The sequence below is a fragment of the Micropterus salmoides genome, unplaced genomic scaffold (genome assembly GCF_014851395.1).
Source record: "Micropterus salmoides isolate LMB-PRFRI ecotype aquatic unplaced genomic scaffold, ASM1485139v1 Ms_hic_scaffold_8, whole genome shotgun sequence".
NCBI classification, from domain to species: Eukaryota; Metazoa; Chordata; class Actinopteri; order Centrarchiformes; family Centrarchidae; genus Micropterus; species Micropterus salmoides.
In genome coordinates this window covers 16,600,416-16,657,238 of record NW_024044570.1, presented here as the reverse complement: position 1 = coordinate 16,657,238, position 56,823 = coordinate 16,600,416, and the positions used below count along the sequence as shown (strand labels likewise).

Sequence of the window (56,823 nt, the reverse complement as noted above, 5' to 3'; positions counted from 1 at the left end):
AGAAGTATACAGATCTTTTAATGAAGCTAAAGTAGAAAAAACACATTGTAGCTTTAAATACCAAAGTACTCAGTTAGTACTACGGAGAGTCCTGCATTCAAAATTATATTTAAGTAATACGTGAAGGTAGACTGCTCATTAGGCAGAATGGGCCCTTTATTATTCTGTATTATTATTTATTTATTTCAAACGCGGTCCTAAAACATATAGGCTAACATGAAATTAAACAACAGAATCTTAAAAACTATCACAAAATAAACTGTAAAATAGTCTACTATTGGTTTATTATTGTGCTACTGATTCAAATAGCATTTTAATGTTTTACCTGGTCTATGCAGAGCTAATTATAGACCTATGTATTACTGGCTAGTTTAATCATAAAAATATATTATATGAGATGATTATATGAATTGTATGTAAAATAGTGCTGCAATGATTAGCCTAATTTATCTTGATGGCAAATTAATTGCCAATTATCATTAATGTAATTTATCAAGCAAAAATGCCATAACAAATTGACTATTTCCAGTTCCTCCAATGTGAGGATATGTTGTTTTGGGGCTGATTTACATAATTATAAAATTAACATGTTTGGGTTTTGGACTGTTGATCAGATAAAAAAAATACATTTGAAGATGTCACCTGTGGGCTTTGGGAAATTAGGATGGGCTTTAGTTACCTTTGTGTGACCATGTGTAAACTAAACAATGAGCTGAATAACTGAAAAATGAGCTGACCGATAATAATCGTTAGTAGCCCTAAATGTATAATGTGAACTATAGCTGTCAAAAAATGTTGTGGAAAAATTACAATGAAGTTGAATTAAAAAGTGCCAAAGATGGAATATAAGTGCAAGTATTAAGTTACGTTCCACCAAAAGCTCTTTAACCACAATGACGAATTAGTTGTTAAAGCAACAACTTCCTGTGGTCAGAGGGACACATTTAATGCTTAAGTTTGTGAAATGTAATAAAAATTCTTCGTTCGTATCAGTAAACACTGATAAAAGGAACTCATCTGGCCATGTCACTTCAACCACGTCCCACTGGCTGCATGTCAATATCCTTACCCCTTACACAAACGGTGGTCAGATGGTCTTGTATTCAAGACAGTGTGTTGTGTTTACTGACCACATTATTAGGCACAGGCCAGAGAGTATTACTCTCAATGAGTAATTGGGTGCGTCCTCTGCCAGTTTGTGATGCAAGGTGATATGGCCGCTATGCAAATTCTCTCCAAATTAGAGACAGGAATGAGATGTAGATTATTTTAGCATTCAGTTTTCAGGCTGTCTTACATCACACATTGGCAGCTCTGTAAGTGATGAAAGAACAATTTGTCCGTGACCTTGACTTAGTCCTAGAAAAAGTCCAGTCAGAAGGCAATTTAAAACAATTTCTTTAATTATTTCCCACCCCTTCTTGTTCTCAGAGTAAATTTCCAATTTGTGATAGAACTTCCCGTTACATGAAGCTGGTACGCTGCGACATGGGACATTATAAAATAAATGGGATAAGCCATGACAGTTATTAAAACTACAGCACAAAGACAGCCTCACCACTTTGCCATTTGGTAGAAACGGTTAAAGTAGAAATTGTGTAATAATCTATGACATGAAAATGGAAATCTTACAGTGCATGCACATCAACCAAATCCCTTTGACCTGAAATCTTTACAATGCATCCATGCGGTCTGTAATGTTTTTATTGTGCTTCACAGCCTTTCAGCGTCTTTCAGTGCCCCGAGTAATAAATATGCGGGGTTTCCTTGCAAGCCTGCAAAATAGAAAGCTAATATTCTATTCAATCATGTGGCTCTCTGATATCACAGATTACAATTCAATAGGATATGAGTGGAGCTGTACTGTAGATGCAAATACTGTGAGCATTTGCAATGCCGCAACTAACAGTTTGCCTTCATTTTGTCAATAGAGAAGAGAAGGTCATTTGCTCAAAGCATCCTGCAGTGATTTCCATTTGATTATATTTTGTTTTGCACTCCACTCCATGCTATTTGTTCACTATTGAGAATCTTTTGCCATTTAGGAGAATTCTCTGCAGACTAATTTGACCACAGTCTATTCCCAGATTTTCCCCCTCCTGTGCTCCCAGCATCATTGTGCCTGTCACTGATGCATCTGTCTCCACTGGTATCTATAAATACCCCCTTCTCTCCCCTTCAAAAACCTGATTCCCATTGATTTAGTGACCTATATACACATCAACACTATCCCCTCCCTTCCTCCGGTTCTCTGCTCCTTCTATCGACGGTCCTTCACTGTCTCCACCATTTGATTTCCCCTTTCCCAACGTCATTTTCTCCCTTTAAGCTCAATTTACAACCTTTTCCTCCACCTTCCCCCCTCCTCTTACTAGAAAGCATGAAAGACTAAGTTCAGGTTGAAATCTTAAGTCATAACACATGAAAGGAATTTTGAATGAGCATAAGAACAGTGGCTGGTGCTCATTTCTTTTTTTTAATTCTTGTCATTGTGGCAAACTGAGCCTTTGGTTAATCTCTTGTGTGTGTAAACACTGGAGTAGATGGTCTAATGAAAGGAGTCTCTCAAAGAGGCACACAGTTCAATATGAAACCTGACTGTCTGAAATAAGACCAGGATACAAAGATACAGACATATAGAAAGACATCAGTGTGTGTGTGTGAGCTGGGTTATATGAAGGCAAAATAGCACCCAGGAAACTAATGCTATGAGCAGTGATGTTGAATACATAGCTAACAGTGGGGGATTAATAATGATTAAACACTGTCATAACATCATTACTGCTGAAACGTGCAGGAATCATGTGGGATTTATAAACCTCAAACATTCAGTGAAATCCACAAGAAAAGACAATGCCATATTCGTATCATGCAACTTATAAACATATAGAAACACCGTATTTATCCCACACATATCACAGGCAAGAAAGGCACACCTGTGCACAAGCAGCATACGGCTGCTAGATACAGAAACTAGCATGACTGAGAATGAGCTATCTAGATGAAGAGTGAGATCGGAGAGTGTAATTTACTGACACACCAAACAAGCTAAGCATATACACCTGTAGTATAAAGCACTGCTCACACTCCCACTCCCACCAGGGCAGGGACTCCAGCAGTCCTGCGACCCCACACTGACACCTGGTGGCTCTACAAGGCAGCATCATCACAACGCAACAGTCCCAGCTGCTCTTGTGCCCCGGAGGAGCCACACTGTCATCCTCGCACTCTTCAAAACATCTCCCTGCTGTTTGGTTTTCACAGTGCTATTACATACGTTTGTATTTTGTCAGACGACTACTGGACCTGGAGCAGATACAGTAAAAACTAAAATAGTGTAACCTGCAGCACAGACAACTACATCAGAAGATTTAAGGACAGAACTTTTATTGAACAGCAATTGGAACACAATACTTTTATTTCATTTTGTTTTTTCCACATATTCATAAACACCCTCCTTTTCATAGAGACTTTGTAGATGGACAGTGGGGTGGGGGTTCTTCTTTTAAAGTGCTGTAATGCACAGTTCCTCTTGGAGGAAGACAACAGAGGCTGTGGAGGGAACTCAGCCCCCAGAAGGACTTCGAAGTCCCCAGATGCATCATAAGTTATGTGATGTTGTAATTAACTTGTTGTGCTGGGGGGGGGGGGGGGGTCTGTTATTTATTCTAGTGTATCTGTGTGTGGCTTCTACTTATTGCATATCAGTGAGCTGGTTCATGAATTTTTTTTTCAGTGAATGTGTAAAGCACAAATCTAACATTAAAATGTAATAAACTCTCACCATAATCATAATACATCTCATAATATCTAAGTTACATTCTTATATCTGATTCATTTAGATTAAGTAGGCGATATACATTTTGTGGATAACTGCTGATGGGTGACATAGTGGACACCATCATGTGGGACCTGTCATCTCAGGCCTGTGGAAGTTTTACAGACATAGATAAACTTTCTCAATCAACGTTAATCTCAATAAACAGCTCCACTGAAATAATTCAGACTTTGAAAAGGACTTTGTCTGAGTATAATCAATCTTGTGCCCAATAATCCTTTGTGCTTTCTTTGATTGTTTACACTATCACTGTCATACATTTGGTGTTTTACAGCTCCTCTGCATTAACCTGCACCCCCGCCGGGAGAGTACATGGCAGAGGACTGTGACAGATAGAAGGAAAGAGGGGAGAGAGCATGGGTCTGACAATCAAAGAGAAAAATACCGCATAGTCACACTAACAACTACACATCAACTACAGCACTACAGTCAGACACACACACGCAACATACATAACCAAATGCACAAGGTCAGTGAAAATTCACAGCTGAGTAAAACAAAATGACTTGCACAACATTTTTCAAGATTCAACCAAAAAAAACAAAAAACAGATCAAATAAATCTGAAAACAACGAGGGAGGAGTTGGGGAGCGGCGTCAAAAACAACCATGTAATCTCAACAACAGAAAAATAGGCATTATGATCACAATAACGGCGTGTATGAGATAAACTGGCAATCGGAATCTTGAAAAAACTACAACAGTAATTTATAAAGATGAGCTGACACGAGTAGGCATGTCTTTTTTGCCGTTTTCATGCGGCTCAGCTGTCATCTGTCTACATGGCTGGAGGTGCCAGCCGATGTCTAGCACTTCTGCTCTCCCTCCCTGACCTATGGCTTTCAGTTAAGACATTGATAACGCTGAGATTTGCTAGCATGTGATTCAGTCACTCGTTTCGTTCTGTCATATTGCAGCTACCGCATGAAAGAAGCACCATTCAAAAAGACAGATGTTAGATTTACAGTCTGATGTCAGCAGGTCCCTATTGGCCTTGTCCAGGCAGTATTTCATCTTATTTCATTTCCAGAAGTAGTGCCATAGGTCATTCACTTAAGACTACATTTCTATCATCATTTTATGATGCTTCATTTGGTCCTAGTTGATAAAACTGTAGGAAACAGGACAATAGGCTGACCCAACTTAACCAACAGCTCGGGAAAAATTGCACCTCCAAATAAACATCCTAGCTCTAAACTAGTGTTCCCCTTTGCATACAGTAAAAAAAACCCTCATCAATATGCTCCATTTTAGTTCAAATGATGTTTGCTGCATTAAAACATGTTCCTTCATTTGATATGTCATCATCATAACATAAAATCACCACAATATGGATTGAGGGGGGAGCTGGAGAGGTAGGTGTGCAAATAAGCCATCATGTACAAAACAAACAATAAATCCTAAAACATAAAAGTTCATATCATCTGCATATGTACAATATAGTTAAGGTGGATACTTTGACACAGAAGAAACAACACATAGAAATATATAGTGCTATACCGCCTATAGAAAGGAATATTGATAAATAGATCTCACTCCCACAAATGATAATACACTGAAAAGTTGCATTGCCCATCTACAGTACAACAGTACAAATGATGAGCTGCTGGAACAGTGGGAGCGGGCAAGGAATGTGATTGGATAATGCACATCAAAGTCACCTTGATCTCCGGCGAGATAAACCAATGGCAGGGCTTCAGTGTTGTGATGCATAAACAAGATACTGCTTTCCCAAGCAGCTTAAAGCAAACAAAACCTCTAAAGCAAACAAGCAGAGATGTTTGGTTAAACTCATAAAACACTGAAACCATTGGTTAAATCTTCTGATAAAGAAATGTTTTTCATTAGCTCTTTGGGTCCTGCCACTGAATTCAAGTTTGGACAAAGAATTTAAATTGAGCGTGAACTCATCTGTAAACAATAATAATCAAATCTAAAGGGTTTGAACGGGTGGATGACTGTACTCGTGAGACCTCAGCACGTGATTTCTGATTATTTGTCAGCATAATTTCTGAATATCTACTAATAATCTGGCACTGTATTAACATTACTTTCAATCCATTTAGTGTTTACAGCTAATGCTTTCATCTGAATCCACATGGAATCACGCAGGGCAGAAAGCCAATGCTGCACTGCTCTCTTTGGACTGAAATTTTAAAGTGCACATTTTTAGCCGTAATCCAATCTCTGATGTCATGGCAGCTGTTTTCCATCATGCGTCTGTGAGATCACTGATTGGGGTGTGGCCAAAAGTACATCACGCTTGACGTCAAGTCGAGGTTAAACAATGCATACATGTAGTTCGGTTGTACACCGTCTTTTTAATCTAGTGTGTGTGCTATGAAACACAAGATATGTTTAACAGAGGCAAAACAGTCAAACCCATTGTTGTAGCACTAAATATCAGATGGAACTGGATCTCTTTAAAAATCCAAGGAAACCAAAGTCTGCTCGACGCTGAATGGCTGAGTTCATTACAACCACTAACAGGAAGGGATGTGGCTTCTCAGGAAAGATCATAGGGGGTGTGCTGGTATCAAATCAACACATTCCCATTCTTTGTCTGAACCAGAGGCATATATTTTGCTGTAATTCTAAATATACTACATTTTAAGACATAAGATCTGGTGGAAATCTTTGAATAGAGTAAAATAAAGTATGTGCATTCAGCTAGTTATGGTTTATAGTTTTCAGTAGATTGCTGTGGTCATTCAGTGGCTAATGCTGTTTGGAAACATAGGTACTGCAGGGCTTGCAGAACTGCAGCAACCAAGGGTAATACACCAACTTTGAAACTCAACAATCATATTCAAAACTGCAATAAAATGTAATTGTAAAGCAATATTCCTTTAAACTTAAAATGATATGTGTGGCTTAATTTCCAGAGAGCTAGCTGAGCATGCCTACTGGAATTTTGTGTGCCACCACAGGCAGCTTGGCAAACAAAGGCTCTCTCCGACACTATTTCAACATTCAACATAACAAATTTAAAACAAAATGTACTGATCGGTCGTGCCTTGACCCATCGAAGATTTCTTTCAGAATGAGATGAATCCTCACACAGGTGGTGTGATGCATTATGGGGCGGGGGAGGGGGGGGGGAGGGGGGGGGGCAAAAAGGAGGTGCTTCTTAGTTGTCTTTTTTAGGCAAGAAGCTGAGGATAAATTCACCCACTCCCAGGAAGTAGATCACCTGGGCGATGCCAAAAAGAGGTGCAATGACCAAGGCGCGACAGTAGGCTCCCTTCAGGAAGGCTGATGGACCTTCGTTACGCATGATTTTCCTAGAGAGCAAATAGAAGCTCATTATAAAAAGTGAAACATACAGCCAGAACTAGTTAGATATGGTAGATATGGTGTTGGTGGTGTTTTATCTCTACCTATTTTAATTTGTGTTTCTTAATAATCTGTCAGTTGTATTGTTTGTTAGTTCTGCTGCTGAGACACTTTTGTGTGATAACACACTTTAAATAAACTTGTCTTGACTACACAGACAGCATCACACATGCTGCAGCAGTAAAGACATAATGAGGTCACCTGATACAGTCAGTCACTCCGCTGTACGTGTCTTCTGTGCTCCCTCGGTTCAGGGACTGCAGTCTAGTCTTTATCACTGCAACACACAGAGCTCAGGTGAATATATAACATCAACTAACGGTGCACGCATTGCTGTAACAATGTTCACAGTCCCACTGCTCACCATCAACAGGGTTGACTGCCACAGCCGCTGTGCTTCCCGCAAGGCAGCCTGATAAAAACGACACGTAGAAAGGAGAAGGCCCATCTGCACCTTTTTTGCCCAGGTTATTCAGGTTCGCAAAAAGGGGGAAATAGATGATGGAGAAAGGAACATCCCTACAAAAAGAGAGAAATAAGATGATCACAGTAAATCATGAGATGTTCATTACAGTTGGTTGGAAAACACTGCTTGCTATCTGTTTTACCTGAGCAATGTGGCACCAAGGCCTTTATACAGCCCAGCAATGCCCTTTTCCCTCAGTAATTCTCTAGTGAGCTGCATGGCTGTTGGAGACTTGGTCTCCACAGCACCTGCTGGCACCGTCTCTGGCATCAGCTTCCTCTGAGCCGCTATGAAGCATAACAAACACAACATTAATAACAAATAAAAAGGTTCATGTAAAGCTACTAGAATCATCACACAATGTTAAGAACAGGTATGTGGGCAGACATTTTGAATCCATAACTAAGAAGAAAGCACAAGACAGTCGTTGTAATATCTGACATGACCACATGAGGCCACTGTTCGTCCAGTTTATGACCCACGCTTCATTCTTTACTAAACCACCATCTGGATTTTATTTCCTCTTACCAATTCGTCCAGCATCTTGGAGCTGGATTTTCAACATCTCCATAGGAGTTGTGACAATAACCTGCAACAAAACAAAATAAAGGTGTCAAGAACAGTGTCAGCATATGCACACTGTGGACAAATCCTCATTACTTTTCCATCCATGTTAATGCAAGTAACATTAAAGTACCAAGTGTGTCAGGAAAAAAGTGTGTCCAGTGTAAATCTACTGGCTGAATGTCTAGTCTTACTTTCCTCTGGAATACACGCAGTAGTAACTAGTTAACGGGATTAAGGGTGAGATGGCCATGTTCACCACAATCTTAATCCAAGATCTGCTACACAATCTAATCACGTACACTCTGGCTGGAAGCCTTTGCCCTCATTGACAACAGGCATTTCCCTCTGACTCACTTACTCAGTGCACAAGGCCAAGCACTCTCACAACCTCTTATCTGATCACTCAAACCTAGCTGCACGGTGTGTCGCCTGCTAACGGGACAACATTTCAGTAATTAAAAATCATTCATGAAAGTGGAGCTTTACAGGTGACATTCAGATCACAGATAACAGATAATCTACAGAGACAAACTGCAAGAATGTTTCTGCAACTACCACCTCTCATTTATTAAACGAGGCAGTGGCTAATTCTAGCTGCAGGCTGTGACAAATGAGGCAATGGCTGAGGCCCAGTGGTTTGTATGCATGCTGACATTGGCAGCGCTAAAGGCAGCAGTTCCAGATGGAGAACAGGAGGATGCAATTAAAGCAGCACCTCACTCACTCACTCACCTGGCATGTACCTGCCCCACACCCAGCCAGCATCTCTTTGAGCAGAGTGAGTTTTCTGAAAGAGAAGATAAATAGCAAGATCAGAACGAGACATGCGCTAGACTGACAGTGTGAGCGGCAGACAACTTTATTTCTGCAATCCTCGAAAAGGAAGTTGTCACCACCTGCGCTGGTGACGCTAATCTTTGTCTCCCATATCGACACGTCAGGCACAAGGGTAGATTAATAATTCACAAGGTGAGCGGCTGGGCCAGACAAGTCAAACATTCATTAGGCTGCATGTTTGTCACCATAGTGATGGAGATCGATGCCCCAGAAAACTTTCAGGTTTATCTATGCAGACAGTGGGGAGGGGGGACAATGGGTGATGGATTTCAGCAACGCCAGGTGATGGTTGCTAATGTTTGACGTGTGACACCATTGCGGGCTCATTTGACTTAACGTGATTTCAGACAGGACTTCTGTTGATACACATACAAGTAATTCTGTATTTTTAAATCAGGCCGTTAACAAACTACTACGAAAGGCTCTGTGGCATCGGAGGAGATGACAGAACGGTGGAGGATTAAATAGAGGATTGGTGAGAATACAGACAGCTAATGTGTTTGGTTACATGTTAGTAAACACGGCCGTTAATCACAGTGTGGATGAAGGGAGAGGTTGTGTGTGTCAGTCAGCCTGTCAGCACTTTCATGCCTCACCCATCCTTGGAGAGGTGATGCCGGAAGAAGTCGTTGGCAGCCAATTTGATGGCTTTCTCTGGCGTGACTAGTGTTAAGTTCACCGCGGCTCCTGGGAGGATTAAAAGGACAGAGAGCAAGAAAGAGAGAGGCAACAAAGAAGGAAATGACAGAGAAGGGAGAGAGAGAATGAGGCAGTCTATAGTGGAAGATTCTTCCAGAAAATTGCCTGTACCGGTGAGGCACAGATCCCTGTTTTAATGCCTCTAGCCTCACTTTGAAGCTGAAAATAAGAATCCTATGCAACCTAACAGTTTTTTTAATTGGTCTGACACTTCAGTGAGCTCATACATCACAAGAACCTTCTTGATAAAATTGAAAACTTACCTCGGTACATCCCAAAATAACCTTCTGACCGGATGGTCTTAATAAGGCAATCTGACCTGCAACACAAATGCAACAGTTGTGGTGTGTTAGTCAAAGTGCAACCTAGAAATCTGATGACAGTCTGGGCGATACTACCGATGAGTATTGACTATAGCCCAAAAACAAGAAGTTTAAGACTGTAAAATATATGTAAATATATATAAATATGACAAAGTCAGATACAGAAACTTCATACATGCTGGTGTAAAGGCGAGATCCATTTTGCTGATTTTGCAAGCGAGTCTTGGCCAGGTCAATGGGAAACACACAGGTCACTCCAATCAGGCCAGCGACACCCCCATTGATCAATTTGGCAGGCAAACTGGATGAAGGTGATGACCATAGAGGAAAAGACAAAAATATCAAACATGAAAGGTCAGTAGATGATATCAAGGCCACAGTGCTTCTGTGTTACAGACCTTTGTAGTCTTCTCACATTCAGCTTTACCTGATCTGCTTGTCAGCCATTTATGTCAAGCCCCGGCTGGTCCAAGTGTCAGTCTGTCTGTTAGCTAGTCACTCGATGGTCGTCCTTGCTCTTGCTGTTTGCTGCAGTAGTGTGTTGCTGTCCAAGTAAGATTATGTAGTCTGACTAGGCCTTGTCCTCTTGTCTCCTTGCAATTGTTGTTAGTTCAAGTTATCAGGGGATATCTGTAAAGAAACAGGAGAAGACCTGTTCACATTAAACACTCTCGTAAAGTGCCTATTAAGTTCCAAGAAAACAGATCAGTACATTTCATAAGTTGTACTGAAGCAATGTTTCCTTCAAAAACATTACAACATAGATTTGCTTTTAGTAGCAAGCTGTTGCACCACCTAACATACAGCAGAAACTGCCAAATACTAGTTTTAACCCAACAAAATCAGTCAATTAGAGCAGCAACTGATTGCTTTCATTATCAATAATTAATCATTTGGTCTATAAAATCACAATTTATTTAAGCCCAAGGTGGTGTAATTAACTCGCTTGTCTTGTTACATTACGTTCATTTGACACTTCTGTCCTGGGAGACACAGGTCATGAAATCCAAAAATCCAGTGCAGTCAAAAAAGCTTTGACAGAACTGACTGACTGAATGAATGTCCATGTTAAATTTTAAAAATGCATATTTTTCTATTCATTTCAACCCTTTGTGTTTTTCTCACCCAAAATTAAGCTTTTCCAAAATGTTCTCTCTAGAGCGGGTGAATCCTAAAACGCTGGCTTGGTATTTTTCCATAGAGGATTTGCAAAACTGTTGCAGTATGACAGTAAGAAGAACTTTCTGACTCTTCTCCCAGGTGTGCTGTGGACCAAACCAAATACAGCCCTCAGTTACAGGTGGGGTTGCAGGTCGCCAGCATTAAAGTTTGGGTAGACAGGTTATTTCAGAAGCATTTTTTGTTATATTTCTCTTGAAATCCTGACAATCTACAAAATAAATTGCTCTGACACAAAAATGAAAAACATCTGGTATCTGTGGCTGTCACAGGACTGTAATAAGCACAGCAAATCATTTCATTTGGTCTGAGGGAGGCCTGAAGGGAGAGGGTGGGGTTTTGTCTATGAGATCATTCTATAATCTACCTGTCCCTTGCTAGTTCTCCAACGTTGCCTATCCCAGCTTTAAGTCTTGGGGGACTCTCTGTCCACTGTATGCTAAAACTATTTCTGAGCAAACAGATAAAATACATCTGGAGCAGCCAAGATGCTCCCTATTTTTGGTAAAGAATGCCCTCAGTGTGAAAAGATGCTTCCCATTTCCCCTTTCCTACTCTCCACCCCCTTCATCCACCAATCACAACCTGCCTCTGTGTGTGCAACCCGCCTCCACCTTTCTCCTCCTCACCAGCCCTCCCCCATCATTTCCCTCAGTCACAAGTCACGACTCTCAAACTCAGCTTTTCCCTCTCAGATCTATGCTGACTTGTGGGTTTCTTTGTGCGCCAGTATCACGCATTCCTCAGACTCCGTTTCAGAGAGACTGCACAGCATGCGTGGATGTTTAGGGTTTCAGTAACTGTATTTTGGCATGGAAGCAGCTGTGGTCTGGTGTGTTTAGTTTGGACAGGGACTTGAGGCCCACGCAGGCTGCTCCAGAGGTGGAGGAGGGAGGAAAGGGGGTTTTCAGAGCAAGCCAGCGAGCCGCTTCTCTGGTCTCTGTTTGCTAGGTTTTCTCCTCTCTGTTCCTCTGAAGCCTCACATAGCCTCCTTCACAGCCCTCCTCCACCGCTCATCTCCCTTTAACAGTTCATCAACTTCACCATTTTCTCACCCAGCAGTGATATGAAGCCCACCTTCTCACTTTACTGCATGCTACTTTTGTTTCCTTATTTCCTGTCACAGACTTCCTCTTGGAAATGTAGTTAACTCCACAGTCAGCACACTGATTTCTTTCTTTCTCACCACTATTTAAAGAAGCATATATGTTCTGTTCAGTAATAGGACCTGACGAGAAAATACATGGGTTGTAAAGAGCATTGCAGTCTTGCATGAGTCAGCCATTAAGCTGGCATCTCGCTCCTTCTTTACAATGCCTGCGGCATTACTCGTCCATTTCATTTCATCCACACCATGCAACCGTGTCTGCACCAGGACATTTATTTGACCCACAGCCACAGCCTGGCTTGTCTTGTCATGACAATTGGAGTCTGTATGGAAAGAACTGGCCTCAAGTGTGTTCACAGCACAGATGCATCACTCATCTCCAAGGAATTCCTTTTATTCTCACAGCACAAAAATAAATAAATAAATAAATAAATGACAACCTGTCCAGACTCCACATCCCAACATCACTTTAAAGCATGCAAAGGACTGCAAAGTCATTTTTCAATTCACCAAACAATTAAACAATAAAGTTACTTAATTATATAATAAATAGGATAAAACTTTTTTTAAACTGAGTAAAAACTTTAAATTAAACTAGCCAACCACAAATGACTTCAAACATATCTCTCTTATGCGCACACACACACACACACACACAAACACACACAACACACACAAATATCCACATGGAGGTCATATTTTGAGTTTGTACCTCTAGAGCAGATAAGCACTGATGAGTAAACAATAGTCATGATGATTGTGCAACTTGGCTGCCATGCAGAACATTTAACTCACAGCTCAACCCCTCAACCCAGGCCCCTAAACTCACTATTGGACGCGCTTGATTAAAGAGATACTAAAGAGTCCTGGCATCAACTGAGACAGATAACAGCTCTGCTTTTGACCCTTGTTCATCCTTTCAACTTGAACAACCGAGGCAATAAACACTGCTTTACAGACGAGGACACTGATAAGTTATGTTCACCCTTGTCAGTAAAGCAGCGTTCAAACTCCTGTCGCTGGAAGGTAAGGTAATTACATTTTTTTTTAAAAACATGTTTTAACTTAAAATATGAAATTACAAGTTCAAAGATCAATGTTTAAAGTGAATTGCTTTAACTTTATCTAAGTATTGTATGTAATGATCCAGTTCATGTAATCCTGCAAAGGTGGGAAAGAGGGTGTCAGCGCACAGATTTACATCCCATTTATGAATGACACTAAATGTTATAAGAAGTGCAATAATGTAAGAGAATAATGTATCAAGCACAGGGACAATTATCATAAATAGGATATTTGACTTAAGTATTTTGACTCACCTGAAAAGTCAGTTGATTATTATGTTATAAAGGTATTATGTAGTAGAATACCGTACACATGCTCTTAAATCTGTCTGGAATTAGCTTCAATACAACTTCTTCAGTACAAGATCAAGTGAATTTTTGGACAATTTAGATGTAGATTTTTGTAGCCTTTTTCCACTTCTTTTAATATATTTTTTCTTCATAAAAGCACTACATTCAAGAAGACGAGAAGCTTTTATTTCCAAAAATACAAAACAGTATGTATGTTGGAGGTGCATTAAAAAGCTGGATCAGTGCTAGTATAATTAAGAAATTATGTGGGAACAGCTAGACTTCGCTTCGACTAAAATGTTCCAAGACAAGTCTCAAAAGCCTTCCAAAAAGATAAATATAACCCTGCAGTAACTGAAAATGCACACCAGTTAATTCCCTATAAAAATTCAATGCAAATTGTATACATTTCATTCAAATCAAACAGAGAAAGTTTTACCTTATCTGTTACAGCTCCTTGACTAGCTCTCTGTCCATGAGCGCCATACAGAGTAAAGGTCTTGCTGACTAAATGACAGTGACTTTGGTGAATGACAGGAGGAAGTGAACGGCTACATTGTTGAAGCACCCTGCTAGTAAGCAGCACTCTACTCACGTGACTGTGGCTGGTGAAAAAGAAATGGAAATCACATGGGTCTTCCTCATTAGCATTGGGAAGGCTGTTGTTACCAGTCCATCTGTCTCACATGGTCACTGGTTTGATCAACAGAGGAGCTGCATGGCGTACTGTTGCAGACACAAGTGTGTTCCTGCAATCCTCTATCAGTGTAAGTACTTCTCTAAGCTGCAAAAGCACCAAATCTAATATACAACTCAATCTGTCCACTTTTACATTCCTTCTGGAGCCATTATATTCTAGTATTAAAAGTATTAATTTGTGGGTATTATTTAAGACAGTATGGGCTAGTATTATATGACGTTTTTCTAGCTCGATATTGCACTTATTAACTTACTAATTTCAATTATTTCTAAAAGGATTGGGTTTTAAATAGTTCTCTGCAATGACATATATATTTCTGCTGTTTTTCTATAATAAAACTGACAGCTACTATGGTGGTGTTATCATGCCTTTTTTCAACTACTGGTTTATAAGATGCACTCTATTTTTGGAAGTCTACAGCAATGTACAAACAAGAGGTGGAATTTGTGGTGTCACAGATAAATCTGATTACTACTTCCTCTACCCTACAGCATCAGGATTATAAACCTAATGCCTACTTATGAAAGCTCTCTCCTGCACTGAGTTCATATTGCAGCCATTAAACCTGCACAGTAATGTATTGTTGTAATCACCGGCTGTAGATCAGAAAAAACAAGCCGAGTTCAACTTTCAGGCAGAAATAAAAAGTCCCTTCAGTGCAGAGAGGTGGTGTTGTGTTTAATCCCTCCTCTGACACCACTGGTATCCTTGGTGCCCCAGTTTCTAAAGTCACCTGGGGGTTTTCTCATGCATCTCCTGTTTTGCCTCCCTCTCAGCTTTCCAACATCCTTGATAGGAAAATAGTGATACCTTTGTGAGTGGACTCTTCTTGGAATGAAAGCCAAATGCAGCATTGAAGCATCTGATTACAGTCTGCAGATTGCAGTGCGGCCTTGAATGTCGTGGAGGACTGTAACTTTCACACAGCAGCACAGCATCTTCTTACAAGCACGGCTATGCATCATTCGGCGTGCATTCACCAGTGACATTTGGAAGTCCTTGCCTCTAGGATTTTAGCATGCTTTCAGGGAACGCCATATGCGTGTGGTCCTGCATGCAGATTAAATTAACACTATGTTGCTGTTTTTTACCGAACAACATTACATTGGTATTACAGCCAAAAAGGTACAATAGATCCATTGGAAAGCTTGCGATGTCAACCTACACCCAAGAATGGCTTGCCTCATTAATTATTTCAAGGCTGCACGAATGCTTTACTACATAGGGCTTGACCTCCTCATAACCTTACCAATGCACTGCTACCTCTGTGGAGGGGGTCTTTTAAAAGCATGCATTGCTGTAAGTTTGCACGTCCTCTTGGCATCTTGCTCAGCAGTTAAATGTTCCCATAAGTGTTCTTTTGGGGAGTTTGGGGCCTAAGCATAGATGAGGGGGGAAACAGAATAAGCAAGGTGGGTGAAATAGAAGTGGCCTTTTACCATTTAACCATTCAACTGAAATAACCAACTAACGTTATATGCAGTACTGTATGTTTCAATTCCACCATAGGATAAAATCATTTTGTAAATAGGGTATATTAATAAACATACTATATAAAATGTACAAACACAGCCTATTCAGGGGGTAACAGAATAAGCAAGGTGGGTTAAAGAGAAATGGCCTCCGGATGGCAAGACATTAACGTTAATGAGGAATCATTCTATTGAAAAACTATCGCGGCTTCCTTTCATCCTGTGTTAAGAAGTTTCAGTATGTTAATGTTTAGCTAGCCTGCCTGTCAGAGGTGAGTAGCTTCACTTTTCTCTCCCAGTGAGAAAAGGAGGTGGGTAAAGTGGGTTTACCCTACACTACCAACATCCCTGCCCACATTTTAATTAATTAACGATACACCCTCACTAGCGTTACAGAGCGGCAGAGGGCGGCCGCCGTGGCCGCTTGCAGGTCGGAGAGAAATTCGGTCATTGGTCCGGTTCCTCAATGGTAACATCCACAACCTAAATAAGCAAAATAAATCCATACATACCTTGAAACTTGGGATAAAACGTTTGCCTGTAACACGTTAATGAATATCCGTTAACGTTACACTCGTGCTCTACGGCTCGTCCGTTTTATGGGTAAAATATGACAAGCGCATTAACCGGCATATTAAAAGCCGTAACCGTTATTATTCATAACGATTATGCCATAGTAGCTTAACGTTACATTTAAACATCAAAAGGATTTACAGTTAACGTTAGACCTACCGTTAATATTGAACCCACCATATGTTTAACATGCTAGGTTGGCCACATAACGGAAAATGATATAACGTTAACGTTACTGCCTCTCATAACGAACCGACAACCCCACATACAGTCACATCCCGATGTGAAAAAACGTTACAACTAGCTAGCTTTTCGTGTCGCGTTTTCTCCATTATTTTTAAATTGTACATTTAGCTTTCACGTTATTATATTATTACCAGGTGAGATTTTTAAACGGGTGCACACATTTTCTGAATCAGCCACCCGCCAACCAACAACGCTTTAACTGCATCCCGTTATCTACATACCACATAGAGCCGTTTCCGTTATCTCTCCCGGTGTGGTTGTGGTGTGAAATCAAAGCCTTTATACTTTATCTTTGGCTGACAGACCGACAATAGCTAACCTGCCGGTGTTACTAGCATTTAACTCCAGTGGAGGGAGGTAGAGGAGGTGGGAGTGAAAGCGGGGGGGGGGGTAGAGTAGGACTCGAATAATAAAAATAAAAAAAACAGAAAAGGGATTTAAAAGGGCCCTCTAGTGGTAGAAGTACGGACACATATTTTATTTGTAGTGTAGGTTTAGGGGTGGGGGATGGGGGCCGGCGTCATCGTGACGACTCATCTCAACCAGATGACCTTGAACACCAAAATAGAAAAATGTTGAAATGTTGGGGATGAGGAGCAGCCATACAGTCTATGGGAGCAGCATGCAGCAACAAACGTGTTTAAAACAACCAGTGACTCACCACAGAGGAAGCAGAAAGCTTCACACATAGGTGACATTTCTTTATCTCAAGGTTTTACTACAAATAGATAAATAAAAAAAGCATACATACATTTAAAAATGTGCTGATATGCTTGAGATTGTGCTGCAGCCACGTTGGTTTCTAGGTGACCAAAGGCACACAAGGAGGAAATTTAATCAACCATAAAAATGGCCTCCTCTTGCACTTTCAGGAAGTGAACCAGGCAGCTCCCAGGGCTCTGCCTCTTAATGCTGTCCTGAACAGGTAATAGTGACTTCAGTAGACTCATTAAGACTCATGGTAAGTCAAAATAATGGAGGTACGAAGTCAAACCTATAAGATACTAAGTCAATAGTTGTGACTTACTATAAACCAAGATTTTGACATAGTGTACATTATGAGATGCTGACTCATTTATGAGATGTTGCTGTAATTTAAAATTGAGGTAGTAAATCAACATTATGACATACTAAGTACATTTGAGTATCCCAAAATTTTAACTTACCATGAGTATTTTCATCATATATAACATATAATTTCTTCCCTTTACCCGTCTTGCATACTGAGACATATTTTAAAAAGTGGAAAACACAAGCCACAGGCTCTTCTTGCAGTTAATCCTTTTCACCTTTCTTCTGTAGGTCTTTTGAAAGGTGCCACCAGCTGGTAGCTGGCTATCATGATTGTGTTGCAAGATTTTCTGTACTCCAGCACAGTTGTTTAGACAGCAGGATGAGATGACGGGGGCACATCATAAACAAACAGGTTATTCAAGTGTAAGTCAGCATCTGCACCCAGCGTGGGTTTATCTACTGCTGGGTTTCACTGAGGGAGGAGCTCTCTGCTTCCAGGCCCACTCTCCTCAGTGACTCCGAGTACTTTCTCCTTCCTATACTGACAATGTCCTCAATTTCATCTGCCAGGTCTCTCCTGCTGCTCTCTATCATAGCAGCCACCAGCCTCGACACTGCTCCTGGTCCTGCGTGCCTCTGTCCACGGGCCCAGAGGAAGAGCATGTCCAGCACCAAGGCTCCCAGGTTGTCCCTGGTCAGGAGAGCAGAATATACACAAGAAATTTTACATCAGCTGAACTGAACATTAACAAACATACTATATGAAATTTGCAAACAGTCTATTCGTGTGTTAGTATTATATTCTCCATGCAGTTGGAAGATAAACCATGTATACATTATAGATAAGTATTAATCAAATCTTGGAGCTTAAGCTATGCACCACTTGTTTCCAAAGGAAAACGTTTATTGGACAACTTCCATATAATACACAAAACATTAAAATGGCATGTTATGACTTCTTATTAAACAGGAAACCATGTATGTATACTTTTACGTAATGAATTTTTCTTCCACCTCCCTGTGTCATGACAGGTTTTGTGAGCCTGACTACTGAGTGTGTGTCTGTGTGTGTGTGTGGGGGGGAGCATCAGTCTGTGTGTAATCTCCTGCAGTGTCCCAGATGGCTTAGTGATGGCTGTGCAGATTAAAACAATCAAAATTCTCTACCATTTCTCTCCTTCGGTCACATTGCATCTCACTCTATCCTGTTCCCTTTGAGGCTTTGGCTGTGCTAACACGCAAGCACTGGTTACATCATTCATGCTTTAAACAGAAAATGTACATTTTCATCTTTATTCTTTCTCTCATGTTTATACATTTTACTCCCTCTAGATTATGTATATTAAACCGGTCTGGCTGAGATAATGTTGGTATTCTCTAATAGGTTTATTTTTATTTTCTCATTATAATTTAGCTCTGCTTTCATATGAATGTGCACCTAACCTCTTAAACTCTATAACGGTTCATGTTTCATAGTAGTTGAAACACCCACAATACTTTCAGTTCTAGGCAAGATGTCAAAGTTTCCAAAGACATTCCAAATATTTTGTAGTGTTACATTTTGGCAATGTGGCATCTCAGTCTTGGCCTGAAAGGACCAGTGTGTAAGACTTAGGGGGATATTGGCAGAAATAGAAATGGAATATAATATTCAGAATTATGTTTTCATTAGTGTATATAAGTGTATATTTCAATAGTGTAAATAAGAATCGTGTTTTTGTTACCTTAGAACAAGCTCTTTATAGCCCTTTATGTATCTAAAAAGGGAGGGGGTCCTCTTCCAAGAAGTTCGCCATGTTGCACCACCATGTTTCTATAGTAGCCCAGAACAGACACACCAAGCATTGGCTCTAGAGAGGGCCTTTTGCTTTTTTTGTGACTCTAGTGGCCTCCTGAGTTTCTCCTACACGTTTGGAACGGGAGGGTAAAGGTAAGGGTTATCAGTTGGTTGCAATCTGCAACCTCATCACTGGATGCCACTAAATCCTACGCACCGGTCCTTTAAAATAAACGTATAACTGTGCTGAATTTAGATCTAAAAAGCAAGTATAGGACAGCTTGTAAAACCAGTTAGTAAATCAGAAAATATCATGACCTGTGAATTACTGATACTGTTTTACTGAATTTTGGCTAAACATGATGCAGTATGTAATTCCTACCTGTACTTGTACTGGATGCGGTCCAACTCCTGGTAGCTTAAGCCAAGATTGATGCCAATAACACGCCAGTCCTGTCCTATCTGAAGAGAGATGGACAGCAGGTTGGCTTCTGTCAGGTAGCCGCTCTCGGGGTCACCAAGGTTCAGAGGAGGATGCTGGAGCTCTTCCATGATGAAATTATTTTCTGAGTTTAGAGCCTATGACAAAAACAGAGAGGAAATAATACGTGCAGTGTTTCACTCAGGTTTTTATGTTATTTGCAAATAACAGCTAACAAGCATTATTTTGTTACTTTAGTTGGAAGAAATAAGCATCTAGTTTAGATGCTAAATAATAGTGTGTATAGGAGGAACACTGGACATTTACATTTCTAACCAATATAGTCATGTTCAAATATTATAAGGATACATCCAATATTTTAACAGGTTCATATGAATTCATTTACTATCCAGAAATACAAAAATATGAAATATATTACATGAAATAAGGAAAACAAGTATGTCACTTCAACTGACAGGAAGTCTTAACGGCAGAGTTGCAAGCCACTGGCTGTCAGGTCCTTTCCTCTTTCTCGCCACTTCCTCTGGCAGATTGCTGGGAATCTCCCCTCTATAAAAAGACACCTGTAACAGACGTCCAAAACATATTTTCAATGTGTTGTCCAAACCATGCTTACAGACTGATTCCTGGGACAAAACAACAAGTGCATTTCTAACTGGCACTAACGGGCAGCCACGGTGAACTGGTACACGTTACAATGAGTAACAACAAAGGTAGAAACATCCATACAATGTTTGTATGTGTTTGTATGTGTGTGAATGTGTTTGACCTGTTTTTTATATGTTCTATGGTTTTCACTCAATTCTATAACACATTTTGAGGCTGTACTTCTCAGTATTAACTCTTTAACATAATATACATATGACGTACAGACAGGAAACACAGCAGAAATAATTATTTCCAGTCAAGGCACTTCCTTGTCTGTTGAATACGATGTGTGTCTTACTTGTCCCCTCACAGGCCCCTTCTGACCCTGAGCTGGACAGATGTATACTTCCTTCAGATTCTTCAGGCTGGAGTAAAACACAAAACACAGTCTTCCCTCCGTACAGTCTGGTCTCTCTGGAGAAAACAGGAAAATACTTCTTACAAATAGCTCTTTAAGGACAATTATTACACAACAGCACCTCATGAGACCTTGGAAGGAAAGGGAGCGGGGGGAAAAAACTGTTTATTTAAGATAGAGCCGCAAAGAGGACTTCAGACCTGTGCTGATATCTAAGCCCCTCTCAAAGCCGGCGAAGAACTGCTCTCCTTCCAACAGGTCACACAGGTCTGAAGGCTGAGGTCCTTCATATTGCTCTGACAAAGACTGTACTCTGCCGTCCACCTGGGTGAGGATGCAACACAATCACTGTTCGGTATTTATGCAGAAAAGTTACAATGGAAAACACCCATGATGAAGTCCATTTGAATCACACAGAGCCGACACCCTAAAGCAGAGGCTGAGAGAAGAGGGCTGATATACAGATGATTCTTGGTGTAAGAAGTTATTTTAAACTACAGCATAGAGAGGAGAATTACAAACCTTGTTAGAAGGTAAACACTGTAGCATAACTTGTGAGGGGTCAGTCTTCCGCTGGAGGACGAGGAACTGGACTTTAAACTGTTTCAGCCTCTGATAGACCTTCCTGACCACCCCACTAACACAGCGCTGAGTGGTGTACCACAGCCAGTACCTGTGATGATGCACAGAGGGATGTATTAATACAATTTAAAGATATAAATCAAACATACATAAGGAGAATATATTATAAAAACTTACCAGGAAAAATGTGTGACGTAGAAAATGGCATACAAATGGGTGACGTAGAGGGACACTTGCGATGTAATGTCAGTCCAGGTTTGGGCGCTGGGGTCTCCATGTAGCAGATGCAAACATGACATATCAACTGTATGGCCTGCAGAATCTCCAGACATGTTAATACATGCTAATACATTCTGTTATAAACATGTATGAAGGTATAGGTATACGGCGTATTTCACCTGTTACTCCTGAAGGCAGAGGGACCTGAACTTTGATAGGCTGCAGGAAATCTATGCTGGGAGTCTGAGAGAGGCAAAGGAGAGGGCTAACGCTGGCCTGAGGATCACCACACAGTGCCTGTACCTCTGACACAGATACCTGCAGCACCTACAGAAAGAGAGACAAACTAAAACCTTCCACAGATACCGCAGTGACAAACTTCCATAAACTGTAGTGCTACCTGTAAAGTTATAGTTCGGGTCTGCGTGGTTGAGTCTGGAGGGAAGTGGAGCTTAATTCCCGGGTCAGAGCTGGACACCAGCAGGGCTCCAGTTGGTGTAACAGAGCAACTGTCCTTTATTGGCCGGGACACTGCCATAAACCAGGAGAATTGTCTCACTGCGCAGCAGGCCAGCTACAGGTGTATCAAGAGGTCATTTTTTAGCACTAAATTTATAATTTGCACAACCAAGACAAAAATAAAGCTTGAATACAACTGTAATAAAATGATTTTACAGTGGGAGGTTTTATACTTTACCCTGGCAGGACGTCCACCAGGGTGACTGCTATGGCTCTCGCTTCCTCTCCTCAGAACAGTGGGCAGAGTGCTCCACGACTGTCCGTCAAACCTCTGCACCACCACCTCCCTTCTTTTTTTCCGACGGTACGGCACACACACCTCCACAGGCTGTAAAGATTTCAGAGTTGAAGTACACTTCAAGTACACGTCACGCAGGTGCAGGAAAAATGGAACAAGAATAACTTGCGAAGGATCAAAACAAAAAAGTTCAAGATTCTGTATGTTTTCACAATTTTGCACTTCCATAAAATTAAGGGACTTCTGAGAGCCAGATTTAAAAATAAATTATCAAAATCTGTGCAGCAGAGGCAGAGATATCCTGACTTTTAGTCTCTGTTGGGTAAAGTTCCAAAAACACTGAATCCTGCATTTCCCAAAAGGGAACTTGATAGCATTTCCTTTAGATCATCCCTACCTGGTAAAAGCCCGCACCTCTTAAACTCCACATCTTCTGTAGATGTATGTAATGCTATTGATTTGTATCTAAGACCAAGATGAGATAACCCTAATGACATCACCATGACATCATCAGGGTTATTTTTTCTTGCCAACACTCCTTTAGACACTATACAACAGTTTTTCCCATCTCTCATCATACAACGGATTTTCAAGTGTAAAACCGGTGTCCCTGTGAAAGTTGTACTTAAATCCCCGCCCCCAACCCTTCCTATATTTTATACCTTTAGAAAGGTAATTCCATGAGGACGAAGTTCCAGTGGACGACTCAGTAAGATGTCGTGCTCCTCCAGCCACACCCACTTTCTCTCTGGCCTTTTCTCAACCCACTCCAGTCTTTTGGCTGTCACCAGGCACCCCGGGGGGAAAAGCAGCTCAGCCCCCCCTGGGAGAAACACATGACACCCAGCAGACGAAACACAGAAACTAAGGAGCAAAAGGAGCATCTTTAACCTTAACCTAGTCAGAAACACCTTAATTGACAACATTACTGCAGAGACTAAGAAAATATTCCCGTGCTGAAAGTGACACTGTACCTGTGCTGATTAAATCCGAGGTGTAGCTCTGGAATTTTTCTTTCTGCCTGTTCTGGTAAAGAAACAGCGATGCAACAGAGTGAATATGCTGACAGCAAATGTAACCACTGTATTAGAGCTGCAACGATTAATCTAATAATCGATTAGTTAAATTAAATGAATCGCAAAGTATTACGATAATTGATTAATGTTTGAGTCATTTTTCTGGAAAAAAATATCTGATTCGAGCTTCTTAAATATGAATATTTTCTAGGCCTGGGTGATATGGAAAAATTTTATACAATTCAATATCGATAGGTATAACGATAAATGTCAAATAATTATTCTTTTTCAAGTTTCAAGGCTGAGTTTTGCTTCTGAGTGAAAGTTGAAGAAACCAGATGGTTAATTGTGGTTTTAAACTATTCTTTATGGTCAGACATGACAAACAGTGGATGATTTAACAAATCTGAGATAGAACAGTCAAAACATTTTATGATAAAATCTTTTTTCAACAAATATACATGAGTAAAATTAAGTAAAATCTTTTTTCAATCTCTTTTCCTCAACAAAATAAATATCTTAATAGAAAACTTAAGTGCTAATTCCTTTTTGATCCAAATGAATTATATCAAATGTTTATTGAACATTTGTTATATTGCTATTGAGGAAAATTATATCACAATAATTCTCATTGTTTTATTGCCCAGCCCTAATATTTTCTGGTTTCATAACTCCTCTGTGACAGTAAACTGAATATATTTGGTTTGTGGACATAACAAGACATTTGAGGACGTCATCTTGGGATTTTGGAAACACTGATTGACATTTTTCACAATTTCTTCCCCTTTTCACAATTTCTTCCCTTTTTTTTTCACTGCTCACCAGGTGTAGGAGGGAGAGGAGGAGGGGTTGGGGGTTGTCCCAAAGGATTGTCACGCACATCTATTTTCAGCAGAGGCAGTTTGTTCAGACCATTTGGGATCAGGCGGAGGTCATTGCTGTAGATGACAAGCTCCCTGAGGGAGAGGAGAGAGCCTGGGCAACAAAGAACATGAGGGTTACATCTTTTCTTTTATTGCTGGATTCATGAATTTTACTCACATGAAACAAAATGAGTCCTCCAGTTGATTACTGTAAAGGTCTTTCACTGACACACCCTCTCACCCTTACACTCTTACCCATGCTCTCTGGCAGCTGCTTCAGCTTGTTGTGGCACAACTCCAGCTTAACAAGCTCCTCCAGAGAACCAATTTCATCAGGTAGTTGCTGAAGGAGGTTATGTGATATATCCAGCGTCTGTAGGGCTTTCAGCTGACCCAGACTCGGGGGAAGAGAGACCAGCTCGTTCCCAAGGAGGGAGAGGTAGGTGAGGGAGGACAGCTGGCCTATGTCAGGAGGCAAAGCTGAGAGGTGGTTGTGACAGAGGAGCAAAGAAGACAACACGGGCAAGCTGAGAAGGCAGGATGGCAGACAGGAGAGCTGGTTGAAGGAGAGATCCAGGTGCACCAGATGAGAAAGTGAGGAAACAGATGTGGGCAAAGTGGTGAGCAGGCCAGGCAGCGGGTCACCTTGCGAGTCATGAAAACGGTGTCCTTGAATTACACAGAATAGTGTAGTTAGAAGCCAAAATATTGGAGCAAAGCAAGGAAAAACACATCCAGATTATAAAGTACCTTTGTATCTAAACATTTTGCCAACAAGCAGCTAAAACAATGGGAAACTGATCAGAAAAGTACCCCGAATAGTCAGTGAGCGCAGCTCTGTTAGATGGGGTAGGACATCCAGTGCGCCATCCAGGCCTGGTTTATCCTCAGAGCCCAGTGTCAGGTACCGGAGGCCCCTCAGCTGCCCTGGGATGGACCCCCAAAGCAGTGGCAGTACAGCTGCTCCTCCCAAGTAAACATCCAGGGTCAGCTTTGTATTAGTCAACACAGCTGAGAGCTCCACAGAGGGAGGCAAGGGTGGAGTCAGAGACAGGGTGGGCGAGGAGGAGGATGAGGAAGAAAAATCGGCATGATGATGCATGGAGGAGTAAGAGGAGGGGAGGGTTGATATGGAAGGACCACAGGTGTCCATGAGGCTGGAGGGAGACACGGAGGAAGCCTCCCTCTCTGGCTCAACAACTTCTGTTTGGCCATCAGACATTACTGGTCCAGTCTCCCTCTCTGACTGCTCCTGATCCTGGTGCACAAGTCCTCTCCAGAGCCTCAGAGCCAAAATGTCTGTAGAACGGTCTGCAGCTCCACCTTGGGATGTTGTCTTTAATGGATTGCATGCAGATGTCACTTCTACTTCTTCAGCCTCAGACCTGCCTGGCTTCAAAATCCAACCGGCTGCCAGGTCTCCATCCTCATCATCAGGACCTGCTGCCCCCTCCTCGCTGCTTCTCTCCATTGAAGCCACTGTTCATAACACTAGACAGCTCCCCAACAGTTGCCCATTAGTTAAATACTGGCCCGAGGTTTTCTTTCTGCATCATGACACGACTGGATACGTTCATTGTCATTAAAGCCAGATGGAGCTAAATGACAGCCATGACAGGCGACGAGGAGCGTTTTACTTGACATGTTTGCTAGTGTAACATGGATGTTACAGTGACGTTAACGTTAGCTATTTACGTAAATGTTGGCTAAAACAACATATCTAATGGCCTTCGTGCCTACATTAGTGACCTTTATGAGTCGTTTCTATTGTTACTTACTAGCTAATGAACGGTTATTTACTTAGTAATGTGTAATATTAGTCTCTGGGTTAACCTGCTTCTCCAATCCGCCCTGTATCTCGATCCCACTCTGCTTACTTTTACTTCCTCATGTCCGCTAATGTTTTTAAAGAAAAGGCTTTCCGTCACAGTGGCTCGTTCGTTTTCTGCTACGTCGCCCACCGACGGACGACGGGAGGAGTCTATCCGCCAGTATCGATTTATAATTAAGGAGCCCCGCCTCTCCGGGTGTTGCTGTATTCTAAACCGACCGCCTCGATGAATGCGCCGCCAAAGTTTCAACTCAGGGCGGGACAGTTGTGTCAACGTGTGCGCTCGCTGTCAGTGTCATTCCCTGCTCAGCCACCCGGCGGCGCTGTTTAGCTTTGAGGTGGTACTGACCTCTGTAGTACTGACACCACGGACTGCATAGAGACTGTCACACAAACAACACACAATACATAAATTGTTTGCACGTGACCCGCTGTAAACATTTCTAATTATATTAATTAAAATGGCATTTAGAGTGTAACCCAGGAGCAGCAGTTGTAACAGTGCTTGTTTTTGTTGTTTTCGATTAAAGCAAGGCTCTTTTTATTGTTTAAAACAGAAAATTCATCCTTCATCCTCTAACAAAATCACATTTCATCTGTTGTTGCTGGTTTTACTGTTTCACTTGCTTTAATGTATTTTATGTATCATTAGGATTGTTTCACCTTTTGTTATTGTGTGTAATGTAGCCTTCTGGTTTTATTCTAAAGTGTATCTTGAAAATCGTTATATAAATAAAATGTGTTCTTATTCTTATTATTCTTATCATTATTATTATCCTACACCAAATACGTCTTTTCTTTTAGAAACACGTGAGTGTAACAACAACACTCTTTATTCAGAAGCATTTTTTAAACTTTCAATAATTAATTAATTGTTTAAAGACGAATTTTTAAAATATTTTTTATTTCAATCTTATAATGCATCATTTGTCTTTAGATTAAAGTAAGATTTCAAAAAAAAATCACTGCATGTTTTCATGTCATGCTTCTTCAAAAAAGTGTTATACATTTTGGGTTTATCTGATGACCCACTCGTGATCCATCGGTACAAAATGCACTGCATATTGGTTAAGAAACTGTGTCAAAAGTTCATCTCTGTTGTGGAAACCGTTTATTTATGTTGGAGAAGAATTTGTCCTGTGCACTGTGCCAAAGGGAGACAGTGGTTCAGGGAGCTAGCCTATTTGTGTTCAATAACAACATTCTCCCTCCCAAACCTCCCAGTGCATCGGTCATCATCTGGTCAGACACATATCTATCACCTTCTGAGTCACTTTTCTTTGAACTCGGCCAGAATTACTTATCTTATGGTACACTTTATAGAGCAGAGATAACTTTTTTTTAGACAAATGACCCCTAGCTGGTGGTGCTTTCAGAGTAGGATGCGATCCCTGAGGAATCATGACCTAGATCAGTAAATTCAAGGAAGTGTTCAAGAAAAACATTTCATTGTTACTGTTGAATGTGCTTCAGATGCAATACATTTGTGATTTCATTATGATTTCTTGTGAAACCCTACTACCGTTTACTATTTTGTAACGGGGACACTGCAAACAAGCCAAATTTGGACACCCTTGTCAGTAGGACAGATTCTATTTTTTCTCCAGGAACAAAGTTTCTCAAAACTACGATGATGTTCAGGCACATTGAAAGTGTTTGTTCTATTCTAAAATCACCACTACCACAAATAAACAAGCGCAGACAACTATTAGTGCGCACTATTGCAGATTTGCTTTAATTGATCTGTAAACAATAGATTAATCTAGCCAATATTGCATAGTCGGACTTTGATCAATAGGCCTACACATTATTCCTATTTCATAATCAACAAAAAGATAAACTATGTGAACAAAAAAACAAACAGACAGATAAAATTATAGCAAAACCAAACGCGTAGGCCTATCTCTTCTGGGGAGAATTTTTGACAGAGCGAAGTGCCCGCTCATTGACTTCACCTATGTGTCAGCGGTGCGGATTATGATTGGTCACTTTATCAACTTTCTCAATTATGATTGGTCACTTTGCTTTGCGGTGTCGATTGTGATTGGACAAGCCGGTTTGCTCTGCGCCTTCCTCCTTCTCTCAACTCCTCCTCCCACACAAGTGGGCAAAATAACAACAAGTCCCAGTGGTTCACCACGCGATTTAGCTATTTAACTAGCTTAGGGTTGTTTTAATGAGAGCATTGACTGACAGGGTTTAGCTAGGCTAGAGTATAAAGGACTTGATGCATTTTTAAATAGCTTATGTGAATTTAGCGACATTACTTGCAACGACAAAAGTCACTTCTACCGTTATAGTTATCACATACAGTAAATTATCCAGAGGACAGCACGTAAATAGGCATAACGTTAACTAACAACATATTAGCAGTGTTCAGCTTTAACAGGACGTTTCTTGTGTAGCCGTTAATATCTGTGTGTGAACGTTGTATTATTGCCAGCGACCTTAGCCCCACTTGACAGAGCAGCGGACGGTCACCGGTATGTTTCCTTTAGACTCGCCGTGGAACATCTCGTTTGCAGGTTGTGGTTTCCTCGGGATATACCATGTTGGGGTCGCCAGCTGTCTGGTGGAACAAGCTCCCTTTCTGGTGCAAAACGCCAGGAACATATATGGGGCTTCGGCCGGAGCTCTAACCGCCACTACCCTGGTCACCGGAGTATGTCTTGGTACGTATATCTTCAGGGTATTTAACCATAAAGACTAAACTCAAAAATTAAATTTAATTAGAATTTGTTGTGAACTGCTTAAGTAGTCTACAAGTTCAAGTGTACTTTTTTTGAAGACATCTGAAGACATATCTGTCTAATAACCAGTGGTGAAGGAAGTTGCTCATTCATATTACACTGTGTAAACATACTCTGTTAGCCTACAAGTGAAATCAGAATCAAAATCAGGTTTATTGCCAGGCACATTTTCACAAAGGAGGATTTTGGTATATTACATATACATAAATCCAACATAATTAAAAACATACCAGCAAATTGTAAAGAATTGGCCCCTGTTACAGTGGTATAATGTTAATACTGTAGCTGCTATAGCAATTCATTATTACTTTTGTTGTATTAACATATAAGCAGATATTGTAGCATGACAAGGTTAAACTACATGCATGCATAGTTTAATCTTAAACAATTTAACTAAATTGATAAACTGAGCACTGAGTCGCGGCAGCTGTCAGACGAAGTAGTGGAGTAAAAGAACACTATGTCCTTCTGCATTGTAGGAGAGTAAAAGAATAAAGTAGCATAAACAAGTACCTCAAAACATAGTTATTTTTTTCCACCACTGATAGTTAAATAAATGACTGTCTGATGACTGGAAAACTATGGTATCCTGATCATAACCTTTTCAAAATGAATATGTGATACCAACTAAGATTACCTTACACAGGGGAAAAGTTTAAGGGAAGCAAGAATATCCTCATAATATCTTCCTGATTGTTCTATAACAGAATCCTTGTAGGCTATTCTATAATGTTTGCTTTTACAAACATTTTCAGTAACAATGTCTTAATTTCGTCACAGGAGAGACTGGAGCAAGTATCATCGATGTTGCCAAAGAGGCGAGAAAGCGGTTCCTCGGACCCATGCATCCTTCCTTTAACCTGGTGAAGATCATGCGTCACATGCTGGGGCGCACGCTGCCAGCTGATTGCCACCTTCGGGCCAACGGGCGTTTAGCAATCTCTCTTACTCGAGTGACAGATGGAGAAAATGTCCTGGTATCGCACTTCAACACCAAGGAGGAGGTGGTGCAGGTGTGCATTCACTATATTCTTCTCAATATTTTGCAGTAGAGGTGGTTTATATTATTTAAATCAGATGTTGGGATACAGTTGAATTAACACCTCAATACTGATGGGTGCTTTCAGACCCACTTACATGTTGACAATTGGCAATGTGGATGTTGATTTTTGAGTTTTGATCAATTGATCAATTAAGTCAATTTTCAAGAGAAAATGGCAAACTTTCTCTGGTTGCACCTCCTCAAATGTAAGGATTGGCTGCTTTTCTCTGTTTTATAAAACTGAATATCTTTTTTATGTTGGATTGCTGGTCGGAGCTCTTGGCTCGGAAAACAAGACAATGATGCAGAATGTAAAATGTAATTTAACTATAACGTGTCTTTTAAGAGCATTTAAGTTACTTTATGACATTACAATAACAAGTATTATGAAGTTTTATGCTGTAATAACAACTGTAATATTACAGTTTCTTTTCCACAGAATTTTTAGTGTTGTCTGAGTTAATTTCACATCCAACAATTTGTCAAAGAAGACAAATTTCTTATGTTGTGTTTCACATGTTTCTTATTTTATCTCTTTTGTTAACTAGGCATGCGTCTGCAGTGCCTACATCCCAGTGTATTGTGGCCTCATTCCTCCCATGCTGCAAGGAGTGGTGAGTATTCAATATTATTCAGCATGTGTGTCTTCATGTTGTCGCTATCCTATATTTGGTCTATGGATAAGGAATGTTTTTATAATTTTTATGGACTTGGTCTTCCTTGCTGCTTTGCTTGAACCATGTACTGTATTTCCTCTCATTGTCTTTTGTAGTTGTTGCTTTTGGCACTTTTTTTTTTCAATTTCAAGGGGCTTTATTGGCATGGGAAAGAGACATTTTTACATTGCCAAAGCAAGTGTGAAATAAAAACAACAAAAAGATTGAGTTTGCTGTCTTTATATTAACAACATTAGAAAACATTCCCCCTCTCAACCTCCTTGGGTGGTATGCTCGGGTCCTCTACCAGAGGCATGAAAGTTTGAGGGTTCTGCGCAGCATCTTAGCTGTTCCTAGGACTGCACTCTTCTGGACAGAGACCTCTGATGTTGTATCTGGAATCTGCTGTAGCCCATCTCCCAGTTTGGGGGTCACGGCCCCCAGTGCTCCAATTACCACTGGCACCACTGTTGCTTTTACACTCCACATCTTTTCTAGCTTGGTATTTTTCAAGCTACTTGTGTTCCTTCTTCTTGATGTTGCTGTCGCTTGGGATTGCCACATCTATCACTGTAGCCTTCTTCTGCTGTTTGTCGATCAACACAATGTCTGGTTGGTCAGTCATCACCAGTTTGTCAGTCTGGATCTCGAAGTCCCACAGGATCTTAGCTCGGTCATTCTCATCTACCTTAGGAGGTGTCTTCCATTTTGACCTTGGGACTTCCAGCCCATACTCATGGCAGATGTTCCTGTACACTATGCCAGATACCTGGTTATGGCGTTCCATGTACGCACTTCCTGTCTGCATCTTAAACCCTGCTGTTATGTGCTGTACTGTCTCAGGGGCATCCTTGCACAGTCTGCAGCTGGGGTCCTGCCTGGTGTGGTAGACCCCAGCCTCTATTGATCTTGTACTGAGTGCCTGTTCTTGTGCAGCCATGATTAGTGCTTCTGTGTTGTCCTTTAGTCTAGCCTTTTCCAGCCACTGGTAGGATTTCTTGATATCAGCCACTTCTTCTATTTGTCGGTGGTACATGCCGTGCAGCGACTTGTCTCTCCATGAAGGTTCTTCGTCTTCCTTGTCCTCACCCTTGTGTTTCTGCTGCCTGAGGTATTCACTAAGCCCTTCATCTTTGGGGGCCATCTACCTGATGTACTCCTGGATCTTTGTTATTTCGTCCTGGACAGTGGTCTTGACACTCACTTGCCCTGGCGAGTCTCAGGGTGCTGGATTTGGGGTGAAACCCTCCATGCATTGTGAGGAGCTTAGATAGATAGATAGATAGATAGATAGATAGACTTCATGTAATTGCCCCCATCACAGCCCTCCCTTTCTCAAGAATGTGTTTGTTCTGAATGGCACCGTGTGTAAACAATGATTATAAAATTCCTCTGGAGCCAGTGTTTGTCACACACTAAATGGGAAAATAGAACTTGTATTTTTATGCTGGACATGTTTCTAGCACAAAGGTTTTCTGGGAAACATTATTGAGCAATATCAACGCTCCCACCATCCCTCTGTGGCCTTTGTGATGGGTTTTAACAGCTTACACGTCCCTGTGTGTACGCAAGCTTTGGCACCAACATTTGAGAGTGACAGAGCCAAATGTTACCATGTTGTTACAGGCTTTAAGGTTGTCCTGCCCCCCCCCACCCTTCCCTCACTGGCTCAAAGTAAAAAAAAAAACTGATGTCTCTCTGAGCCTATCTGTTGACAACAAGTTAAAAAGTTCACTAGCATCAATAAAAACATAAATCAATACGCAGGATATGACACTATTATCATATCCTGTATGGGGATTTCTCTGTGGCCAAATATCCGTCAGTGCCCTCAAAGGATTTCTAGTCAATATTTTGAAATTATGCAATAACTCATCTGTTTCTGTGTATTCTGATGCTAATATCAGCATCAGCATTTTTCAAATGAAATAAACTTAAAAATGTTTCCTTACAAAAAGCCTTCTATTAATTTTCTTGCAGTGTTATTGCAAATATATGCTTTTTATTTAATTATCTTATTTTAATTGCATGATTTTTATTTATTTATTTATTTCACTTTTGTTTTTGAAAAGTGCTGATTAACTGAAGTTTATTAATAATATATATTTCTAAACAATACATTTATCGAATTGGAGTTATTGAATCATATATTTCACGCATACAAATAGATAATAATAACCATACTTAAATTAATCAATGAAACATGTGGTCATGGTTATCACAATCATCAAAGAAAAAGAAAACAACACCAAAAGTAGAAACACTCAACAAAACACAAACATTTGCTTTTTCAAATTCTCCTACCTTTTCTCTGGTTATGTAAGTCAGTCTCTCCAGTACAATACAAGACTTCTTCTCCTGTACCTGCATGTATTAGAGGTATATTTTCTCCAAGATAAAGCTAATGTCCTCCTGGCCTGCAGGAGTCCAAAGTCAATGAGTTTTTGATGCTAATATTTATCTTTTATCATTCAGCGATATGTAGACGGAGGAATCTCAGACAACCTGCCTCAGTATAATAATACCATCACCGTGTCCCCATTCTCTGGAGAGAGCGACATTTGCCCCCGAGACACCTCGACCAACCTACACGAGCTGCGATTCACCAACACAAGCATCCAGTTCACTCTCACCAACCTCTACAGAGTCTCCAGGGCACTTTTCCCTCCAGACCCAATGGTAGGACACAACCTTCCTGATCCATACACACACATACACACACACACACACACACACACACACACACACAAATGTACAGATTCATTGATTGGCTCAGATGAACTTGAGTACACTCAGTGGATTTCTTTGACTCACAACAGATGAATGTATGTGTTTGCTCTGAGTGTAGGTGTTGAAGGCCATGTGTAAGCAGGGATATAAAGATGCTCTCCACTTTCTGAAGAAGAATGGTAAGAAACAGCTTTTTGTTTCTAACCTTCTCCAAATCATGTTGTGCTCTGTTTAATGTCATCTGGCCAATAATGGCAAGCCTTATTGATTAGTATGTACAAGCAGTATCATCCTGATACGCTATCAGAACTTGTGCTTCCTGTGACTACATGTCACCAATTGCTTGTGCTGGTGATTAGACTTGTGTTACTCCTTATGGTTGCTCATGGGTTTGTTTGTTTACTTTTTTGGCTATTTGTTTGCACATAATCAATATGGTGTTACAAAATTAACAGTATGTGGTTTTCATAAACTAGTTGAACCAATAAAATAATAACCTCATCATTTATCACAAATTAAAAATAAATAAATAATGCTTCCACATTTGCATCTGCTTTCAGGATTGCTTCATTTGAACGGACCTCACAGAGACAGACCCCTGCTAGCCAATGGTGAAGAAAATAAGTATTATAATGAGGAGGAGGAGCACAAAAAATGTGATGAAGAGGAGATGAAGCCACATGTGGAAGAGGCAGCAGTGATGGTTTGTTGCAGTTCCTCAATAGAGGAGCATATCTTCGAACACCTTCCACCCAACCTGCACAGAGGTAATTAGCTTTGTGAAAATACATTTAAAATCACCAAATGTGGAGATATATGGTAGAAGGTCAGAAACGCTATGTACTATGAATTTCATGCTGCACCATCTTTATCACCATTTTAAAGTTTTCTTTCTGATTTGTCAGAAGGGATTGGTTTCCATTTGTCTTCATGTAAAAAGTAACACTTTTGCTTATTCACACATGATATATATGCAAAGAAATGCAGTTAAAAGGGGAGATTGAACTGAAAAAATCACCCAATATTACCTTGCAAAGATAATGATGGCTGTAATTACAGACATGGTGTTTAATGTGAAACAACATCAGCAACATCAACTTGAGCTCATGAAACTTCATCAGGCACTCTGTGAAGCCCCTTAAATGAATAGTGAAACATTTATTAGATGAAAGATTTTCAGCATCTTTATTTCTGCAGTTGAAGACTTGAGTTCCTTAGGAGGAAGAGTTTAGTTTAAGGTAAATCTTATAAGCTTAACTCAAGCCAGTATGAAGTTTCTCCAGGTGGATTTTTATGTTGAACCAGTGGCTGGTTCATGGACGGTAGGATAGATACATAAAAAACATTCAGAACACTTTAAGATGCTTTAAATCACTGTCAGAATGTAAACTATGGTCCTTTGAGTTATGAACATATTGTGAGTCAGGTTCAGGTGTGATGAAGAAGAAACTGATGACTTAAATAGATTTATTGAGTCCGGCCGAGGAGATACAGTGCCGGCATGCAACGTGTAAACACATGGAATGCCAACATTCCTTTTTTATCTTTTATAGACCTACAGAGATTCACAAAGTGTGCACGTAGGGTTATTGTTCACCCCTCTATACATTTGTGAAGAGTCTATTGGACATTGGTTCCAATTAAGACACGATGTGTATCATTAAAGCCACATGCAACACTTTCTACACAGAGCCAGTCAGCCTGTCTGTAATAAAACAAAATAAAGATAATCTCGACCTTGGTTTACTAAGAAATGTATAACAGTGCATCATTATCAACTCAGCTGGGTCAGTCAGTCAACAAGCAGGCAGAAAGGAGAGAAAGAGTCTGACCTACAGTCCTTCACTGTCACCTTTGGCTTACTTGACCCTTACTTGACCCCCTTAACATGACCTGGGGAAACCTGTGTCAAAGTAGCCCTAAATTCCTTCACAGTAAATAATATAAAAAATAATTGGCATTGGACCAGTCCAGTAGTATCACTCCTATTGTGGTTATATTTCTCTTTTCAAATGTGGGTTGAAATCATGAACTGTATAAAAGAAGGTAGAGCACAACTTCTGTTTATCAATGAGAGAGAAATGCTGTATTTGTTCATGGTACTGACATTTTTTATTTGATATGTATGTTGTAAAATGTGTCTCATTTTTACTCATTAATAGTGCTGCATACATTTTAGCAGGTTAATTCTCTGAATAGTTTTAGGTAACCCGTTGTGATCCTCTTTGCCTCCCTCTGCAGCTCTAGTTGAGGCCTGCATGGAGAGGAGGAGCTTGGTGCAGTCTCTAAGCAACATGCTTCCTGTCAGGATGGCCTCCGCCATGATGCTCCCCTACACTCTCCCTCTGGAGTCTGCTATGTCTTTGACTGTCAGGTATTGTATTACATCTAGTCCCATTCCCTCCTAAATTTATGTGCACTCTGAATAGTACTGCAAAAGTCAGTGTGCCATCTTCATTAGAATTTTTAGAATGGTTTTATTGATTAGAGGAACTGACTGTCCTGTAACACTGTTGGAAATAAAGACATTCAATTGACTAACAGTTGTGTACCCCGTGTAGACTTCTGGAGTGGCTGCCAGATGTGCAAGATGATGTTGAGTGGATTCGAGAGCAGGTTTCAAAAATCCTACAGCATGTTTTTCGCCAGACCTCCAAAAGCATTTCCCGAAGTGTATCTGCCAGGTGTGTGACTGTGCACTTAAACAGACATCATACAGTTTCAGTTTGCCATTTCAGCCAAAAATCTACAAAGGCAACTTAACATCCAATTGTGCCAGAATCCATTAAATGTCAGATCTATACACTCCATGATTGATGTAGTTGCTAGCTGCAAAATGTGATCACTGGGTTTCAAGGTTTCAACCTGCATTTATTTGTTGGGGTTTTTTGGCCACTTGGGGGCAGCAGAAACAAGTTGTGACATTAACATCCTCACTTTTAGGTGGATAAGTTGAACGTGTTAGCAAACAGTTGTGTATTTACACATCCAGCAGACACAGAGCAACATCATCATTAATTTGGAGTGGTGTTTGTGGACCTCGATGATTATATGTCCAATATTCTCTCTGTATTTAGCTCTGTTTTTGGTCTCTACCAACTTTTGAGGGAAATATCTGCCTTTTTAGCTGCTAAATGCTCCACTATGTTCACCAGCGAGTGGCTAACTTTGTCTGTCTGCTGTTTGGTGCTGAGCAGGTAGTGTTCAGTGGGTTTATAGAGCTTTTTTTGCTGAAAACAGCTGCCTGCTGTGTCTAAAAAATGACACTATGAGAGTAGTTGAACCAAAACAGTAGAGGCCAGAAATCTAAACAATGAGCTGGAACTTACTAAAAAACTGAGGGGAGCTGCAGAGCTGAGTGATAATTCTCTGTACATTCATCACTATGATTGTCTTCTTTCATATTGTCATTGGATACATTGTTATAAAGATTTTGATTAAAGCTGCTTTAATAACAATAAGCGAAACAGTTATAGCTGGCCTTTATTTCACACTTCTGCATACTGCTAATGCTTACTCTAGATTTTCCTGGCACCTGGAACTGCAACGCTACCAGTCCATCCAATCCCAGATCAGCTCCACCACCCTGATGCCCACCTGGGTGAATGGGAGCAGTTCTTCACTCCTGGATGTCTTTGTGCGTCTTGACCAGTACAAGAAGCAGCTGTTGTCTGGGGTGCTGTGTATCAACATGGACATGCAAAGCTCCTTCAAAACTGCAAAGATGTTACCAGATAAGAGCCCTCCATCCGTCCTCTCCTCAGAAGGCCTCACAATGCATTGTCTTAATAGTCCACCTGCTGAAGACTCTGCAGAAGCCATCAGCAGCTCCTAAGAGCTTTTGACATGTTTCTGCTGCAGATGGTGCAGCACTGAGGTTCAAACTTACTTATTCTAGATCCGGGAACATTTTAAAATAATTTAAATCAGATTTTTATATCTGTTTACACCCTTACACTTCAATATTTCTAAGCTGCCAGAAAGACAGTTGTAATTTAATCAGCCCCTTTGTGTATTAGTTGGAAAAAGTTTGTACACTTCTTTTTGACTAATGTATGACACTGAAATAAGTTTTTAGCTACAGTATAATCGGGCAAGCCCATAGACACACTATGCCTGTAGGTCTGCACAAGTGCACTGCAGTCATGTAAAACTCGAATTACAGGACGTTCTAAACTGCAGTGCACACTTGAAGTAGCGTGGTTAAACTAGAGTGTTCAGGTTTTTAGTGGAATGTAGTCAGACCCGTAGTTAGGCACAGTGTTTCTGCTGCATCCGCTTATGGGCTCTTAGTCACTTCTGCCACACAGGAAGGGAAGGATTGGAGCAAAAAAACGTAGATGCACCAGTCTGTTTGTTACAGATAGTTACTCCATTTATTTGATGCAAGCGTCATTGCAGTATTGTTAAAAAATGTATTGTCTTTATGTTTCTAGGTTTCTATGAATGTGTTACGTCTGTAAGATTATTTATATGTAAAATACAAAACTACTTTGCTCTGTTGCCCCAATCATATATACTTATTTCTATCATCTTGTTGTACTTCCATGCAAGTTACAACTCCTTTTAGATTTCATTTTAAATCTACATTGTATTGAATTTCAGCTTGAAACTATTTAAATGAGTCTATGGTTTTGATGTTATGATACAAATGTTACATTTCAATGCACAGTAAATCATTAGATCATTAGATTATCACTTTAATCTGAATTGCGCTTTTCACTGTATGCAGAGGTACTTAGACATGTTTAAATACTTCTCTTGTACTGTTTACTACAAGAAATTCAAACTGTGTGAACAAGACCCAAGTTGTGCCTTACACTTCAATGAAATAATTGCCACGTGAATTTAACATATTGTCAAAATGTTGCAGGGAATAATATGTATGTGATCATGAAATAAACTGGTGTTGTTTAACATTAAGTGCAGCTTTTTCTCGTTGCTGTGAAAACTCAGAGATCAAAACAGTGATCCTCACATGACCCAGAAAAGGCTGTTTTGTACCATACATTGAAAAGAACACACAGAGCAGGAAACACCACACATCCGTATCAGTAACCAAACAGTGGCTCAGGGACCTGAAGGTGTTCTTGGGAGGCTTCCAGGTGATCAAAACAAAAATGACAAATCTCACAGGATTCGTGATTTGTGAGTTTAAAACTAATAATGAATAATGCATAATAATGCAGCTCTCTTTTGTACTGCTGGAAAACTTTGACATTACCTAAATGGATAAGCAGTGTGAAATCTGATAATTGGCAAGTCAAGTTCAGGGTAATTTTGCTGTTATATGCCCCAAAAGTGAATTTTATTTAATGTAATATGTTCATAAAGTCCTCCTTTATTTTATAAAATGAGCAGCTATGGGGATAAAATCCACAACTTATGTAATAATTACTAACAGTTATTATGAATTTTGTAATTACAGTAAAACCTATTGGAGACGTGTGTGGTTTATCTCTGTTACTATTGAATGTCTTACTTGTGTATTGAGATGTCAACACTTCACATTTCGATGTTAAGAAGAGCTTTTTATGATGTATAGGCAGATGTGTAGGCTTCAACCTCACTCATCGGGACATGTTAAGCTCATTTACAATTTAAAAAACAGCTCTTTAAGATAAGCTATATTAATATGTTAAGGCATATAGCTACAAAATCTGTGAACAAGTACTTTGACTAATCTTTCTGTTTTAAGAAACTCCAGTAGGCTCCGTTTCCACCCCCTTAACATGTGATTCATATTACATGGTCTTCTCTAAAACAAACAAATAAATTGACGTAACTCAATAAATCAAAATAAATGAGATGGTAACAAGCTGCCTTTATAACAAAAATGATGTACTGCAGACCAGACAGTCGACGTACCGTCCTGTCAACACTAGAGGCGCATGTTGGGAATCCCCTCAACAGAGAAGTCATCCTGCTCGCAACAAAACTCATCACACGCAGACTAATCACTTGTTACCTGTTGCGAAATACGTTAAACCGGAAGTCCTTGATAAACTCTAGTAGTCCTGCTGTCAAACAAGTTCGCCACAAAGACGAAATATTTGTGGGACTGGATTTCGAAAGTCCATTATAGTTGATCCATTGGTGACAATGCCTTCAAGTGATGTCGGGAAAATGGTACTACGGAGCAACTCTTATTGCTATGTTTGCTCAAATAGTATTTTATTTATACTATGTTTAATCCTCATCTGGAGTTTCTATAGTAGAGAGTATGGGATTTGTGTTCCGTAGGGTTATTTTTTGTAAAACATGTATTTTAATTAATTCAATGCAAACTACGTGATTGTGATTCTCACCCAGGTACACTAAATCTATCATTAATTGGTGGAGATTTTTCACTAAATCATAAATTATGTCTTCATAATAGTCAATCAGTGGATCAATCAGTCTCTTAATTTGTCCCTTAAAGGACAATTGGTTATGCAGCAGTGAACAAAAGACAAGACAAAATCACAAAGCACATTAGTAATTATATAAAATGTCAATATATTGAGATTGTGGGTCCTGAACTGTTATTATGCTCATGTCTCCTGAAATAAAATGTACTAAAATGAAGTATACTATAATAGTAGTGAAAAAAGTAGTTGTTTATTTTTAAATCATTAATCATTTAACGTTATTAGGGTTATTTTTGTTATAGTTTTTAATAATTGTCTTGTAAGTCATAGACCAGCCTACGATAAAATGACAGTTGCAATATCTATTTGTTGTTTAGTGTTGTAAAGAAAAGAAAATAGAAAATTTCCGAGTAGCTCTTGAAGGCAGCACGTGACTGCCACAGCCCGCACCGAAGTTCACGGTTTCGCTCCCGCTCTCTGTCCACCAGGGGGAGCAACCCGGGGGAGGCTCAATCCAACCCAACCACTGCGCTTCTCCTCGTACCATGAGCTGAATTTGTCCGGGACAGAGCAGGGAAGATGGCGGCCACTGACCATTCCCGGTCCGAAGCTGCCAAACAGCGACGGCAGGATCAGCTGCAGCGATGGCTGGGCTCGGAGACGGATCGGACTGGGTCGGAGGCCCGGGAAACCCTGAGCGGTTCCGTGACGCGGCGGGCGAAAGTCCGATTCGCCCAAGGAGCCGTGTTTATGGCCGCCTGCTCCGCCGGAGACCGGGAAGAGGTGGCAGCTCTGCTCCGGCAGGGAGCCGACATCAACCACGCCAACATAGACGGATTGACAGCGCTTCACCAGGTAGGAAGATTAACTTCTGCTCTCTGGCTGTAAACAAATTTACGAGTTAACCGTCAACAGTTTCTCAGTTAATGATCCTCACTGCGAGGACGTTGATTTATCTTACCGCGGAGTTAGAGGGAAAAAGTTAATCTAAACATTGCCGCAGCTAACGTTACAGAAGCTTCAACTTAACCCATCACTTTATCTAAAACTAGATTTGTTTTCTAAAGTCCCAGCAGCAGCACTTCTGGTCCGTGCAGACAGGCACAGATATGTTGTTAGTCGGTAGGCTGGGCCATCTGCACTGATGTATTTAGTAAGTTTTGGGTTTTTTTTCTAGCAAACAGTAGGGATAGCAGTGAGCAGCAGTAAAAGAAAATCGGTAACCGCAGAGCCTGTGGGATCATATTTATAGACACTAATGGGCACTGACTGGCACACAGTCCTGGTGGAGTCTCAGTAAAATAGTAGGTCATTTAATTCAGAGGGGGTTTTTATCATCCGATCAACAGGTCTTTAGTATTTGTTCTCAGGAAAGCAGAAGGGAAGCCCGTTGGTGAAAACTCAGACCATCACCAGGTTAATCTATGACAGAATCAAAGAGAGTGATTTCACCTTCATTTTTTTTTAAATTGCAGTTTGAGGATTATTACTTTTGCATGTCCCAAATTGGCTGCACTTCTTCTTCTGAGCATGTTCCAGTCTTAACGCAGCACTTGGCCTTTCAGGTCCCTCCCCTCCACTTCAGTCATAACACAGAGGAGCAGTCTGTACAACATCACTGTCACACAAGCCTTCAGTGATGCAGTATTTCCTCCTTGCTTTTATGATACAGCGTGTCATATAAACACATATCTGTCTCCTCGCAGTCCCGTGGATTTAACTTGGACATGTAGGCGGTGCTGGTCACATAAAAGATGCTTTTAAACTTTTAGTTCAGATGAGTAAAGTGAGCAGGTTCCTGCCTGGATTTTGGGGTGAACGTGATCACCTTTGGCTCGATCCACATGTGGGACCGTCACCCAGTGTGGTCCCTCTCCTGCCCTCCATCCCTTTCTCCCCTGTTGCTCATCAGTTGCCTGGCAGCCAGAATTAAATATAGGCCCACACTCCATACTTTCCATCATCTGCATCCAAAAGCCGTTCTGTCTTCTCCGCTATGCTTTCTCTCTCCTCTGCCCCCTCCTCCTCCTTCTCCTCCTACTCTTCTTCTCCTCTCTGTCTCTCCTTCTCCTTCCCTTTGCCAATTCCCCATGGTGGGGACTTTAGGGATTTCTGATGAAGAAATGGAAAACATTCCTCAAACAGCACAAGCTGCTGTTGTCAAAGGCGATTTCCACAATGAGTCACTTGATGACCCAGTGAAGGAGTCTGCTGGGAGGCTGTTTTTGTGTGTGTGTGTGTGTGTGTGTGTGTGTGTGTGTGTGTGTGTGTATGCGTGTGTGCACCCTCATAAGGCTCAGGGTGCAAGAAGTGCCCTCTGTTCATTCATTCAATTCGGAGCCCCCCCACTTATCCAGAGGGCTCCCCCTCTGCTGGGACTGAACACGCCTTCCACTTGCAAGGTTCTGCTTCTGTTTTGAGCCCGATCTCAGGTTCTTAAAGTGACCACGTTTTTCCCCCTGTTTTTTCCACTTCACTACCTGAATTATTATCTCAAACTATGAAGGAGGGCGGAGACTTGTAGCAGCTTTGTAATTAGTTGATTTAGCCCAAAAGCAAAGCCTCTTACAGTGGGTGGCTTAAGACTGGCCTACAGACTACAGACACTTGCTGCTGTGACTTCCTGCAGAGTAACTGCGATTACAGTGAGTGGCTGGAAACGCTGCCACATTAGGGAGTGCAGGCTTGTCCTGAGCAGAAGTTATCTCATCAGCTGCTAGTGATGAAATCTGACATAGAAGCACGTTTCCGTGTTTGGGTAGTATCACCTGTGTGAGACAACACATGAAACAAAGTGGGAAAATAAGAATACATAAAGGTTGACTTGATTTTCTAAGGGCCCTTTCCTTACTCCAGTACAGATGAATCTTGCTCTGTATATCAGTAAAAAATCATTCATATTTATGTTACTAACGCGCAATTCAGGCTGGTTTCTATCTGTTTTAAAGCTACCTGCTGGTGTGCTAAATCTTGGCTAAAAATACTTTTCATATTAGCTCTAGGATGGCTCTAGGAATTCAGATATTTTAATAGTTCAAACAGACTAATGTTTCAACACTTGTCAATAATTAAAGCATAAAACCTATATTTTATTTTATTTTAAATAAAAAACTGCCACTGTTAGAAGGATATTACAATCTCTTTCTAGTATAAATCAACTTACTAGTGAAGACATCTGCCTCATTCGGTTTTGTTTCAGCACTAACACTTATTTCTAGAAAATAATTTAAATATGTGTGATGAAATAATCCTACACCACTGTCAGTTTTTTTGAGTAGTTCTAAGAATTCATTTAATGACTCAATAACCCGCAGCTGGGGTATACACAGATCCTACCCTCTGAGGTTTTCACTCATAAAAATGAGCTGAAATTAAAGCAACATATCATAACACAATCCCACGAGGCCCTCATGGGATTCATCTTGGGCCTCGTGTTGGATCACATTGGGATTTTAGCTGGATCTCGCCTTGGGAAAAAGCGACTAAATGGCTTCGCTATTACACTCATGCCACAAAATGACTGTTTTGGAAAGTACTCGAGGGCTTTTAGCAGCCCACTTAACAGAAAGTCATTACAACAAGTAGACACAGTAGTCATTGTTTTAGCCCCAGTGCTTTAGTTGGAGTTAATAGATTTTGGAAATGTCTGCAGTTTTGACTTTCACAACAAACCCAAACGAAGTGGGACCAAAGACCTTCCCTACTGTACTGAAGCTGGACTGATGTGTGCTGTCTGTCTGCTTTCTACGGTGTGCGTAGTGGGGACAAACAATAAACACTTGTATAGCAATTGATCATGTGGCAATGTGTCCTGTGGTAGGCCTGCATTGATGAAAATGCTGAGATGGTGCAGTTTCTGGTGGAGAGTGGGAGTGACGTCAACAGAGGGGACAACGAGGGCTGGACTCCTCTGCATGCTGCAGCCTCCTGCGGCTTCATCCAGATTGCTAAGTGAGTGTTGACCATCGCCACACTGTCACACCACTGCCATTATGATTTGAGTAGTCCTGAGTATTTACAAAGTACAGGCCTACATTGAATTTTGGTCAGTTTAGAGGTAGAAAATTCTAAAAGACAACAGAGATGTCAAGTAATACACATTTAACAAGAGTGTGTGTGTGTGTATGTATGTATGTTTGTATCTGTGTAAAATTGTATTCTATCACTTTATGTTGACTGTGTTTTTCTTTTCTAAGATACCTGCTAGAGCACGGCGCTCATGTCGGGGCGGTGAACAGTGAAGGAGAGCTTCCTCTGGACGTGGCCACAGAAGACGCCATGGAGAGACTTCTCAAAGCTGAAGTCAAAAAACAAGGTGAGGGCATTAACACACTCTACTTCAACTTAAAGTCCAATGTTGATGATGATCTTAATAATAAACTCAAGTACATGATAACTACAATATGTGGCATGTTATTGTTATCATGTTACCGTTACCGTGTTATGTTACCATTTGTTGACTGAAACAAGCAGTCATTGTCATTTTTCACTTTTTCAAGAAATAGAACATTGAAAAATTTTAATGATCGTTAGTCGCTATGAAAATACTAAAAAGCTGAATAATGCAGAGAGGAAATTAAAGTAAAAGTTCATATTGTTGTAGTTATATATTTCCTTTTACTCTGAATTTTAATTATTTGGCTGATTTAATTATTCTTTGAAGCATTCAGTTCACCTGTCGCTGGCTTTTGTCAGTTTTGGAGCTCCATGAATAGTTATTTATAGAACAGAGTTACTTTACTAAAATCTGGCATTTCCAACTTACAACATGCCATTCTAGCTGACATAATATGTTGTAATGTTGCCAGTATGCCAGTACTTTAAGCCTTTTCATTGTGGAACCACACCTTCAGTTTTTTAAGTAATTGTGCCAAGTAAACGTGCTGTCTGTCCTAAGTATCCGCTCTAAGGAGGCTGCAGATGTTATGTTACTGTATAATCCATTTAGGTTGAATGAGTGGTTTTCAAATGCTTTACCATTAGTGAATTTTTCTACAAATGGAATCAATTGGAAATCATACAGCGCTTAGGCTACTTGGAGCAAAAATAACAATAATAATAAAATAATAATAATTCTCATAAAAGCATAATCCCCTAAACTTGCTTTGCATTTTTGTCCTTTTTGTGCAAGTGGTCACATTATAGTGCACGTCTCGCTCACTAAAATAGGCAAAGAAATGAGGACAGAGTCATCGTGTACCAAATATTCTGTGACCTTCATAGTACTGAAGTGTGCCCAGGCTCCAGGCTCATATCTGTATCACTGTCAAAAGACGCACATTGTTGGGATCCATCATGCAACTGAAATCACAGTTGACAAATATGATAAATGAATATGAAGTTTAATCTTTTGTCTTTTGTCTGCAGTTAACAGTATGTGCTATAGCAAATTTGCGTTCGTGTGTCTTTGTTTTCACTTCACAACTGTTTGTTCACGTGCACATCGCAGGAATAGACGTGGACCAGGCTAGAAAGGAGGAGGAGAGGATCATGCTCCAGGACGCCATGGCGGTGCTAGCAGGAGGTGGCACTCTCACACCTCACCCAAACACCAAGGCGACCGCTCTGCACGTCGCCGCTGCCAAAGGCTACATCGAAGTCCTGAAGTGAGCATCAGCTCGCACACGAGAGCAATGACAGCTTGTTAGCTTTTGTCTTATTTGGTATTGCACCAAGTCAAACAGACTTTACTCATAGCCTTGTCCTCTCCTCCTGACTCTTCCTTATCTTCTCCTACTCTTTTTTTGTTTCCCTCCCCTCTCCCTTGCTCTGTTAAGGGTGCTGTTACAGTGTGGGGTTGATGTGGACAGCGTGGACGTCGACGGGTGGACGCCCCTGCATGCAGCAGCTCACTGGGGGCAGGAGGAGGTGTGCACCCTGCTTGCTGAGAACATGTGTGATATGGGTGCCGTCAACAATGTGGTGAGTGTTAGGCAAACAGCCTCTCCTTGGCATAAACTCTGGTGATTGAAGCCCCTATTTGTGCCAAGACTGATGATGCACTGTGAATGTCCTTGTAGGGCCAAACACCTCTAGATGTTGCAGATGAGAGCCTCGCGGACACTCTTGAGCAGCTACAGAAGAAACAGAATGCTGTGAGTCTGCCTTCACACAAGCTCCACGACTATCACACTCAGTTAGATAAACCTGATATGATTGATAGTGTTACAGCGGTGAATGTTCTCTGTGTTTATGTGTGTTTATATTCCTCTTCAGTTGCGCAGCTTGAAAAAGAAACAGACTCCTGTTATTGAGATGAGTCCGCAAATCTCCATGGTACCAGCTCGCACACGCAGGTCAGTGCCAGTGTGTTGCTGTGCGGGCGTGTGTGTGTGTGTGTACTGTGTGTGTGTGTTTGTGGGCGCATGCTACGCTGTTCCTCAGCTGGATCCCGGTAATCCCAGTACCAGTAGTTTGCATGCAGGTATGATGTTAACAGTCCCAGCATTCCTTTGAACCGCGTTACTTCTATCCACTGACATAACACTGGATAGACGTAGCAGTCAGTCGACATCCTGTGTCCCAGGTTCATACTGAGTACTCACTGTAACAGTTTTGTCAGTCTGTAGTGTGTGTACATGTTGGACAAATAAAAAATATATGGTATACTTAAAAAAAACAACATGCATACTAAAGTTCAGTGTGGTTTTAGTGGATACAGTCCGGCACTACAGCAGAGAGGGAGAGAAAAAAAACAACTCTGGCTTACTACTATCACAAAGGAGAATGATAAAAGAAAACGTACAAATAAAGTAAGAACATTTTAAATAATATAAAACAATAGCTCGCTCTTTGCAATATGGATGAAATCCTCCATCACAATATATTTAATTTTATATCACTATATCAATATCTATGCAGTGAATTATCTGAAAAATGAAAATAAAAAGACTAATAAGTAATATCAGTTTTGTATGGAAGCGGCCATCCATTCAAACACTTTTCACTCTGTTTTCCCATGATAACAGAATAATTATCACGACATCACGAGATAACGAATGCTATTTTCCCATGATAATGGGCTGATTTTCTCGTGATATCGAGATAACAAAACAATTGTTCATTACAGGAGTTGGCAAGTAAGTTTTTTGAGGATAATTTAAGACTGGTTTTCACTGTCCCAGTTAGCTCAGTTGGTAGAGTGCATGAATTGCAATCTTAAGGGTTGTGTGTGTGGGTTTTTAATTTTTTTATCCTCTTCAGCAAATGACTTATGAAACTGTCCATCAATCTATGGACCCTTATTTTCATTTACCCAGCATCCCCAGGCAGAGGATATTCCTGCATTTTCCATTCAGGGGAATCCAATCACACATTTCCCAAAATGTGAGAGGTTGATGGATGTGGACCAATTGCTGGGAATCGCACACTCCAGTACATGCTTTATTGCGAGCATGTGAAATGATCACTTCATAACAACTTAGTTGAAGAGGATAATAAAAAAGAAAATTCAGCCGAAGTACCTGCTGACCCCTGTATTAAACTATTGTTTTGTTCTCTTGAGATCATGAAAATGATCCCGTTACCATGGGAAAACAACGTTCATGATCTTGAGATAATTATCCTTTTATCACAGGAAAACAGAGGTAAAAATTTATTTGAATGGCCGCTTAGGCCTTCCGTAGAATTGGGCTAATCTATAAAATGAAGTAAACATACTTTGCTCTCTAGTTAACGTTGTCCACCACAGTTTAATACAAGCAGAGATGATAGTGAAAGTTACCTTTGTGTTAACAAAATGCATAATTCTTTGATGGGCTATTGCCCAACCCTTGTTCAGAACTTTAAGCACAATCTAAGTATAGTTTTTTCATACTAAAAGCAAAAATGGTACACTGTCACTGTGAAATTAGTACAAAACATATACTTTGTAGTATCCAGTATGTGGTTGGGACTCACATTGTTTTGTCATTCATGTGGATGCTCTGTTGCTATTTTATCCCTGTGGGTTTGTGAAAAGGTTGAATTACATATTGAGGAACGATCATGAAAAATGTCAAATAAGTGATTAAGTGAAAAGCTGTACAGTAGGCTGAAGTTACAGACAGCTTAATCTAGTGATAAGACAGCAATGCTACACATGACATCACAGAAAGTGAACCACTGTTCCACCCACTGACGTGTTGATTTGCGCATGCTCGCTCTAATTGGCTGCACGTGGAATGATTTCCCTCACTGATCGGCTCCCTGCATGCCACCTGTTGTTCCACCCCACCTTGGCCCCGTACCCTGCAGGACTTCTATCTCTCGTATGAGCAGTAAGGAGAAGATCTGCCTCCATGAGCGCGAGAAGCACACGTCTCCTGCCCTGCAGAGCAGCCCGGCTGAGGAGGAGGAGGAGGAAGGCCAGACGGGACAGGGTCAGTCTCAGAGCCAGGGGAAGGCCTCCAGTAGCTCCAGTTCGGAGGAGGAGAGCGAATCTGAGAGCGATGCAGAGTCTGGTAAGAGAAGCAGCTGCTTAGGGAGAAGTTGTCTTTAAAAAATTAACGTGTTTCATCAAATGAGTCTTGTGACTTTTAAAAATTATTTTACTAGTGATTTATTAATTGCTGGCCTTTTGCACGGTTGCAGAGAAAGTGAAAAGCCGAGAAATCATAAACAACTTGAACAACAAACGCAACACCACCAGCCTGCTTCCTACCTCCATGTCAACGAGTACTGCTGCAAGCCATTTGAAAAAGGTAAAATATAGAGATATTATATTGAGATGTCTGTTCTAGCTGTATGACAACAATACTGAACTATACAGATAATTGACTTTCACTGGCTCTGGAGCAGGACCCAAGCAAGCCCCCAGCCACTGAGGCCCCTGGCTCCTGGAGAACGTCTCTGAGGAAGGCAGGCAGCTCGGTGACTCTGGGCTCAGCTGGACTAGCCGACTCCAGCCAGGACGCCAGCAGACCTCTAGACACTGGCCTGGGAATGACTCGCTCTGCCTCCAGCCCCCGCCTCAGCTCTGAGGCTGACACCAAGGTACGCACCACAGGCACTCACATGATTCAAGGATTTATACACCCATGTAGAGAAACCAGTTATGATTATATAAATCTAACGTCCAAATAAAAAATTCTTTCACAGCTTCCACTTGCTGAGTCACATAAAACTAATGATCCGATCTCACGCCTTGTTCTCAGGAGCCGAGGCTTGCTCGGGTACCGCCCATTCCAACACGGAGACTATTCAGTATTCCAGACAGCAGCCCTGACAACTCCAACAGGTGGGCCTGTGCTCTCACGTGCTTCTGTGCGTATGAAACCAGAATTTGTTTTTCTGAGTCACTGCATATGTCCCCTTGTCACCCTGTGTCTCTCTCAGTTGGCTAAGCCGTAGCTCCTCTTACACCCGGCGCCTTCATAGTCATTCAGGGAATGATCTCACTAGTTCCACCCCCTCTTTGCTTCACAGGTCAGTCATGCTGCTCACCGCCTGTCTTGTATTTGTTTGCTCTCCTGTTTGTGTGTGATTTGTTTTTGCTTTGTCACAGCTTATTACATTCCCCTAGCAGTGAATACTAATGTGGACGTGTGTGTGTGCGCGTGTGGCTGTGAAAGAAGCCTTTGTGTTTCCAATGGGCTTTGTCTTTTTAGCTCATCTTATGGAAAGAGACTGGATGACCCCACTGTGACCTCAGCTAGTACAGGAACAAGCTATGCAGGACTCAGCCGCCTTAATAGTGTCTTGGCCCAGAGGTATTTCAGTTTTAGACTCATTTTCCAATTGATTATCCCCACATATCTGAAGGATCTGATAGCCACCTCTTATCTGTCTCCCTAAGACTTCCTCAGGAACAGACAGAAAAGAAGGATCTTTCAGCTGTCTCCAACTCTCAGAGCACAACTACAGGCGAGCAGGAGACCAAGCAGAGACGCAAGTGAGTACAGACTTTTGTGTGTGTGTGTGTGTGTGTGTGTGTGTGTGTGTGTGTGTGTGTGCACGGATGGCAAAGAGCTGAAATTGTGGGCCTGATGGCGTGGCACTGAATCTAAAAGTGTGTCACTTGAGGAACATGTGGGGTCCCTCAAGGCTCCATTCTGGGACCTATGTGATTCAGCCTCAATATGCTGCCACTGGGAAATATCAACACAGGATATATTTTCATAGCGATGACACACAACTGTACGTCTCTTTACCCAATGACATCAGCTGTATTGATAAGCTGGTTCAATGCATTGATCATATCAACCTGTGGATATTACATAATTTCTTGCAACTGAACAAAGATAAGACGAGGTCTTAATTATCAGAGCAAAGGTCCAAAGAGGGATACTGCACACTAATGTAAAATCCCTAGCACAAAAGTCCCTGGTGTCCTTCTAAACCCATATTTGACTTTTGAATCTCACACGAGCAATCTTACTAAAACTGCTTTTTATCACCCCAGAAATATTGTAATTCTTTCTCTCCGAGGCATATACTGAGGGACTTATTCGTGCTTTTATCTCTAACAGGCTTTATTACGGCAGTGCTCTCTTTTCTGGTCTACTTACGAAAGCTATAAATAAGCTACAGTACAGATCTTTCAGAATGCAAGCGCCCGTGTACTGACCAAGACCAGAAGGAGATCATACATCTCACCTGTCCTAAAGTCCCTTCATTGGTCAGTTTTAGAATAGATTTTAAGATCTTGTTATTGGTGTACAGTTCACTCCATGGACCAGCACCTGAATACTTGTCAGACATGCTTTTGATGTATGCTCCCTCTAGATCACTCAGGTCCTCTGGCGCTGGCTTTTTAGTTGTTTCCTTGGTGAAGACAAAGAGCTGTGGGGGGTGGTATTTAGTGTCTATGATCCTCGCCACCTTTAAAAAAATAAAATAAAATTTTTTAGCTTGCCATTCCTTAAGCTATCTTATTTTAAGTTTACACTGTATTATTGTATTTTTATTGTATTGTTGTATTTCATTGTAGTGCAGTTTTGCATGAAAGGCGCTATATAAGCAAAGTCTGATATGATGACTTGTGTAGATCATATCTGACACCAGTGCGGGATGAGGAGGCAGAGGCACAGAGGAAGGCTCGCTCCCGACACGCACGGCAGTCCCGCCGCTCCACTCAGGTACAAATGTCACCTGCTCAGATGTTCACCAGTTTCTGGTTTATAAACTGAAGTATTGTGTGTCAGTTGGGTACATAACCGGTTCCTCTGTTCATACCAAGGGGGTGACACTAACAGATCTGCAGGAGGCAGAGAAGACAATGAAGACGGACAACAAAGGGAACGAAAAGAAGGAGGAGGAAGAGAAGGAGAAAGAAGCAAAGGCGAAGAAAGTAGAGGAGGGGGTGAGAGCCATATATCAGAGTTATAGGCCTGTGTCGGCTGCTCTTATATAATGTAATGTGACATCAAATGGCGGGGTATACTGTGTTTCCAGGAAGTGAGCTGGAGGTCTCGTATTGCCAGTCTGCAGAAGTCTGACCTGCTGGGCCTCACACAGCCCACTGGCACCGCACGACCTCAGACATCTGACAGTAGAGGTACACATCGCCACTTCCCTGTTTCTAACAAAACGTAGAGCTTGACAGTGCGGCGTTTGTTGAAATGTTTGATTTGCTCTTATACGACTGCTTGCTGTCTGGCTTTGTTCCAGATGTTGAGGCCAGCACAGGGGAGAGTGAGACAGAGCGATGGGCCAGGGAGCGCAGGGAGAGGAGACAAGCTCGGGCCAGGAGGAAGGCACAGAGGACCGGGGAGGTAAACACTGCAGATATCGTTTTATCTGGGAAATAGATACCAAAACATGCTAACAAGAAGACAAGACAAACTCGGCAGTAGTTAAATGTAAAGGGAAGCTGGATAAAAATCAGTAACAAAGAAAAAACTTCAATGTTTTATAAGAACATGTTGTGCTGTCTGTGTCATCGGCAGAGTGATGATAATGATCCCAGTGGAGAGGAAGAGTTCTCAGGCAGTGGGCTGGATCCACAGGTATGTGTGTGTGTATTTGTGGTCTTAGTGGACTTCAACCTAAGACACTGGCCATAACTTGTTTGCTTGTTTTCTCTGTTTACAGACAGACCAACGCTTGAGTTCCAGGTATGAATTCAGCCTTTGACCTGTTTGATTTTCCCTCTTTCTTCATCCTGTCAGCGCAGTCTAGATAGCTGTATCTCTGACCTCTGCACTGCTCGTCTTCTTAGGTCGGATACATCCTATAATGACTGTACCCAGGGAGGAAGCTCAGAGACCAAGGATTTTAAAAAGGTCAGCAGCGGCCAGAACTGATATTGAGGTCATAAAATTAGTTTTTCTAGCTCGTCCCAGGTATTTACGTGTGTGTGTGTGTGTGTCTGTCTGTGTGTCTATCAGTTATTCGAGGAGGTCTCCAGAGAAAACAGTCAGCTCCAGTCTCAGCTGCAGGACACCCAGAGGATTGTCAGTCAGACCAGGTTGGACCTGGAAAAGGCCACACAGGTGATTACTAAGACAAACTTTCTTGCGTTCTCTGCAAAGGCAAAAGAAAGCATCTTAAAGTGGTTTGACCGGTAATCGACAGGTTCTGTAACTGTATTTGCTATTGTATCCTGTTCCTGTGTTCAGTTCAGGTGGCAACCACCTGTCATGCTGTTAACCCACACATTATTCTATTTATTCCAAATACTATTTTTTGAAGATGGAAACATGAACAATGACAAAATCTCTTTGGACAAGATTTGGATATCGGTTTAATCAATATTGTGTGACATCAAAGCGATAATGTGGAACTTGCAACTGGTGGCTAGTGTTAATGAGATATTGCTGTGTAAGTGACATGACTGAGTCAATTCACTGACTTAATGACTCATCTCTACTGGTGCTTCTGTTACACCACATTACAGACGTCACATTTCAGGGGTTTTATCACATAAGTGAAACAAGAAATAAACATGTTGCACCATGTGCTGTATCACTATTTAATGTCCAGCGTGTTTGTGTTGTCTAGTGAGAATTATTATTCCTTATTTATACGCTAAATTACCCCACAATATATTTACATACGTCAGAAAAAATGGTTTACAATCAATGGTCCTTAACAAAGATTTAGATTTAGACAGCTGGCAGAGGACAGAATGACTTATATACTTATATAATGTGTAGTGAACAGTGACTGGTTTCCAACACAGCCACTGTTTGTTTTTTTGCTGCTTGTCCTTTAATTCCACTCACTCTCAGTCAGATCGTCCAAATATGATAATGTCTTCAAAGCAGCTGACTTGAGCGAGATTAAAGGGAGACTACCTTGTGCAAGAAGAAATAACTTTTTTCTTCTTCCAAATGAAAAGCTATATTAATTAGCAATGAACACAACAGGCTCAATACAGTCAGAGGTTTTGCCTTTACTGCCTTACTTGGTCTGGTATGACGAATAGCTAATGTTAACTAATGTCAGAACACACAGATAATGCTTTGATAACTTGCTACTGCTACACTACGGTGTACTCTTTACCACCATCTTGGACTTGTCACTTGTGGACACAGTGGTTGTTGTTCAGCAAAAGTTGCAGCCTTGCTTTAAATGGCAAATGTAGGATAAGAGGACATCCATATCAAGATGTTGCAACTTTGACATTCATGATGTTGTTTTGCACACAGGCCTTCTAGTGAACATGAAAACCTACTGTTGTGGTGATGATGTTAATGTTGTTGATTTGTTGTGTCCAACAGAGACAGGAGCGCTTCACTGACTGTTCAGCCTTGCTGGACCTGGAGAGAAAGGTAATGCAGCCCCGCTGATGATGTTACCCGTTGTTGTTGTAGCTTCAATTGCCTCACTACTGCCACCCCTGCTGTCTGTTGACGCTCCTTCCTCTCTTCCCCCCACTTGAACCACTTTCTCACCTGTTTTCACTCACCTTCTGTGGTCCTTCTTCTTCTTCTCTACATCACCACCTCTCTGCTCCCCACTCTCCCTCACATTTCCCTGGCATCAGGACCGGAGAATGTTGGAGCGGCGAATGGCAGAGCTGGAGGAGGAGCTGAAGGTGAGGAGACATTGAGAACGAATCTTATCATGGCCACAGATAACTTTGCATGCTTCTGCTTGATTAGCTTGGCTGTAGCTTGTGCAGGCCAGCAGTGTTGTCGAGGTACACACCCTCTCTTTTCAGAAGGTGTGATCATTTTTTCCCTGTTATGTGATGGATTCATTTGGTTGTTTTTCATTTTACATTTTACAACCTAACAGTTAGATCTACCCTGTAGCCGGTTAACTTAGCTTAGCACAAAGACTGGAAACAGAGAAAAAGCAAGCCTGGCTCTGTCTAAAGGTAACTTCAGTCTCTAACAGGCTGCTGGCTGTAGCTTCATATTTAGTAGACAGAAGTGAGTGGTGTTGATCTTCTCATCTAACTCTCAGCAACAACGCAAACAATGGTGGGGGAAAGTATTTGGATCTTTTACTTAAGCAAAAAGATCAATACAGCAATGTATACTCCTTTATAACTAAACATATTGTATTCAAACGCAAAAAGAAACAACCACACTTGTCATAAACCAAAAAGGAGAACACTGTTTTAATCTTTAACAGTGTGTTTAATTTTATAAGCTCATGAAATGTTTTTAATGTAAAGTCTTCAACTGAAAAGTAACTAATAACTAATGTCAAATAAATGTAGTGGAGTCCAAGTACCTCAAAAATATACTTAAGTAAACTAAATTCAATTATTCAGATGAAAAGAAACTGAACAGAAGTGAAATCACTTCCACTGAAAGCAAATAAGCATATATACCTGAATGCCAAAATATTTCTTGTTGCATGTTTTTTTAACATGCTCTGATTCTAGGATGCAAAAAAATGATTTGGATTTATAGAGATTTATTTTTAATAAAATAACCTCTTTGAAATGTGATTGAAAACCACTTTTTAGTTCTCTGCCACCAGACTTATCTTAGCATTTCTCATGTTAGGCTTTTGACATGTTCGTGTATGCCACAGAAGGTTTTATACATGACTTGTTTGCATCATACTAGTCCTAGGTAATATGCAGATCAGTTCAGCTCCCCGTTCCTGAGGCTCTGCAGCAGGATGGATAGCAACAGAAATTATGAGTGTGTGCCAGAATAAACGTTCTTGCATCATTTTGTGACGAGTATGGCAGCAAAAGATCAGCGTCCTCGTGGTTTACAAAAAAACGCAACCTCTTAAAATGACCCCGCTGTCTTCCACTGAAATGTATTTTATACAAAGTCCTGTTTCCTTTTGTGGTAACAGCTTTGTTAGACACATTTATGCATTGATATGAATAAATCAGCCCCCCTCCCTCCCCCCCAAAAAAGACAGCATTTTGACATGTCACAGTGGACAAAAAGAATAGATGTAGTTAATAGCATTAAGTTGCAGGTTCCTGGCATTGTGCGTGCTGGCTAACAGTCACACTGTCGTGACTGCCAGCAACATTTAACACCTGTGCTCTTCCTGCTGTAAAAACTTCCCATAATATATAATCTTAACATCCAGTATCTAATAATCCACTAATAAGAAAACAAGCAATAAAATGAAATAATTCAAACTCATTTTATATTTTAATTTGTTTTTAATGTGAGCTCCATTTTTACCACCAGGTTCTGGTTGACCTGAGAGCAGACAACCAGCGTCTTAAAGATGAAAATGGAGCACTGATCCGTGTCATCAGCAAACTTTCCAAATAGATGGAGAAAGACACGAAGAGCAGGGAACCCCCCACACACACACACACACCTCCCTCCCTCCCACCATCCATCCCTCCCTCCTTCCACACATTCCTCCCAGTGCCAAAGAGAGAGAGAGAGAGAGAGAGAGGGGGAGAGAAGCAGCAGAATGTCCTACGTTCGTGAACACCACAGCTTGACTTGGATTGTGATGCCTCTCTGTGAACAGCTGGAGTGGCTTTAGTGTGCCTTTAATGCCCGTTTGTCACAGGAAGACCTATGGCAAGAAGGCCTGTGGCTACGGTCAGAGGCTCTCACAGTAACAACAGGATACTTGACAACAGCCAGAATGCCCCACGGCTGGTGCAACACACAAAACACATCTGCTACGACTGCATCAGGGGAACACGAACATGCACACACATTCCTATGCGTGCATCACACACTTCCTCGATGCAGATTCCACGAGCGCACGGAGCAGCTTTGGCCCTTAAAGCTCCCACTTTGTATTTATTTATTTTTTTGTGAACACACTCACGTAACACATTCACAAATTTAAACCCCACTCACAGTTCAAATCTAATATTTGTCAAGCAGCAAAAGATTTTGGGTGTAGTCCTTTAAAAAAAAAACAGCTCTGAAATCCGGCTCAGGCTCAGTCTTTACATTCAACAACGTCCTGACGACGGGCAAATCCTTGAAGCTCTGTTGGGTTGTTTTGTTTTCACATGCAAGTCTTTGAACCCACCTACCTCTCCACCTATGCACTTCCCCACATACATTTTTATTTTTGTGACCACAGACACACTCCATGATCTTAAAAAAAAACAATGACCGCAGAACCAGGTCAGTCGATCACAGCACTTTACTCTCTGCAAAGCAATAAAAGATCTACGAGGCTTTGCCCATCCTCCAGACAGACAAAACTTCTTTCAGAGCAGCACCTTCTCGCTTAGCAAGTGGAGGGAGAAGTTACCCATAGCCGAAGGTCAAAGGTCATTGCACAATTATAGAAATTGCTGTTCTGTCAAAGCCTATTATGCTATGGATGGTTTTAATTATTACCATTGATAAAGATATTTTCATAGTTTTTCATTGTCAATTCCTCTCATGCAAGGGAGCATGGTTATGTATATTAAATGTGTATAAATATTAGTCTTGAATAATACCCCCTTTGAATTAAAATTCCATATAGCCTTTCTTCACATGTTGGTTTTCTAATATATTGAATGGATGTCTGCACCCTAATAAAAAAAGTGCGTTTGTAGCAACTGCCTGGTTATTATGTACACTGTTCCTCCATCACCACAATACTTGACCCATCCACAACACTGAATCTCACCTGGATTCCCGTTTTCTAAGACAGAGGGAGTCATCAGAGTGCTTCCTTTTGAGATTTGTGGTCACCTGGTTGCTATTTTTTTTTTGCCGCTTCCCTCTCACTGTTCTTGGATCAGACCCGCGGACAGTTTTCTTGTAGCCTAC

General features: G+C 41.0%; 4 protein-coding genes and 1 long non-coding RNA gene across 12 annotated transcripts; 3 read left to right on the top strand and 2 right to left on the bottom strand.

The window, feature by feature from the left end:
* Window positions 1-3,365: 3,365 nt before the first annotated feature.
* On the bottom strand, window positions 3,366-14,306 carry slc25a22a (solute carrier family 25 member 22a). Of its 2 annotated transcripts, none has more exons than XM_038707012.1 (11): window positions 11,191-11,391; window positions 10,493-10,695; window positions 10,241-10,366; window positions 10,006-10,061; window positions 9,640-9,730; window positions 8,939-8,993; window positions 8,168-8,228; window positions 7,782-7,926; window positions 7,538-7,692; window positions 7,375-7,450; window positions 3,366-7,121 (listed from the first exon to the last, which is right to left on the bottom strand). In XM_038707012.1, exons 2-11 carry the CDS (start codon window positions 10,510-10,512, stop codon window positions 6,968-6,970), a joined length of 939 nt encoding a protein of 312 aa, XP_038562940.1. In that variant the 5' UTR covers window positions 10,513-10,695; window positions 11,191-11,391; the 3' UTR covers window positions 3,366-6,967. The 2 variants fall into 2 exon arrangements, with proteins under 2 accessions (XP_038562940.1, XP_038562938.1); XM_038707010.1 differs by lacking the exon at window positions 11,191-11,391 and adding an exon at window positions 14,147-14,306 and having other exon boundaries at window positions 3,371-7,121.
* On the top strand, window positions 13,180-18,876 carry LOC119894326. Of its 2 annotated transcripts, none has more exons than XR_005442901.1 (5): window positions 13,180-13,383; window positions 14,245-14,474; window positions 17,571-17,623; window positions 18,001-18,135; window positions 18,283-18,876. It is a non-coding gene; the product is annotated as an uncharacterized LOC119894326 (long non-coding RNA). The 2 variants fall into 2 exon arrangements; XR_005442900.1 differs by having other exon boundaries at window positions 13,181-13,378.
* pidd1 (p53-induced death domain protein 1) lies at window positions 17,135-26,274 on the bottom strand. 3 transcript variants are annotated; one of them, XM_038707007.1, is made up of 15 exons: window positions 25,188-26,274; window positions 24,630-25,043; window positions 24,334-24,486; window positions 23,470-23,521; window positions 23,158-23,359; window positions 22,436-22,585; window positions 22,139-22,312; window positions 21,918-22,065; window positions 21,697-21,832; window positions 21,460-21,610; window positions 21,138-21,261; window positions 20,878-20,993; window positions 20,387-20,494; window positions 19,872-20,068; window positions 17,135-18,403 (listed from the first exon to the last, which is right to left on the bottom strand). In XM_038707007.1, the coding sequence occupies exons 1-15, from the start codon at window positions 25,843-25,845 to the stop codon at window positions 18,169-18,171; spliced, it is 3,018 nt and encodes a 1,005-aa protein (XP_038562935.1). In that variant the 5' UTR covers window positions 25,846-26,274; the 3' UTR covers window positions 17,135-18,168. The 3 variants fall into 3 exon arrangements, with proteins under 3 accessions (XP_038562935.1, XP_038562936.1, XP_038562937.1); XM_038707008.1 differs by lacking the exon at window positions 17,135-18,403 and adding an exon at window positions 19,589-19,615; XM_038707009.1 differs by lacking the exon at window positions 17,135-18,403 and having other exon boundaries at window positions 19,936-20,068; window positions 20,350-20,494.
* Window positions 26,275-28,318: 2,044 nt separating this feature from the next.
* pnpla2 (patatin-like phospholipase domain containing 2) lies at window positions 28,319-38,306 on the top strand. Its single transcript, XM_038705351.1, has 9 exons — window positions 28,319-28,877; window positions 29,736-29,968; window positions 30,546-30,611; window positions 33,129-33,332; window positions 33,502-33,562; window positions 33,944-34,150; window positions 35,625-35,757; window positions 35,945-36,067; window positions 36,906-38,306. Exons 1-9 carry the CDS (start codon window positions 28,691-28,693, stop codon window positions 37,216-37,218), a joined length of 1,527 nt encoding a protein of 508 aa, XP_038561279.1. The 5' UTR covers window positions 28,319-28,690; the 3' UTR covers window positions 37,219-38,306.
* A 2,006-nt stretch (window positions 38,307-40,312) lies between these two features.
* On the top strand, window positions 40,313-56,605 carry zmp:0000001167 (protein phosphatase 1 regulatory subunit 12A). 4 transcript variants are annotated; one of them, XM_038705348.1, is made up of 25 exons: window positions 40,313-40,588; window positions 43,554-43,684; window positions 43,930-44,048; window positions 45,183-45,339; window positions 45,511-45,655; window positions 45,754-45,828; window positions 45,950-46,029; window positions 47,993-48,174; window positions 48,305-48,414; window positions 48,512-48,706; window positions 48,868-48,950; window positions 49,049-49,138; window positions 49,321-49,422; window positions 49,509-49,604; window positions 50,700-50,790; window positions 50,892-51,014; window positions 51,107-51,209; window positions 51,323-51,426; window positions 51,601-51,660; window positions 51,746-51,768; window positions 51,873-51,936; window positions 52,042-52,146; window positions 53,377-53,427; window positions 53,643-53,693; window positions 55,273-56,605. In XM_038705348.1, the coding sequence occupies exons 1-25, from the start codon at window positions 40,313-40,315 to the stop codon at window positions 55,357-55,359; spliced, it is 2,703 nt and encodes a 900-aa protein (XP_038561276.1). In that variant the 3' UTR covers window positions 55,360-56,605. The 4 variants fall into 4 exon arrangements, with proteins under 4 accessions (XP_038561276.1, XP_038561275.1, XP_038561278.1 ...); XM_038705347.1 differs by having other exon boundaries at window positions 47,969-48,174; XM_038705350.1 differs by lacking the exon at window positions 49,049-49,138 and having other exon boundaries at window positions 47,969-48,174.
* The last annotated feature ends 218 nt before the right edge of the window (window positions 56,606-56,823 follow it).

Bases quoted from the DNA above. Each gene is read 5' to 3' on its own strand.
- slc25a22a (XM_038707010.1), bottom strand. From the start codon at position 10,512: ATGGCTGACAAGCAGATCAG. The intron at 10,062-10,240 runs GTATGAAGTTTC...TTTGTGTTGCAG, and splicing joins TCTCGCCTTTACACCAGCAT to GTCAGATTGCCTTATTAAGA. The intron at 7,451-7,537 runs GTGAGCAGTGGG...TGTGTGTTGCAG, and splicing joins GGCAGTCAACCCTGTTGATG to TGATAAAGACTAGACTGCAG.
- pnpla2 (XM_038705351.1), top strand. From the start codon at position 28,691: ATGTTTCCTTTAGACTCGCCGTGGAACATCTCGTTTGCAGGTTGTGGT. The intron at 30,612-33,128 runs GTGAGTATTCAA...TTTATCATTCAG, and splicing joins CTCCCATGCTGCAAGGAGTG to CGATATGTAGACGGAGGAAT. The intron at 33,563-33,943 runs GTAAGAAACAGC...ATCTGCTTTCAG, and splicing joins CCACTTTCTGAAGAAGAATG to GATTGCTTCATTTGAACGGA.
- pidd1 (XM_038707007.1), bottom strand. From the start codon at position 25,845: ATGGAGAGAAGCAGCGAGGAGGGGGCAGCAGGTCCTGATGATGAGGAT. The intron at 23,522-24,333 runs GTGAGCAGTGAA...TTTCTTTACCAG, and splicing joins TCCTCTCCCTCCTACACCTG to AACAGGCAGAAAGAAAAATT. The intron at 18,404-19,871 runs GTAGGAATTACA...TCTCCTGACCAG, and splicing joins CGCATCCAGTACAAGTACAG to GGACAACCTGGGAGCCTTGG.
- zmp:0000001167 (XM_038705347.1), top strand. From the start codon at position 40,313: ATGGCGGCCACTGACCATTCCCGGTCCGAAGCTGCCAAACAGCGACGG. The intron at 48,707-48,867 runs GTACGCACCACA...CCTTGTTCTCAG, and splicing joins GCTCTGAGGCTGACACCAAG to GAGCCGAGGCTTGCTCGGGT. The intron at 51,427-51,600 runs GTAAACACTGCA...TGTCATCGGCAG, and splicing joins AGGCACAGAGGACCGGGGAG to AGTGATGATAATGATCCCAG.